General features: G+C 47.2%; 1 protein-coding gene and 1 pseudogene across 1 annotated transcript; one reads left to right on the top strand and one right to left on the bottom strand.

Annotated features, from left to right (window-relative positions):
• The first annotated feature begins 23,299 nt into the window (after positions 1–23,299).
• Positions 23,300–25,615, top strand: LOC123150889 (F-box/FBD/LRR-repeat protein At5g22700-like; annotated as a pseudogene).
• A 28,792-nt stretch (positions 25,616–54,407) lies between these two features.
• On the bottom strand, positions 54,408–57,263 carry LOC100682427 (NAC domain-containing protein 21/22). The gene is made up of 3 exons (XM_044566645.1): positions 56,930–57,263; positions 56,214–56,527; positions 54,408–55,103 (listed from the first exon to the last, which is right to left on the bottom strand). Exons 1-3 carry the CDS (start codon positions 57,102–57,104, stop codon positions 54,723–54,725), a joined length of 870 nt encoding a protein of 289 aa, XP_044422580.1. The 5' UTR covers positions 57,105–57,263; the 3' UTR covers positions 54,408–54,722.
• Between the last annotated feature and the right edge of the window lie 14,826 nt (positions 57,264–72,089).

Genomic DNA, 72,089 nt, shown 5'->3' with positions numbered 1-72,089 from the left:
TTTTACGATACGGAGCCACCGCCAAGCCCTAAAACCTCTCGGGAGGGCTGATCTGGAGTCCGTTCGGGGCTCCGGAGAGGGGAATCCGTCGCCATCGTCATCATCAACCATCCTCCATCACCAATTTCATGATGCTCACCGTCGTTCGTGAGACCCCGCTGCCACGGGAGGGTAGGACAAAAGATGTTATGCAAGTTCTTTTCCATAAGCATGTATGACTATATTCGGAATACATGCCTACATTATATGAATGAACTGGAGCTAGTTCTATGTCACCCTAGGTTATGATTGTTACATGATGAACCGCATCCGGCATAATTCTCCATCACTGATCCATTGCCTACGAGCTTTCCATATATTGTTCTTCACTTATTTACTTTTCCGTTGCTGTTGCTATCATCACTACAAAATACCAAAAACACTACTTTTGCTACTGTTACTTTTTGCTACCGTTACCACTACTATCATATTACTTTGCTACTAAATGCTTTGCTGCAGATACTAAGTTTCTAGGTGTGGTTGAATCGACAACTCAGCTGCTAATACTTGAGAATATTCTTTGGCTCCCCTTGTGTCGAATCAATAAATTTGGGTTGAATACTTTACCCTCGAAAACTGTTGTGATCCCCTATACTTGTGGGTTATCAGTATATCGCCACCGCTTAGATCAAAGCTCGTTGGGCCTAATCTTCCACCGGACTTCAGCTGGGCTCGATGGCCAGTATTCTGTATCAAGCCACTTCTGTATGAGGAAACTCCGGTATATGTCTCAAAAAAACTCCGGCAAATATTTATTGTCCTCAAAAAGAAAAATTAGTACTTTCAAAATAAATAGCTCATCGGGGAAGGATTTACATATGAAAATATATACTGTAAAAAGAAACAAAAATATTCTATACACTTTTATAAGTTGCAAGAATTGTCCCGTTCGTACAAGAATTTTTTCTTACAGAACATGTGAAAATTGTTTCATTGTCCATAGGGACTACTAGATGTTTGTTATCTTAAGGCATATGTAAATTTATAATCAACTTAACTCATGAAATTCCTTTCCACTTGGAAAAAATATCCCACTATTTCGACAAAGAAACTAAATACCACTTCATCCATCCCAATAATAACTCTATAAAATCGAGATCATAAGTACTTATTGTACATTAATTTTTCGTCATTCATTAACTCGTACCATTTAGATATTAATAGGGGTAGTTGGCATTTCAGATGGATTCACACTTGTGACACTTAGTAGGTATTGTAATTGCTAATCAAAGGCATACACCCTCTCCGTGTATACTCAACCCATGAAAGCTCTAGCCGCCAGAAGCGATCCAATGGGAGGAGGGAGGAAGCCACCTTGGACTCAAGCATCACCGGGGGTTCTCTCTGTATGAGATTATGATTGCACGATATATTGCCCTTCGTGCATAGCACGTATATATGATGTACAAAGATGGGCCTCGGACCTCAACTATACAAGGAACTAGGAGGCGGGCCCAGTACACAATATGCACATAACACATATACTCAACACCCCCCCCCCCGCAGTCGAAGCGGCACCGCGGCTGACGCAAAGACCGGACCAGAACTCCTCAAATGATGCCGTAGGCAAGCCCTTGGTCATGATATCAGCAAATTGTTGGGAAGTAGGGACGTGTAAAACACGAATATGGCCAAGGGCCACCTGTTCCCGAACAAAATGAATATCTAACTCAATATGCTTGGTCCGTCGATGATGCACCGGGTTAGCGGAGAGGTAGACCGCCGAGACGTTGTCGCAATAGACCACTATGGCACGGTCAATAGGACAAGAGAGTTCCTGAAGCAGCTGACGAAGCCACGAACACTCGGCGACGGCGTTGGCCACCGCATGATACTCAGCCTCAACACTGGAACGAGAGACCGTAGGCTGCCGCTTGGACGACCACGAGAGAAGTGAGGGTCCAAGGTAGACACAATAGCCCGAAGTGGAGCGACGAGTGTTAGGGCAGCCCACCCAGTCTGCATCGGATTAGGCGGTGAGGGCGGTGTCGGGGGAGGCCTGAAGCGTGACGCCAAGATCCATAGTGCCACAGAGATAGCGAAGAGTCCGCTTTACGGCAGCCAAGTGAACGTCTCGAGGAGCATGCATATGATGACACACCTGCTGCACGGCATACTGGATCTCCGGTCGAGTCAGAGTGAGGTACTGGAGAGCAGCAACGATAGACCGATAGAAAGCAGCATCCGGAGCAGGAGAACCATCCGTGGCAGAAAGCTTGGCCTTCGTATCAACAAGCGTAGCGGCGGCCTTGCAGTTAAGCATGCCAGCGCGCTCCAGGAGCTCATGAGCGTACTTCCGCTGATGAAGGAACAAGCCATCCGGACGGCGCACCACCTCGACACCGAGGAAGTAGTGCAAAGGACCCAAGTCCTTGATGGAGAACTCAGCACGAAGATGAGCCGTGAGCTGACTGAGAAGACCAGCAGTACATGCTGTGAGGATGATGTCGTCAACATAGAGCAGCAAGTAGGCCGTCTTAGAGCCCTGATGATAGACGAAGAGCGAGGCGTCCGAGCGGGTAGAGCGAAACCCAAGCTGGTGGAGAAATGCCGCGATGCACTGGTACCAAGTGCGCGGAGCCTGCTTGAGTCCGTACAAGGACTGCGAAAGCAGGCACACATGGTCGGGAAGCGCCGGGTCCACAAACCCGGTGGGCTGCTGGCAGAAGACCTGCTCCTCGAGGTGACCATGAAGGAAGGCGTTGGATACGTCCATCTGGTGCACCGGTCAAGCACGGGAGACCACAAGGTGAAGAACCGTGCGTATCATGTCGGGCTCGACGACCGGAGCGAAGGTGTCGGTGAAGTCGATGCCAGCACGCTGTCGAAAGCCACGAACGACCCAACGCGCTTTATAGCGATCAATGGTACCATCAGGACAGAGCTTGTGTTTGAAGACCCACTTCCAGGTAATCACGTTGGCGTGCCAGGGACGGGGAACAAGCAGCCACGTCCAGTTGCGCAACAGGGCGTCAAACTCCTCTTGCATCGCAGCCATCTAGAGCGGGTCACGAAGAGCAGCTCGAACGGAGGATGACAACGGCGACGGCTCAGAGGTGGACGCCGCATGGACGTAGTCATCCCCGGCATAACGCGAGCTCGGGCGAAAAACGCCCATACGGGCGTGGGTGACCGGACCGGCCATAGGCGCCGAGGGTGCCTGGGGCGCGGGGGGCGCCGGGGGCGTCTGGGAAGCCGAGGGTGCTGGGGGCGCCGGGGGCGCCTGGGGCGCGGGGGGGCGCCGGGGGCGTCTGGGGAGCCGAGGGTGCTGGGGGCGCCGGGGGCGTCTGGGGCACCGAGGGCGCCTGGGGCGCCGAGGAGGGCGGGGGCGCCAGTGTCGCGGCTGCAGGAGGCGCCGCATGCGGGGGGCGCGCCTCAAAGCCAGGGGGCAGGCCAAGAGAGGCGCGCGAGCGCCCTGGGAGCAGCGTCGAGAGGCCCGCGTCACCGGTGGCTGGAGGAACAACCGGGGGTACCTGCTGAAACAGAAACACATGCTCATCAAAGTAAATGTGCTCGGAAGTGAACACACGGTGGGAGATGGGATCGTAGCATCGATATCCCTTGGAGTTGGAAGGGTAGTCGATGAAGATGCAAGCGACAAAACGAGGTGCGAGTTTGTGAGGAGCTGAGTCAGCAGTGCTAGGATAGAAAAGGCACCCGAAAATACGCAAGCCATCATAAGATGGGGGCGTACTGAAGAGAAGATGGTGAGGTGCATAGTTCCACCGTGGGCGGCAAGGGCGAAGGTTAAGGAGAAGTGAAGCAGTCGCGAGTGCGTCCGGCCAGAAATGAGGCGGCACATTAGCATGGAACAGGAGCGTGCGAATGCAGTCATTCAGAGTGCGAAGGACGCGTTCGGCTCGACCGTTATGTTGTGAAGTATACGGGCACGTGAGACGAAAAACTATGCCGTGGTGCGACAGAAAAGTGCGGAAAGCAAGGTTGTCGAACTCTTTTCCATTGCCAGTCTGAAGAGCAAGGATGAGACGCCCAAACTGTGTGCTGACATAAGAGTAAAAATCCGTCAAAGTGGAGAGTGCATCCAACTTTCGTCGTAAAGGAAACGTCCACACATAGTGAGAGTAATCATCAAGAATAACCAGATAATATAAATAACCCGAATTACTAGGAACCGGAGAGGTCCACACATTGCTATGAATCAACTAAAAAGGAAAAGAAGCGATGGTGGTGGAGTTATTAAATGGGAGGCAAACATGTTTGCCGACACGACAGGCATGACAAGTGTGACCCTCTATCTTATTACAACTGAAACTGAAAATCCTAAAAATATGATGAAGTGTGACGGGGTTGGGATGACCCAAACAAGCATGCCAGAGATCGACACCGGCGGAGAGAGCAACTGGTGCGATGGTGGAGGTGGACGGCGGATGCACCAGATAGAGCTCGTCGAGGCTGTCACATCGGTGAAGTACCATCCTGGTTCGAGCATCCTTAACACAAAAACCAAGCTCGTCAAATTCAACAGCAATAGGATTTTTACGAGTTAAACAACGAGCGGAAATGAGGTTCTTAATAAGATGAGGGGACACAAGTATGTTAGACAAAGTAATAGGCATGGAATTAGAAGGAAAAGAAGTGTGCCCGACATGTGTGATAGGTAGTGTGGAACCGTCGCCGACAATGATGCGGCGGTCGGTAGTGAGAGGAGTGAAGGAGGCAAGATTACCAAGATGAGCAAACATGTGAGCCGTAGCCCCGGTGTCCATGTACCAATCACCGCCTCCAATGTAGTTGTTCGACATAGGTGCGGTATGCAGCATGGCGAGGAGCGTGGATCCCAAGGCGCCAGCGGCAGGGCCGGCAAGGACAGCGGCGGGGCCGCAGGGAGACCGTAGGCGCCGCTCAGCTGCGGCAGTGGGTATCCTCCGTATGGCTGCGGAGCCGCGTAGTACACCTGATGCGCTGGCGGGTGCAGCACAGAAAGGGTCGGTGCAGGAGCCCGTGGAACCGGCATGATGTAGGCATGAACAACACCGGTCCACGGGTTGTAGCCAGAGTCCCACGAAGGGGGGCACCTGGAACTGCTGCTGCTACTGACGGGGCTGGCCAGCACCCTGCGGCTGCTGCTGCTGACTGCCGCAACGGCCCCCGCGGCACCGTTTGGTGGGAGGGGCGGCAGGGGCGGGCGACCCATAGGGCAGCGGGAGCAGCCCGGCTGTTGGGTGACCAGGTACGACGGTGGCGTCAGGAACGGTGTCGGGTGGCGTTGCGTGTCGTGGTTCTAAGTCTGACAATGATGTAGGGGGGTAAGTATGGAGAGGCAAGATCTTAGCTATAGAGGAGTTGTAGGAATGCAAGATTTACGAGTTCAGGCCCTTCTCGGAGGAAGTAATAGCCCTATGTCTCGGAGCCCGGAGGCGGTCGACTGGATTATGCGTGTGTGAATTACAGGCGTGCGAACCCTTGTCTCGGAGGAGGGGGCGGCTTATATAGAGTGCGCCCAGACCCCAGCCAGCCCACGATACAAAGGGTTCAATGTACATTAAGGCAGGGCGTTACTGGTAACGCTAGTAATAAAGTGCTATGATGACCATAAAAGCTACTTAATAACCGACTGTTAGCATGCGGAGTGCCTTTAGGTCACCTGACCGTCGAGTGGCTTCGTCTTGGTTGAGTGATTGCTTCTTGGTCGAGTATCTTCAAGTCTGTCGAGTGAGACACCTTCAAGTCGATTGAAAGATGATTTCTTCTGGAGATGTCCTTGGGTAGGTTAGTTTGGACAGGTCCATGACCCTACCCTAGGTACATAGCTTCATCATTAGCCCCCGAATGGATCGAGGTTTGAGTGGGACAGGGTTTGAGCATTTTTCCGACTCGTTTTTCATGCCACGAGCATACCTTGTTTCGATCAATGAACCCGAGTGTTGACAGCGACTTCCTTTCCAGTCGCCTTGATCCATTCTTAATTCTTCGTCGAGTGAGTTTCTTTACTCGAAAGGCTCTAAGTGACGGTGCGGAGGAGATCTTTGGTTTGACAAGTTGTTCTGCTATTCGCGGATTTCGTGGGATCCGAATTTTGGGAAGCGCGCGGGACGGGGGAGGCCGCAGTAATCGGATGGGATAGAGCGGAGCCGCCTCGATCCCCGCGCCACCTTTTTCGCCACGTATCGCGCGCGCGATTGTTACGAGATTTGACAGAGCCGCCTGGGCGTACCCGTCAGCCACTCGGAAGCGGCCTTATATAAGGCGTTGGACCAGAGTCTCATGAACAGTGCGTTCCCATTACCTCTTCTCCTCTTCACGCCCCTCCGCTGCGCTCGCTCTCGCCCCAGCGCCACCGCTCCGTACGCGTCTCACCGGCGACAATGGGAAGGAGAAGACGGCGGCTCTGGAGCGGGCAAAGAAGGCGACAGCGAGGTCGAAGGGGAAGGCGACCAGCCGGGGCGGATCTTCCTCGCGAACCGGCATGCCGAAGGGCTGGATCCAGGGCGACTGGATCCACTCGAGGATCACCCAAGAAGACCTCGACGACCTGGCCGAAGGGGGGCTGATCCCCTATGACTCGGCGCGGCTTCCGGGGAAGGAATCTGAGCTGCAACCTCGGGAGGGTGAGCGTGTTCTTCTTGCCACCCACGTCGACCGTGGATTTTCCTTGCCTCCTCACCCTTTCTTTCGAGGGTTTCTGAACTTCTTTGGGGCACAACTCCACCACTTTACTCCCAACACAATCGTTTATCTCGCCGCTTTCATTTCTTTGTGTGAGAACTTCCTGGGTTGCCGGCCTCACTGGGGTCTTTTCAAGCACATTTTCACTTGTCGCTCCCAGACGGTGAAAAAGGCTAATCCGAGTGACGAGAGGACACAAGTGATTCATATGTGTGGGGGTCTTGGTATCCAGATGAGAGGAAAAAGTTCTTTTCCGGCTATGATTCTTCCCGACTCAGTCCGCGGATGGCAGTCGGCCTGGTTTTACTGTAAGGACCAGTCGACGCCAGGGCAGTCGACTGGCCTCCCTCCCTTTACCATGGACCGAGTGAGGAAACCCTCCCCTTTGAAGGTGCTCTCGGAGGAGAAGGCGTAGGTGAGGGTGTTGGTCGATCGAGTGGTCCAGCTTATCCGTGACGGGGTCACTAGTATGGATCTCTTGGAGGTCTTCCTTCAGCGGCGCATCCAGCCTCTTCAAGCCCGATACCATCTGATGTGGATGTATTCGGGTCTTGAAGACTCCACTCGGATCCACCCGGAGGAGGTCGACGACGACACACTAGAGAAGTGGTTGTCGGGCATTACCGGGAACAAGGACAACCCTAGGGGAGCCAGGAGAGTCCCTCCATTCGACCAGTCTCATGCACCAGAGAAGGTATGATTCTGATTTTTTGCTTTGTAATTTGAATTCGCTCCTGCATACACTGCATCGACTGACTTTGTTCTCTCTGCTTTCTTTCAGGCCATTATTGAAATGTATTCAATGCCCAACGGAGAGCAAGAGCAAGCTCTGGAAGGCGAGGCAAGCGGCGGCGACAGTGGCGAGTGGACTTCCGACGGTGAAGGGGGTGGAGGAAGCGACGACTCAAGTGATGGAGAAGAAGTCGAGTCACCTCCTCGCCGGGAGAGGCGATCCAAGCTCGACCAAGAACGACCGAGTGCCCGTGAAAAGGTAACTGCTCAAGCTGGTCAGTCTTCGTAGCGTCCTCGGGTCTCTTCACCAACCCCGACTGAGAAAGCGCCAAAGCACCCCAAAGTTGCAGAGCTGAAGACTCGAAAGGCGTTGCCAAAGATTAAGGTTGACATCCCCATTGCTTCTGCGTGAGTGTCTCCTTTCGTATTCACCCGACGCTTCATGCTGTTTGTTTTTCTTGTTTTAACTGGTCGGATTTTGGGATTGTCAGTGCTGCCACTTCCGGGACCTCAGCTTACAGGGACGAGGACGAGGTGATGGAGGATGCGGTCACTTCTAATCTGGGTATGATTTCTGCCGTACTGTCTTTGTTTGGTCGATCCAATTGCAATGTGCATCATTGGGTGATGTGACTTTGGCAATTGCACCCTACACAGCTCCCAACGTTATTGACCTCCCTGACGATGATGAAGAGCCCGAGAGGCCTTTGACGAGGAAGAGTAGGAAAGCTTCTACAAGCGAGGCGCTACAGTCGACACAGAGGGCGGAACCAGTCGTTCAGGACGCTGGCGACGCCAATCGGGGCTCTGTTACCTTCGCCGTGCCACATTCGAGTGCCTGCCTTCTTCGTCGACTGCTCAGGCCCCTGTCGACCCACCTTCGGTTTTTGTGACCCATCATGTCCCAGAAGACGAAGTGAATGCTGCCAGGGAAGCTATACGCCAGGCGGGTGTCATGATGGAGAAGATGAAGATGGTGCGAGACGCCAGTCAGGCTGCCTACGACGCCAGCTCGGCTCTCCAAAGCAACATCCAGGTTAGTTGGTCGCCGCTTGTTCTGTTGGGATATGACATCTGAAGACTCCTTTCTGAAAATCTTTGCGTTAGTACACCCACTGGGTGCGTTGCTTGAACTTTGAATTAGTGGGGGCACGCTGAGTGCACCCACTGGGTGTAGTCCCCGAGACTGCGGTGGATTGCGGGCAGTCGACTATAGTCTTTGTATCTTGTCGAGTGTAAACCGAATTGATAGTTTGTCTCTTCCACTCGGTCTGGTCGAGTGGGGTCGAAACCGGTGGGGGCACGCCAAGTGCACCCACTGGGTGTAGTCCCCGAGACCGCGGTCGACTGCTGGCAGTCGACTGTGGTCTGAGCTCTCTCTTTTTTCCTTTTTTTACTTCTTGCACCCAACTTTGGTGGGCCGGTCAAGTGGGCTCAGAATCGGTGGGGGCACGCAAAGTGCACCCGCTGGGTGTAGTCCCCGAGGCTATGGTGGACCGCGGGCAGTCGACCGTAGCCTTAGTAACTTCTTTTTGCTGTAAAAATAACTTCTCCCCTTTGATTTCAGAAATCTTGTGATCTTGGGGCTCGCTTTGCTGACTTAGAGAAACAGCAGATACAACTGAACCTTGACTTGGAGCTGGCCAAGACAGAGCTGCAAAGGGTCAAGGACGACGCCACTGGTAAGACGAATTTGTCGACTGGTCCATCTTAAGCTTGACTTCCCTTCTGCTCTTTCTGAATCAGGCATCATTTCTTTATAGAAAAACTGAGAGAAGCTCTGGTGAAGAAGGACCAGGATTTGGATGCTTCTCGAAAGGAGGCTGACGACAAAACCGCTCTAGCTGCACAGAAACTGGCTTCGGTCGGCCAGTTGGAAGAAGAGAATACCAGGCTGAAGTCTGCTCTGAATGACGCCAACAAGGAGTGCTCGCGCTGGAAGAAGGAGAATCTCATCCTGGGCGAGAAGATGGAAAGCATTGCTCGTAGGAGGGATGGTCTGGAGATGTACCTGAGGAGTCTTGGCAAGAAGTTGTTCATCAAGCTTGAAGGTGCACATTTTCTTACGACTGATTTTTTTGTGTCGACTCGGCGTATGTAAATTGACTTATCCTTGGATCGTGATGCAGAGTTTTGCCAGAACTTCGAGGAGGAGACTGGGCGGATCGAACCTGGTTTGGATCCAATCAATTCTCCCATGAAAGATGAAACTGCCATGAATCTGCTCCGACTGGAATCCCGCATTGACGGTGTCGTGGACTACTTGGCTCGACTAAAGGTCGCCATGTCGCGGATTGACCCAGCACTTTGGCCAGAGGCTGTGCTCCAAAATGATCTCGAGTCCCTGATGACTCGACTAAATGAAATCCCAGACCGAGTGCAGGAGTGGAAGAAGTCTGCTGCTCGGTGTGGCGCTGACATGGCTCTGTCTTTGGTTCGTGTCCACTGCAAGGAGGTGTGACAAGACAAACTGGCAGCAATCAAGGTCACCAACACCCAGAAACATGACTTCCGAACTTTTATGGAGACTTTCATCGCTGCAGCCACTTGGATAGCCGACGGCATCGACCTGGATGAGTTCGTCGAGCCTGCCAGCCCTCCTCCCGCGGAGTGAACAAACTTTTATGCCTCACCTTAAATTTGCCTCGGAATGCCGAGTGGTTTTTGTAACCGTTAAACTCTTTCGGGCTGAATGCCCGAGTACTTTGATCTGTGGTCCGGAAACCTTTAGGATTTATCCGAACTTGGTTTATCGTCGAATATCTTTATGCGTTCCCCGTCGAGTGGAAATCGTTCTTTATTCGAGACAACTTTTGTATTTGCGGCGCAACTCTGAAGGAGACGGTATCAGTCGACCTGCACCTCGTCGTCTTTGCGGGTCAGCGATGGATCGTACGTTGTATTTGTGGCGAAGCTCCCCAAGGAGGAGGCGGCAGTCGACCTGCCCCTTGTTACTGCAGAGCAGGATGAAGTGCGTGTTGTATTTGTGGCAAAGCTCCCCAAGGAGGAGGCGGTAGCCGACCTGCCCCTTGTTGCTGCAAAGCAGGATGTGTTTCAAACTTAGGCGAGTGCTGGACTGCAGCTAAGTCCCCTAGTGGGAGGGCTACTCTCCACTCGGTAGGATTTTTTCAAACTTAGGCGAGTGCCTGACTACAGCTAAGTCCCCGAGTGGGAGGACTGCTCTCCACTCGGTAGGATTTTTTCAAACTTAGGCGAGTACCTGACTGCAGCTAAGTCCTCAAGTGAGAGAACTTAGGCGAGTACTGGACTGCAGCTAAGCCCCCGAGTGGGAGGACTGCTCTCCACTCGATAGGATTTTTTCAAACTTAGGCGAGTGCCTGACTGCAGCTAAGTCCTCAAGTGAGAGAACTTAGGCGAGTACTGGACTGCAGTTAAGCCCCCGAGTGGGAGGACTGCTCTCCACTCGGTAGGATTTTTTCAAACTTAGGCGAGTGCCTGACTGCAACTAAGTCCTCAAGTGAGAGAACTTAGGCGAGTACTGGACTGCAGCTAAGCCCCCGAGTGGGAGGACTGCTCTCCACTCGGTAGGATTTTTTTAAACTTAGGCGAGTGCCTGACTGCAGCTAAGTCCTCCAATGAGAGAACTTAGGTGAGTACTGGACTGCAGCTAAGCCCCCGAGTGGGAGGACTGCTCTCCACTCGGTAGGATTTTTTTTTCAAACTTAGGCGAAACGGATTCGCAGCTAAGCCACCCACTGGGGGATTTCATTCACAAACAAAAAACGATAACAATCACTGAGAAAATTATAACGCTCTTGTCTTTGAAAAATAAACTACAAGAGTTTTTTCTTATTACATCTCATCCGAGTGAGAATTCAAGTATAAAAGGGGCGGAGTAGCTCCGCATTCCAGGCTCGCGGCTCATCAATCTGGCGATCGACATTGTAGAGGTGGTATGCTCCATTGCGAAGGACTCTGGTGACTATGAAGGGGCCTTCCCAAGTAGGGGCGAGTTTGTGTGGTTTCTGCTGATCCACTCGGAGGACTAAGTCTCCCTCTTGGAAGGCTCGACCCTTCACATTTCTGGCATGGAATCGGCGCAAGTCTTGTTGGTAGACGGTCGATCGGATCATGGCCATTTCTCTTTCTTCTTCCAGGAGGTCGACTGCGTCCTGCCGGGCTTGTTCTGCTTCATCTTCAGAGTAGAGCTCGACTTGGGGAGCGTTGTGAAGCAGGTCACTTGGCAAGACTGCCTTGGCTCCGTAGACCAGAAAGAATGGGGTTCTTCCGGTCGATCGGTTCGGGGTTGTCCTCAATCCCCAAAGGACTGATGGAAGCTCGTCGACCCATGCACCTGCTGCGTGCTTGAGATCGCGCATCAACCGGGGTTTCAGTCCTTTGAGAATTAGGCCGTTTGCCCTTTCTGCTTGCCCATTCGACTGGGGGTGAGCGACCGAAGCATAGTCGGCTCGGGTACCCTAAGAGGCGCAAAAGGCCCTGAATTTGTCAGAATCGAAGTTTGACCCATTGTCAGTGATGATGCTGTGCGGAACTCCATATCTGAATATCAACCCTCTGACAAAACTGATAGCAGTGCAAGTGTCAAGGTTCTTGATAGGCTTGGCTTCAATCCATTTGGTGAACTTGTCGACTGCTACTAGCACATGAGTGAAGCTGCTCCTGCCTGTTCTCAGTGGTCCAACCATGTCCAGCCCCCAAACAGTGAAGGGCCAGATGAGTGGAATGGTTTTCAGAGCTAACGCGGGCTTGTGCGACATATTGGAGTAATACTGACATCCTTCACACTTGTAGACTATCTCTTTTGCCATTTCATTGGCTCTTGGCCAGTAGAATCCTGCTCGGTATGCTTTAGCCACAATGGTCCGAGAGGACACATGGTGACCACAGGTCCCCGAGTGGACATCATCAAGGATCATCTGACCTTCTTCTGGTGTAATACACCTCTGACTGACTCCAGTCACGCTTTCTTTATATAACTGTCCTTTTATGACTGTAAAGGCCTTGGATCATCGGACGATCTATCGAGCCTCTTCTTCGTCTTCTGGGAGCTCTTTCCTTAGGATGTATGCAATGTACGGTACTGTCCAGTCGGGAGTGCTGACCAAGACTTCCATGATCAGGTCGACTACAGCTGGAATTTCAACTTCAGTCGAATCCGTGGCGCTTTTTGGCTGTGGGGCCTCTTCACTGAAGGGATCCTCCTGAACTGATGGTATGTGAATGTGTTCCAAAAACACATTGCTGGGGATGGCTTCTCTTTTGGAACCTATTTTTGCCAGATCATCAGCTGCTTGATTTTTCAGTCGGGGTATGTGATGAAGCTCTAACCCCTCAAATTTCTTCTCCAGCTTTCTCACTGCATTGCAATAACCAGTCATGGCTGGACTTCTGACGTCCCATTCCTTCATCACCTGATTAACCACCAAATCTGAGTCGCCATAGACCATGAGGCGACGGACGCCGAGTGAAATGGCCATGCGCAACCCATACAAAAGTGCTTCGTATTCTGCCTCGTTGTTGGAGGAATCAAAGTGGATTTGAAGAACATAACTGAGTTTATCTCCTCTGGGGGAGACCAACACTACTCCGGCACCGGAACCATTCAGCATCTTGGAACCGTCGAAGAACATGGTCCAATGCTCCGAGTGAACCTGAGTTGGCAGCTGCTGTTCAATCCACTCGGCGACGAAATCTGCGATTGCCTGGGACTTAATAGCTTTCTTTGCCTCAAACTTGATATCTAGAGGAAGGAGTTCAATCGCCCATTTTGCCACTCGACCGGTTGCATCCCTGTTATGCAGGATCTCTGATAATGGAGCGTCGCTGACGACTGTAATGGAATGATCAGAGAAGTAATGAGCAACTTTCTTTGTGGTCATATAAATCCCGTATACAAGCTTCTGATAATGAGGATATCTTTGCTTCGACGGGGTCAAAACTTCAGAAATATAATATACTGGGCGCTGAATTTTGAAGGCCTTTCCTTCTTCTTCTCGCTCGACCGTAAGTACCATACTGACGACTTGTCCCGTGGCTGCAATGTAAAGCAGCAAAGGCTCCTTACTGATTGGGGCAGCAAGCACCGGCTGGGTGGAGAGCAGAGCTTTGAGCTCTGCAAACGCTGCATCAGCTTCAGGAGTCCACTCGAACTTGTCAGACTTCTTCATCAATCGGTAAAGGGGCAATGCCTTTTCACCGAGACGAGATATGAATCGACTTAAAGTGGCCAAGCAACCAGTAAGCTTCTGGACGTCGTGCACTCGCACAGGACTTTTCATTCGGAGTATAGTGCCGACTTTTTCTGGATTGGCGTCGATTCCCCATTCGGAAACGAGAAAATCGAGTAATTTTCCGCCAGGAACTCCGAATGTGCACTTTGATGGATTAAGCTTGATATCATACCTCCTGAGGTTGGCAAAGGTTTCAGCAAGGTCAGTCAGCAGGTCGGAACCCTTCCGTGACTTGACCACAATATCATCCATGTATGCCTCCACATTCCGACTGATTTGGGTGAGCAAACACTTCTGAATCATCCTCATGAATGTGGCTCCGGCATTCTTGAGGCCGAACGGCATGGTAACATAATAGAAGCACCCGAATGGAGTGATGAAGGCTATTTTGATCTCGTCAGGTCCATACAGACGGATCTGATGGTACCCGGAATAGGCGTCTAAAAAAGACAGTCGCTCACATCTCGCAGTCGAGTCGACTATCTGATCGATGCGGGGGAGAGGAAAATGATCTTTCGGTAGGCCCGATTGATATGTTTAAAGTCAATGCACATGCTAAGTGACTTGTCCTTCTTGGGGACCATAACAACGTTGGCGAGCCACTCGGAGTGGTAGATTTCTCGGATGAACTCCGCTGCTAAGAGCCGAGCCACCTCCTCGCCAATGGCCTTTCTCTTCTGGACAGCGAACCGTCGGAGATGTTCCTTGACAGGTTTTACTTTTGAGTCGACTCTTAGGCGGTGCTCAGCCAGCTCCCTAGGAACACCCGGCATGTCAGAAGGCTTCCATGCGAAAATGTCCCAGTTCTCACGGAGGAACTGGATGAGTGCTTCTTCCTATTTGGAGTCGAGTGTTGTCGAGATATGAGTTGGAGCAGCGCTGGGGTCGGTCGGGTGGATGTGAGCTGTCTTCGTATCGCCAGTCGACTGAAAAGCTGATTCTATAGCGGGCTTCTTGGCTGCAACAAATCACTTGGGTCTGCAGTCTTCTGGTATTCCTGCAACTCCACCACTGCCATCTGAGCATCGGTGATCTTCGAACCTTTCTGAAAACATTCTTCCGCTTTCTTCCGATTGCTCGTAATAGTGATCACACCTTTGGGGCCAGGCATCTTCAATTTGAGATACACATAACATGGTCGGGCCATGAAGCGTGCATAAGCCGGCCTGCCCAAAATAGCATGGTAGGCACTCTGGAAGTCTAAAACTTTAAATGTCAACTTTTCTTTGCGGTAATTCTTGGAATCACCAAAAACCACATCAAGAGCAATCTGGCCGAGTGATTCAGCCTTCTTCCCAGGAATGACTCCATGGAAACTCATGTTGCTGGCACTGAGTCTGGACATCGGAATGCCCATCCCTTTCAACGTCGCAGCATACAATATGTTCAAACCACTGCCGCCATCCATCAAGACTTTGGTCAGTCGAGTGCCTTCAACCACTGGGTCGACCACCAGAGCTTGCCTCCCAGGGGTGGCAATATGCGTTGGGTGATCGGATTGGTCGAACATGATGGCAGTCTGAGACCATTTCAAATAACTTGGTGTCGCCGGAGCAACCATATTCACCTCTCGGTTGATGACTTTCAGTCGACTTTTGCTCTCAACATCAACAAAAATCATCAGGGTGGAATTGACTTGGGGGTATCCATCGTCGCTATCTTCCTTGTCCTCAACTTTGTCTGACTCCTTCTCTTTATCTTTGGGTTGCTTGCCCTGGAACTGCTGGATCAAGAGTCGACACTGTCGAGTGGTATGTTTTGGGTAAATAAAATTACCCTCTTCATCTTTCTTAGTGTGGACGAGGCACGGCAAATCCAACACATCATTTCCGTCTTGGTCTTTAACTTTCTTGGGGTTCCAAGGTCCTTTGGGTTTCCCCTTAAACTTTCCTTGAGTCACAGCCAAGGCTTCCCCAGGAGCAGCTGGCTTGGCTTTCCGCTTCTGTTTCCGATTGGAATTTCCTCCGGTTTCTTGGGCGACTGACTTCAGCTTGCCACTCCGGAGTCGATCCTCATCTTCTCCATTAGCGTACTTGGTGGCAATCTTCATCATTCGGTTCAGAGACATATCTCCGGTTCGACCGAATTTCAGATTCAGTTCTCTGTACTTGACGCCTTCTTTGAAGGCACAGGCTGCTTGGTGGTCAGGCACATTCCCTACCGTGTGGTGCAACGTGATCCATCTCTGGATGTAATCCCTCAAGGTTTCATTCGGCTTCTGCACGCAGGACCGCAATTCCGTCAACCCTGCCGGTCATTTGCATGTTCCTTCAAATGTGGTGACAAACACTCGGGCGAGATATTCCTAAGTGTAAATGCTGCTGGGTGCTAACTGGTTCAGCCACGCTCTGGCCGAGCCCTCCAACATGAGAGGCAGGTGCTTCATGGCCACCTCATCATTGCCGCCGCCAATCTGGGCGGCCACTCGGTAGTCTTCAAGCCAAGTATCGGGCTTGGACTCGCCAGTGAACTTGCTGACTCCAGTCGCCAACCTGAAGTTGGGAGGAATCACAACAGCCCTGATGGCTCTACTAAAGCACTCTAGCCCCGAAACATGTGTCTGCTGCTGGTAGGAGCATCTCTGTCGTCTCCTTCCCGGTGAGCTCTGTTCCTGTCAACCAAACCTTGAACAAGAATGGATCTCGCATCAAAGCCTGGCTCCCTGGAGTCGACTGGAATCCTTCGCCCAACACTACGAGGGCGCCTATCATCCTGTTGTCGAGGCGCATACGACCCACTCCTCGGGGGAGGGGTGGGCACTCGACGTCGATCATCACGATCGAATCAGTGATCATATTGCTCACGGTTACCATGCTGATTACGCCGCTCCCCACGTCCCTCACACCTGGGGGACGATCTTGGGCTATGAGCTGACTGGACTGTGTCTGTGGCAACGGATCTACTGTGAATCCTGTTCCGCGACTGAGAAACAGCGGAATTCTGGTCTCCTGCTGCCCGGAGCAACGCTCTGATCTGCAGCAAGCCTCTGCCAGCCTCCGACTGGGAAGGCTGAATCGACTCTGCTATGCGGGCTGCAGATGCTAAATTCTGAATCGGAGTTCGATATACCTGCGGGGGCGGGAAGAGCTGACGTCGACTGGATTCGGGAACCCGTTGTCGCATACACTCGTCGAGTGCTCGCTGGAGGTTCTCCAGTCGAGTGCGCTCGGCCAAGTTTGCCAGGCGCGCGTCCTCCAAGGCACGAGCCTCGGGGGTTTCTCCAATGATAGGAGTGTGCAATGCATCCATGTTCCGGCGGCGAAGTTCTTCTCTCTGCAGCGACGTGAGAGGCTCGGGAAGATATTCCTCATGAGGACGCGACGGGTCGCCTCCACCCGCGCGTCCATCAGTGCGGAGAAAACCGGGAGGACTGGGAGGTCCATCGACCATCAGAACCTCCGCCGCCGGATGGCTGCTGTCGCACTCGGATGCGGTCTCTACAGAGCCGGTCGAACAGGCCGTAGAGGGATTCGTCGGGCTCGATCGCTACGACTTGAGGGGTGGCCGACTAACGTGCCACCGCGTGTCTCGCCCACCGCTGGAGTCTCGACCGACCAGAGTGCTTGCGCTGGCGGGAAACTGGGAGGGAGGACAACACAGAAGCCGACCGGTAGGGGGTCGACGGTTGCCGCAGGAGAACGCCGCGGACGCACACGCTAAAGTGCGTTGCCCCACGGTCAGGAAGTGCGTCCACGTCGAGAAGAGCATCCTGAAGCCACGCGGAGTCGTCGGCGATGAACGTGAGCGCGCCGAGACGGATCTCGCGGCCCTCCACCAAAACTCCGCCGAAAACCATGATGATTCGGGTCGGAAAAGATCGCAACTCCTCCAACAAAATGCTAAAACACCTGCCCCACGGTGGGCGCCAACTGTTGTGGTTCTAAGTCTGACAGTGATGTAGGGGGGTAAGTATGGAGAGGCAAGATCTTAGCTATAGAGGAGTTGTAGGAACGCAAGATTTACGAGTTCAGGCCCTCCTCGGAGGAAGTAATAGCCCTATGTCTCAGAGCCCGGAGGCGGTCGACTGGATTATGCGTGTGTGAATTACAGGCGTGCGAACCCTTGTCTCAGAGGAGGGGGGCGGCTTATATAGAGTGCGCCCAGACCCCGGCCAGCCCACGATACAAAGGGTTCAATGTACATTAAGACAGGGCGTTACCGGTAACGCTAGTAATAAAGTGCTATGATGACCATAAAAGCTACTTAATAACCGACCGTTAGCATGCGGAGCGCCTTTAGGTCACCTGCCCGTCGAGTGGCTTGGTCTTGGTCGAGTGATTGCTTCTTGGTCGAGTATCTTCAAGTCTGTCGAGTGAGACACCTTCAAGTCGATTGAAAGATGATTTCTTCTGAAGATGTCCTTGGGTAGGTTAGTTTGGACAGGTCCATGACCCTACCCTAGGTATATAGCTTCATCACTGCGCGGGGGCGCGGCCGGGGCGGCTGGAGGCGCCGAGGAGCCGTTGTGGGTGGTGCCGGCGACGAGGGTGGTGTGGATGGCCCGCGCCTTCACCTGCTTCATCTGCCGCTCCTCCAAGCGGAGGTATGCAATGAACTTGGCAAATGACGGGTTGGGGATGAGAATGAGGTTTGCCGCGGCGTTGCCGAAGTCCTCGTTGAGCCCGGCGGTGAGCGTGCTGAGGAGGAGGTCATCATCGATCTTCGCGCCAATATCGCGGAGCTCGTCAGCGAGAGTCTTCAGGCGGCGACAGTAGTCATCGACGGAGGTGTTGTCCTGGTGACACCCAAAAAACTCTTGCTGCAAAAAAACGCGACGCTGGAGCTGGTTGTTAGTGAAGAGCCCGTTCAGCTTGGTCCATACGGCGCAGGCATCGTCACCGTCCGTCACGACCGTTTGGAAGAGGTCCGGCAAGATGGTGAGGAAGAACCAGCGGATGATCGTGGTGTCGATGATGGACCAATCATGGACTCGGGGACGAGGCTGGAGTTGACGATACAGTCCACGTGGTCAATGAGGTGATACTCCCAAAACACGAGAGAAAAATACGTCTTTCACGTGTAGTAGGAGGAATCCTCCTGCGAGAGACGAACCGACACTCGCTTGAAGATGTTGAGATTACGGATGTCGTTGACGTTAGGAGGGTTGGCGTCGGTGAACGGATTGAAGTTGGTGGACGTGAAGGAGGTGACGAACAACATAACGAGGACAGAACGGTACGGCTCGGGTTGGAACTGGCAGTAGCTGCGGGCGATACGCGGCGGCTGGACGGGCGATACGCACGGCAGCAGTGGCTATACGCGCGGCTATACGCGAGCTGGACAGGCGGTAGCGGCGGCTTGCGAGTTGCAGGCGCACGTGGGATGGTAGCGGCGGCCGGCGCAGTGGATGTGCGGGCGGCAACGGAGGGAAGGTGGCGGCGACGGCGGCACGGAGAAGGCGCGGCAGCGGAAGACTAGGGTTTAGAACCTAAAAAACGGATACCATGTATGAGATATGAGCCGTGCTCTTCGTGTATAGCACGTATATATGATGTATAAAGATGAACCTCGGACCTCAACTGTATAAAAAATTAGGAGGCGGGCCCAATACACAATATGCACATAACACATATACTCAACACTCTCACCTCCATCAATTGTGGGAGAGGAAAACTGTTACTTTTTCTCTGTGATTTTAGTAGTCTAGGTGCCTTAATTAGGTCTCTGCCTATCCATGCTCCAACACCAGCGGGGGCAAATATTTTTTCTCCATATCTCTCATCGAAGCGGTGGTCATCTCGATTATCAGTGTTGAATCTAGGAGACGGTGATTGTGTTATTTTGGGTCCTTCAGAATGTGAGTTGGCAGAAACTTTGTTATGGTTCAACTCTGCAATTTTTGATCCACACAAGTCTTCTTCTTCGGTGGTTGGTCTTAGCACGATGATTTTATCGACCGTAGGATACATTGTCATGAGTGTTGGCGATGGACGTCAACAACAGTACACTTTTGGCTCGTGTCAATTGAGTTTGTTTAGCTGGTTTTTCACATAAATGGTGTGGTTCAGTCTAAATTTTGAAGTTTTCAACTTGCATGGAGCTCAGTCTAAATTTTGGTATTTTCATGAAAAATACTACTCCCTCCGTTCTTAAATATTTGTCTTTTTAGAGATTTCAAATGGACTACCACATATAAATGTATATAGATATATTTTAGAGTGTAGATCCACTCATTTACTCTGTATATAGTCACTTGCTAAAATCTCTAGAAAGATAAATATTTAGGAACGAAGGGAATAGTATTATATTAAAAGTTGGACGGAAAATATATTACTCCCTCCGAATTAATGGACGTCCTCTATACAATGTTGGGTCTTGCATAGAGGTTGCGTCATTTAATTTAGATAATTAATTTATATCAGAGGAATTATTACGATCTCTTTTTTTACGTTGCCCGCATTTAAATACTCCTTCACTCTTTTAGGCTGCTTGTAATGGGTAGTATCATAAGTTAATATCATGCATATGAAACTAGTGTGTGATACTACCTCCCTAATGCATAGTATCATGTACTAGTATCATAGATGACTTTATTTATTGTCATGCATGACACATAGTAGCATTGTATTTATTATGAAACGGTATCATGATATGATACTCAACCATCTCTTTCTTCATTTAATGCTATGACACATCATCAAAATTGCCTACTTGGCATGCATGATACTCCCTTCGTTCCCAAATATTTGTCTTTCTAGCATTTCAAATGGACTACAACATACCAATGTATGTAGACATATTTTAGAATGTAGATTCACTCATTTTGCTTCGTATGTAGTCATTTATTGAAATCTCTAGAAAGACAAATATTTGGGAACGGAGGGAGTACTAGTTATGATACTCCCATTACGACCAGCCTTACCGGCCTGATTATCGTCCCACTTTTGCATTTCCCGACCTGCGTGCACCCAACGCATAAGAGCATCTCCAACAGCCGCGCTAAACTAGCGCCGCGCCGCAAATTAGGCCGTTTTAGCGCGCGCGCAACGCGGCGGGTCGCTCCAGCGGGCGCGCAAAAACGGCGCGCGCGCTATAACGGGTTGGGCGCGCGGTTGAAAACACTTACCCGCGCGGCGTATTTCGGGCGCCAGCTACAGCGCGCGGCACACTCGAGCGCCCGCGCCGCACTCTCTCCTTTCCTCGTCCTACGCCCTGCGCGCGCCGGCGCCCTGCCACCCACCCATGGAGGCGCACACCGACGCCCCGCTCACCCCGCTGTACAGCCGCGACCCCCCCCCCCGCCGCCGCCGCAGCCGCCGGAAACCCTAGCGCGGGAAGCGTTGGCGTCGCCACCGCCGGAGCTCCGCCGAGCGTTGACCTCGCGCGCAGCCTCTTCTTGCCGCCGCGGATGACCACGGCGCCGGGTGGCTTCGCGCCGGCGCCGTCCCGTGCCGCCGCCGCACCGTCGAAGAAGGTCCCCAATGCGGCGCGGACGAAGAAGGGCAAAACATCCGCGAAGAAAAACAAGGCGTCGGACGGCTCCGGCACCACGAAGGCGAGGGGAAAGAAGCTTGCAGGGCGTTCGACGGCCGCGGCGGCTACCGAAGCACCGGCGAGCTCACTCGTTGAGCCGGCCGCCGACGCGCACCACGTGTTCGACGAAATGCCCCTAAGGTGAAAAAATTTCCAACTTTTCTTTTCTTCTTATTTTTTCAATGCATCATCATCACATATAGATAGCTTATTTGCATTGTTCAAAAAACTTTGTAGTCTCTACCATGATGCATTCATGTCCACTATGGGTGTTGGGTCCAACAATTCGCATTGGTCTCAAACCAATGACATCCATTTCGAAGACCATGAGTTTGAGGTGGACGAGGAGGGTGAGGGAATTGTCGAGGCGCCGAAAGAAAGAGCGGGCAATTACTCAACCAACGATGACAAGTTACTATGCCATACTTATTTGCAAGTGTCGAGGGATCCATCCATTGGAGGTGATCAAAGTAGAGACGCGTATTGGGGCGAATAAAAGAACACTTTGATGCTCACAACTTGAGTGAAATTGACCGCTCCGAGAGATCACTTCGGTCCCGATGGTCGACAATCAACTCGGATTGTCAAAAGTGGGCGGCCGTACAAAAGGCAGTTGACAAGATTAACCCAAGTGGCACAAATGAGGATGATCGAGTAAGTGGCATCTCATATATGTTCATCATACTTGTTTTTGGTGACCGAAGTGCTAACTTGTTTTGTTTTTCTTGTAGTACAACATTGCACAAAACTTGTTCAAAGAAGAGACAAGGACAACCAAGAAGGGGAAGATCAAGAAAGGCAGGGTCTTTACCTTACCTCATTGCTATGAAGTGTTAAAAGATGATGAGAAATGGAAGAAGGGTGATGGTTTGGAGGATTTGCATTTGAGCAATAAACGGAAGCGAGCAATTGAGATGAATGATGATGATGAGGAGGATGATGGATCAAGTGATGATGGCAAGAGAAGCCCCACACCCAACTCGGTTTCATACTCGAAGCCAAAACGACCGGATGGGTGCAAGAAACACAAAACCGAAAAGAAGAAGAGGAAATGAGATGATGAGCTCAAAAATGCTATGGAAGCTATTGTGAAGGCAAGGGTCGAAGCCAATGAGGTGAGGAAAATGGCAAGGAACCAAGATGCCGTGGCCGAGGAGAGGAGGTTGGCAGCCGAGGAGAGAAGGGTGTCGGCCGAGGAGAGAAAGGTGGCTTTGGAGGAGAGGAAAGTGAGCAACGAGGGGCGAGCTAAGTTGTTAGAATGGGAGAAGCATTTGTTCTTCTTGGACACATCTAACCTCAATGCGGCGCAAAAAGAGTATGTCAATCTTGCCCAACAAGATGTCTTGATCCAAAAAAGGCCTTGGTTCGTGCAATGGGTGGCGGTGGCTTCGGCGCCATGGGTGGCGGTGGCCTCGGCGCCATGGGAGGCATGGGTGGCTTCGGAGCCATGGGAGGCATGGGTGCACATCCGGCCGCCATGGGAGGCATGGGTGCACCTCCGGCCGCCATGGGAGGCATGGGTGCACCTCCGGCCGCCATGGGAGGCATGGGTGGCTTTGGAGCACCCTCCGGCGCTATGGCCGCCATGGGAGGCATGGGTTTTGCTTCTTTCATGGGAGGCATGGGTGCACCTCCGGCCGCCATGGGTGCAATGTCTTTCGATGTGCCTTCTCACACACATTCCCATGAAGATGCCGTTGAAGATCTTGCCAACACCGTCGGAGCTTCACATGATGCAGTGCGTGATGAGGAGAGGGAGGAAGATTCGTCTTCGGAGGCGAAAAAGACGAGGAAGATGAAGGTTGATGTGTCTTTCATGTCTTGAACTTTAGTTTGCATTTGGACTTGGTTGGATGAACTTGTGAGCATGATTTTGAACTTGTGGGCATGAACTTTTATTCATCAACTTGTTTGTGTCAAATTTCACATGTTTATTTTTGTCCAAAATATCATATACGCAAAATGCCCGACGAGTCGCGCGTGCTGTATTTTTGCGTTCTATTAGAGCGGCGTGCGCTGCATTATAGCACGGCTATTGGAGCCAGCGCAGGCGAACGCGCAAAATCAACCCCAGCGCACGCGGTAAACAGACTTTTTGCATGCGGTGGTTAGCGCGGCTGTTGTTGGAGATGCTCTAACCAGCGAGAGCCGAGAACGCCCGCCCGTCGGCCGATTTCATCCAGCCAGCCTCAACCACCCCGTAAGTTCTTCTCCTCCCTTCCGCTGCCGGCCATGCGAGGGACCATAATCCTAACGAGTTCTTGTTCCGATCTCGAGTCCGTTCGTCGCAATGCAGCATCGCTAGCTCTTCTTGGTTTCTTGCTGCGCGTTTGCCAAGATTTTCTTTCCCCGTGCGGGTTGATGAAGCTGATCGTCGTTGTCCGTGCAGGCAACCTGTTCGAGAAAATGCTTCAGGGGGGCGCGACCGCATCAGCGACCTCACGGACGACCTGTGCCACCACGTCTTCTCCTACATGAAGGCGTGGGAGGTGGTCCGCACGAGCGCGCTCGCCAGGCGGTGGCGCCGCACCTGGGCCTCCGCGCCGTGCCTCGACATCCGCCGGCTGTGCGCCTGCTCCCGCCGCGTTGACCAGGATTGGTACGCCGAGTTCGTCAAGCACCTGCTTCTCCGGCGGGACCGCAAGTCGTTGAACACGCTCCGGCTGCACTGGAACCACGACGACGCCAACACGTGGATCGTTCATGCTCTCAGGCACAATGCCACAGCTATCCAGCTATCCGCGAAGCATCACCGCCCAATCCTCAAGCTGGAATGCACGGTCTTCCTTTCTGGCAACCTCAACATCTTGCAGCTCGCCAACGTGTCCTTGGACAGCCGCTCCCTCTCGGGGCTCTGTTCTAGGTGTACTTCTTTGGAAGAACTAGAGCTCAGGAAAGCTCTCATATATGCCACGGAGATTCGATCAACCTCACTCAAGCGTTTGACCATGGTCAACTGCAAAATCTTTAACGACCTCACGGTTGATGCTTCGAATCTTGCAGCCCTGCGCTGCATCAGACCTTGCAGTTTTGTTCCTCAGATCAAGAACTCGGGGTCACTAGTGGCAGCCACTATCATGCTTGATGACGCTTGCTTGCAACATGCTCGCCCATGGTCAGTACAGGATGATGAGGACGATGGCGACACATATACTGATGCTGAGGACTCTGACGTCAGTGAATCTCAAACTCAATCTGATGATGATAGCTGTGCAGTTGCTGATGAGCATGCAAGGGATTGTGAGCATCCTGGAAGCGGTGATATTGTAGTTTATGGTGGCAAACGTATTTTTCACAGCCTCTCGAATGTGAGAACAATGAACTTGTCAGCTCATCGAGGAGAGGTACGTTTATTCATGTTGCTGATACTATCACCTTCTCGTTCTTTTATGCTTTCTGCATGGGAAGGAGGTAAGAGGCTAGAGTACCATCTTGAAATGTAATGCAACAATGTGTGAATAACATTTTGGTATTTCTTCTTCTGGTGGTGAATCTCTCAAGTCATTATGAATTTGTCTAGATGAAGAGCTGAAATTACATCGTTGAGACATTGACCACTCAAATATCAGCTTTAGCATGACCTAGTATCATTTTACCAGTGGATCAGCCTATTGGATAGTTGCCTGCTGCAAGAAAAAAGAACATTGAAGTTACTACCTTCACAGTCTTAACATCTTATCTCTACAAAGGTTTCAACCACTAGTCTCTGTGGCTTTTTGAACTTTGCTTACTGTCTGGTTTTTGGTGTCCTACGTGATATCTTAAATATGGAATGCCATAGAACTAGCTTGGTTGGTTATTTTCTAGTCGGTAGACAATATGCTAGATGTCACATGTCAGTGGACCATCAGTACCAACTTCAACACTAATGTGCAGGTTCTGCTGACGACGGAACTGGAGAACTGCCCTGTGTTCGAAAACCTGAGGACTCTATCCCTCGGTGAATGGTGTATAGATAGCGAGTTTAATGCATTATCAACCATGCTTGAGAAATCTCCCAACTTAGAGAACATTTTCATTCATCTCGACAAGGTACGTACAATGTATAACTTTGATGAATGTTTGCTACGAGAGTTTAAGCATGTGGCCAATCCTTTACACTGGTTCATTGTTCTATAGAAGGCCTGCAACAGCAGAGATAACACCGATCCAAGTGAAACATCATGTACTTACAACAACCTGAAGGTGAAGATCTCATATTCAGGGGATGACAAGATTGCCCGTCAGGTCAAAGACTTCTTCCTCACCAATAATGGCTCATGGGAGAAGCGCAAGGCGCAGGGCGAAGCTGCCGAGAGTTCAGCAAAGCAGAGGAGGGTAAGGAGCCCAGAGGGAGGGCAAGGTGGTGGGAACTAGGTTGGTGTGGTTGCAAACTGCTTCTAGACTAGGGCCAGCTTGAGCTTGTTGCTGTTCCACTGTGTCAGTAAGACAGTAAATGTGGCGCTAGGGTAAAATTGCAATCGGGACACCATTGATCAGATGTCGAACACTGTAAATGGCACAGGTGCATCGGCATCGACTTGTTTTTTTTTGAGGGGAACTTGCATTTATTTAAAACTTAAACAAAGTTCGGGATCTCATCCACTACAACCTGAATAATACAATCCGGAGGAAATTCATAAACGCTAGACACCTCATTACACACCCCCTCTCTTGCTAACCCATGCGCTGCTCCATTAGCCAAGTGCCGAACCCAGCTAACTCTAAACTCGTGCCGCAACCTCAACATCTCCTTTATCTCTTCCACGACCGGACCAAAGGTGGAGAGGTTCCTTCGTTCTTCATTCAGCATTGTCACCACCTCCTGATTATCCAGCTCCACATGAAGGCGCTGAACGTCCATGTCTAGTGCCAACTGCACAGCACTTCTAGCCGCTAGAATCTCTGCAAGAAGTGGAGTAGTGATGCTCGGGAAGAAGATAGAAGTCCCTCCCCTGAAAGCACCGTGGTGATCCCTTAGGACCACGCCTCCTCCCCCCCCCCCCCGGTCATGTGCCCTCGCCATAGCTCCGTCGGCATTCGCCTTGATCCACCCAGGCTCCGGCGGCTTCCACTTGTCCGGTCTCCTTGTTTCCTTGGTGTTCCGCTCCTCCATATGAACTTGGCGCCACTCTTGTATATGTGCGTGCACTTTCTAAGCTAGCTCACCAGCGTCCTGGATTCTTTTCCCATCGCGCGTTTCATTCCTTGCGCACCATAGACCATAGAGGGCATGAATCATCGTCTCTCTTTCTGCTGCTCCCGCGTCGGCAAACCAGCCCTTCAGCCAAGAAACCAAGCTGTTAAGTGAGCCATCCATCATCGGCGGCAGCATCACCGACTCGCCCTTGTCTTCACACAGGTATTTCCAAAACATCGCTGAATGAGGGCACTCCCAGAACCGGTGATACGTCGTCTCTTCGCGTCCACATGCACAGCAAAACACGCCCGACTTTATTCGACGCCGATGGAGCTCGGAGCCAACAGCCAGCCCGTTCTTCAAGAGGCGCCATGCATGGATCTTTGCCTTCCCCGGAGCGTTAGTGTCCCACAGCGCCATCCATGATTTATGCTCCCTTCTTGGCATCGAAGAACCCGACTGTCCGGTCTTGACACCATTCAAACTCATGCGAAGATGATATGCCGACTTGACTAAAAATTGTCCATTATTGGTGAAGTTCCATGCCACATACTCCCTCATATTCGGCCCACCTATCACAATCTGCTTTATATCCTCCACATCCCCAGGAGTAAACATCATTTCCACCTTAGCCATGTCCCATGCAACACCGGATTCATTCAGGGTAGCGCACATGAGTGATCCCTGCAATGTACTGCTGCCCAAGTGGCTTAAGGCTTCCCTGGCGCAGGAGCCAGTTATCATGGTGGATTTTTATCGATGTGCCATCTCCAATCCTCCACACTAGTCCCTCACGCAACAGCTCCCGACCATGAATAATACTTCTGAAAGTGAACGAGCCGCCAGCAGGGCAGGTGGCATTCAAGATTGATCCATGGGGGAAATACCTTGCCTTGAGCACCCTAGCACACAAAGAATCTGGGTACTGCAGCACGCGACAGGCTTGTTTGGCCAGCAGAGCTTGGTTAAAAGCTTCTGGATCCCGAAAGCCCATTCCTCCTTCTTTCTTAGCCCTACACATCTTTTTCCATGCAAGCCAGTGCACCTTCCTCTCCCCATTTGCTTCTCCCCACCAGAAGTTAGACGAAATAGAAGTCAGGTTCCGGCACATTTTCTTGGTGAGTTGGAAGCAGCTCATAGTGAGAGTTGGTGTGGCTTGGAGTCCCGACTTGACTAGGACCTCCCTTGCCGCTTTTGACAGCCCTTGCCCCTTCCATCCTGTTACTTTCCCCGCAGAGCTCTCTTTAACATATTTAAAAGTCCCCTCTTTGGACTTCCCAACCAGTGTCGGCAGTCCTAAATACCTTTCACTCAAAGCTTCAGAGTTGATGCCAATAACCCCAAGCAATTCAGCCTTACTTGCATCCCTACATCCTTTACCAAAGAACACTGAAGACTTTTGAAGATTTACCTTTTGTCCCGAGGCTTCCTCATAAACTCTAAGTATGTCCCTCAACGCCTCAAAACTGCCGCGGTTCCCCTCCAGAAAGACAATACTATCGTCCGCGAATAGAAGGTGAGTGACATGGGGGCCAGTGCTCCCAAATGACACCCCCTTGAGATTATTCTCATTCTGTGTAGCCCTTAGTAGAGCAAAAAAACCTTCCACACAAAATAGGAAAAGGTATGGCGAAAGAGGATCACCCTGTCGTAGTCCTCTGGATGGGAGGAAAGGTCTCGAGAAGCCACCGTAAGTTTCACAGAAAAACGCGCCGAGGTGACACATCGCATAATCATCTGAACCCACCTTTGATCGAAACCAAATCTAACCAACATATGCTCTAAGAAGATCCATTCAACTCGATCATACGCCTTCATCATATCTAGCTTCACTGCACACAACGGAGTCTTCCTCTTCCTCGTTCTAATGGCATTGGTGCACTCATAGGCCACTAAAATATTATCTGTCATGAGCCTCCCTGGTACAAAGGCGCTCTGTTCCTCAGAAATCAACACCGGTAAGATCCTCTTGAGCCTATTAGCCAAAACTTTAGTAGCAATCTTATAGAGCACATTACACAAACTTATTGGCCTAAACTGAGACATCAGCTCTGGTGAGCTAACTTTCGGTATCATCACTATCACAGTGTCATTAAACGAATCCGGAGTAGCTTCCCCTGACAGAAACCCCCTAACTGCTGCACACACGTCCTCTTTTAACAGAGACCGGTGTCTCTGATAAAACAAGGCAGGTAGGCCATCCGGTCCGGGAGCTTTCGTAGGCCCCATCTGAAACAGTGCCCGCTCAATCTCATCATCTAAAATAGGCGCTGTCAGCTTACCATTCATATCCTCAGAAATGACAGGGTGAAAAAGATCTAGTAGCCTCTCTGGCTGGGTGGATCCCTTTGATGCGAATAGGTGCTCATAGAATGAAGCCGCCAGCTCCCGCATGCCATCATTATCCGTACACCTCGTACCATTTTCCCACCGCAACGACTTCACCGTGTTCTTTCTCTTATGATGGGAGGCCCGGTTCTGGAAATATTGGGTATTCCGGTCCCCCGCCTTGAGCCAGTCTACACGTGAGCGTTGTTTCTGCATAATCTCCTCCCTTTCATAAACTTCCTTTAGCTGACCCTCAATCTCGCGCACTTCCGCCGTTAGTCCAGTGACTAAGGCTCGCTCTTTTGCATCCAAGAAGTCTGTTTTTAGCCTTTGAATTTGCCTCCTAATTGACCCAAACACCATGCGCCCCCATCCGCGCAGCGACTTTGTTATTTCATGTAGCCTGCCACACACCTGTCTGGGAGACTTGTTCCGCCCCCGCACTTGCTCCCATGTCCGCTGCATCATCGCCTCATAGCCCTCGTGCCGCAGCCACATTTCCTCGAACCGAAAGGGGCGGTCCCCCCTCGGTTGCATTGTCTCCATATCCCGAACTCGCACCAGGATTGCCATGTGATCAGATTCCTCCGTGAGAATGTTCTCCACGGCCGTGCCCGGAAACAAACCCATAAAATCACCGGTGCAGGTTGCCCTATCTAACCTGACTTGAACATTGTCCTGGTTTGCTTGTTTATTGTCCCATGTAAACTGATAGCCCGAGAAGCCCAAGTCCGCCAAACCGCAGTCAGTTAGGCAGTCATTGAACGCCTGCATTTGGGCAAAACTCCTCGGGTTGCCGCCACTTTGTTCTGATCTTACAAGGACTTCATTAAAGCCCCCCACACATAGCCATGGTAGCTCATCCTGGGACCTTAAGTATCTAATCGCATCCCAAGTCTTCTTCCTCAACTCCGTTTTGGGCTCCCCATAGATTCCAGTGAATCTCCAAGTTTGCCCATCCGAGGTAATCTCAGCATCAATAAAGTACGGGCACCATGGCCTGATAGTGACTTGTATATGCTCTCTCCACCATAATGCAAGTCCTCCACTCCTCCCATTACAATCCACAGCCACTCCGCTTCTGAAACCAAGTCTCCACTTCAATCTCTCCATAGCCTTCGCACTCTTTTTTGTTTCTGATAAGAAAACCACCACTGGGTTGTGTGACTGTATGAGGTCCCGAAGTTCGCCTACTGTCGAGTCCAACCCCAGTCCTCGACAGTTCTAGGCCAAGCAATTCATTGGTCCCGGCGGCCCCGCCCTGCGAGGTCCGCCGATGCCTTAGAGTCTTCCATACAATCAAAAACAGAAGTTGTCTTCTGCCTCGTCTCTCTAATGAACGTATCATGATGTACCGTTCTATCCGGGTCACCTTTGGCTACCCACACCTGTTTTGGGGGACGCTTTCTTCCTGACTCCTTCTCTCTATAAACCTGGTGTGAGCCTCTCTCCATTTCGCCCAGGTACCTTGGCCTGCGGATATATCTACCTCGAATCCTGTCTCTCTGCCCTGGCGAAACATGGCTGAAATAATCATCGCGACCAGCCCGGTCCAGCCGATCATCTACATGGGAAGCCGAACGGTGCCTCGCCTCCGCCCCACGATCTACATGGCTGTTCGCCTCGCGATACGCACCTGCATGGCGCCAGGCCCCATCGGTAGCCGACCCGCGCTGCCGCACGTCTGGTTTAGTGGTTGTATGGCCCTGTTCCCGACGTGGAGAACCACTCCTCCCTTCTTCTTGCCGTCTAGTCAATTCAGCCCTTAGCTCTTTTTCTTTTTTCTGCTCCAACTTCCTCCTCAGATCACTGCTGTGCATATCATCCATGTGTGAAGCTCTCTTTGTTGGGCTGTTCACCTCCCTCTGCTCCTTCGGCGTTACTCCGCCAGTGCAAGAGTTAGTCGATTGTGAAAACGTCGCGTTTAAGTTCCTTTTAACAAGTTGTTCCCGAGCAGAAGCTTTACTGTACTTCGATTTATCCTTGTCATCAGAACGTGAGCCCCCACCAGTAAAAGAACTGGACGCCCCAACATGCGAATTCTCCTTCAGCGATGAAGAACCCCTTCCTGGTGAAGCTCTAAGCCAGAGGCCCCATCGACTTGAGCGATCCACTGGCGCCTCACACACACCCTTACCATGCACAAGTCTACCACAATCAAAGCAAAAATGCGGGATCTTTTCGTAGGTAAAATCACACCACGTCCCCTCCAAGTCCTCCAGTGAGGTCCTTAGCCGGGCACGATGGATCAAGGGCTCAAAGATCGAGATTTTAGCCCGCACTCTAAGATACTTCCCTTTAGCAAAGCCATCCTTCTCAACATCTACTTTCACCACTTCTCCCAACCAATCTCCCAAAGCTTTTCCAAATGATTTCGTCCTCATGTCTAATGGCAGATCCGGGACTCTCACCCACATCTCCACCGTATCAAAGACCATCTCAGAAGGACGAACATCTCCCACATAATCCTTTAACACGAGCACATGGAAGTCAAATTGCCACGGGCCATTATTGAGTGCATGACGCCAATCACCTTCGCTGCCAAACCTCACCTCAAAGATGTTATTCCCGATATCCTTGAACTTTGCCTCCTTGTGCAATCCCCACGCCCGTGGCATCGCCCTTTCCAGGAAAAAAGTATAGATACCCCCCCAGAACTATCAGTTAAGGGACAGATAACCCCCACACGTCTAAAACCAGAGACTTAATCCCCTGAACTATGTCAAACCAGACAAAACACCCCCTAGACCCATCTCGAGTGGTTTGGAAGGGCTGTTTTTCCTACGTGGAGGCCAGGACAAGCCCACCGACCGGCCACGTCGATAGGGGCAGGTTTGGGTGTGGTCTAGATGACCCCCCCGAGCTGGTTCGACCCAGCCGCCCTCTCTTCCCTGCCTGTTCGCCTCCCTTCCTCTGTTCGCCTTTCCAATCTCCCTCCGACGGCAGCAACGAGGTCTGGCGGTGAGCCATTGACGGCATGAACAGAGCATCATTCTCCGGCGCGACAACAGGTTAGTCACATCGATATGGAGACCCGTATGTATCGGCTGAAATCCCTCCTTTCTTCTCTGTTTTAGGTTGGAGTTGATGTGATTTTGGGGGATTTCGACATCATCTAGGGTTTTTTCTTTTTCTTGTTGCCATGTATGTAGTGCTTGATTCTGTAGTTTATGTATGACTATTTTGTTGCTCTGATTTCCCTCGGATTAGAGTATTTAGGGTTGATTTAGTTATGATTGAACTGAAAGCAGGTTTATTTATTCAGAATTTTTTTCATTTTCTTGAGCATATTTGAGGCATGGATCCTTTGGATTATCTTTCAATCAGGTTTCATTTCGGAGGGGAATTTCACCATGATGGTACAGAGTGGCAGTATTTGGGTGGTACACATGGCATGTCCATGGTTCATCTGTCAAAATTGAGCCTCGAAGAACTGAAAAACAATCTTGCAGACCATGTTAGTGAAGGAAATATGCCCTAGAGGCATATAATAAAGTTATTATATATTTCCTTATATCATGATAAATGTTTATTATTCATGCTAGAATTGTATTAACCGGAAACGTAATACATGTGTGAATACATAGACAAACAGAGTGTCACTAGTATGCCTCTACTTAACTAGCTCGTTGATTAAAGATGGTTATGTTTCCTAACCATAGACATGAGTTGTCATTTGATTAACGGGATCACATCATTAGGAGAATGATGTGATTGACTTGACCCATTCCGTTAGCATATCACTTGATCGTTTAATTTGTTGCTATTGCTTTCTTCATGACTTATACATGTTCCTATGACTATGAGATTATGCAACTCCCGTTTACCAGAGGAACACTTTGTGTGCCACCAAACGTCACAACGTAACTGGGTGATTATAAAGGTGCTCTACAGGTGTCTCTGAAGGTACTTGTTGGGTTGGCGTATTTCGAGATTAGGATTTGTCACTCCGATTGTCGGAGAGGTATCTCTGGGCCCTCTCGGTAATGCACATCACCTAAAGCCTTGCAAGCATTGCAACTAATGAGTTAGTTGCGAGATGATGTATTACAGAACGAGTAAAGAGACTTGCCGGTAACGAGATTGAACTAGGTATTGAGATACCGACGATTGAATCTTGGGCAAGTGACATACCGATGACAAAGGGAACAACGTATGTTGTTATGCGGTCTGACCGATAAAGATCTTCGTAGAATATGTGGGAGCCAATATGAGCATCCAGGTTCCGCTATTGGTTATTGACCGGAGACGTGTCTCGGTCATGTCTACATAGTTCTCGAACCTGTAGGGTCCGCACGTTTAAGGTTTCGATGACAGTTATATTATGAGTTTATGAGTTTTGATGTACCGAAGGAGTTCGGAGTCCCGGATGAGATCGGGGATATGACGAGGAGTCTCGCAATGGTCAAGACGTAAAGATCGATATATTGGACGACTATATTCGGACATCGGAAAGGTTCCGAGTGATTCGGGTATTTTTCGGAGTACCGGAGAGTTACGGGAATACGTATTGGGCCTTATTGGGTCATATGGGAAAGAAGGAAAAGGGCCTCAAGGGTGGCCGCACCCCTCCCCTTGGTCTGGTCCGAATTGGACTAGGGAAGGGGGGCGCCCCCTTCCTTCCTTCTCCTTTTCCCTTCCCTTTCCTTCCCTCCTACTCCTACTACTTGGAAGGGCTCCTAGTTCTACTAGGAAAGGGGGAATCCTACTCCCGGTGGGAGTAGGACTCCCCTAGGGCGCGCCATAGAGAGGGTCGGCCCCTCCCCTCCTCCACTCCTTTATATACGTGGCCAGGGGGCACCCCATAGACACACAAGTTGATCTTTGTGATCGTTCTCTTAGCCGTGTGCGGTGCCCCCCTCCACCATAATCCTCGATAATATTGTAGCGGTGCTTAGGCGAAGCCCTGCGACGGTAGAATATAAAGATCGTCACCACGCCGTCGTGCTGATGGAACTCTTCCCCGACACTTTGCTGGATCGGAGTCCGGGGATCGTCATCGAGCTGAACGTGTGCTAGAACTTGGAGGTGCCGTAGTTTCGGTGCTTGATCGGTTGGGCCGTGAAGACGTACAACTACATCAACCACGTTGTGCTAACGCTTCCGCTTCTGGTCTACGAGGGTACGTAGACAACACTCTCCCCTCTCGTTGCTATGCATCACCATGATCTTGCGTGTGCGTAGGATTTTTTTTGAAATTACTACGTTCCCCAACAGTGGCATCCGAGCCTAGCTTTTATGCGTTGATGTTGTGCACGAGTAGAACACAAGTGAGTTATGGGCGATATAAGTCATACTGCTTACCAGCATGTCATACTTTGGTTCGGCGGTATTGTTGGATGAAGCGTCCTGGACCGACATTACGCGTACGCTTACGCGAGACTGGTTCTACCGACGTGCTTTGCACACAGGTGGCTGGCGGGTGTCAGTTTCTCCAACTTTAGTTGAACCAAGTGTGGCTACGCCCGGTCCTTGCGAAGGTTAAAACATCACCAACTTGACAAACTATCGTTGTGGTTTTGATGCGTAGGTAAGAACGGTTCTTGCTAAGCCCGTAGCAGCCACATAAAACTTGCAACAACAAAGTAGAGGACGTCTAACTTGTTTTTGCAGGGCATGTTGTGATGTGATATGGTCAAGACATGATGCTAAATTTTATTGTATGAGATGATCATGTTTTGTAACCGAGTTATCGGCAACTGGCAGGAGCCATATGGTTGTCGCTTTATTGTATGCAATGCAATTGCGCTGTAATGCTTTACTTTATCACTAAGCGGTAGCGATAGTCGTGGAAGCATAAGATTGGCGAGACGACAACGATGCTACGATGGTGATCAAGGTGTCGCGCCGGTGACGATGGTGATCATGACGGTGCTTCGAAGATGGAGATCGCAAGCACAAGATGATGATGGCCATATCATATCACTTATATTGATTGCATGTGATGTTTATCTTTTATGCATCTTATCTTGCTTTGATTGACGGTAGCATTATAAGATGATCCCTCACTAAATTATTAAAGTATAAGTGTTCTCCCTGAGTATGCACCATTGCGAAAGTTCTTCGTGCTGAGACACCACGTGATGATCGGGTGTGATAGGCTCTACGTTCAAATACAACGGGTGCAAAGCAGTTGCACACGCGGAATACTCAGGTTAAACTTGACGAGCCTAGCATATAACAGATATGGCCTTGGAACACGGAGACCGAAAGGTCGAGCGTGAATCATATAGTAGATATGATCAACATAGTGATGTTCACCGTTGAAACTACTCCATCTCACGTGATGATCGGACATGGTTTAGTTGATTTGGATCACGTGATCACTTAGAGGATTAGAGGGATATCTATCTAAGTGGGAGTTCTTAAGTAATATGATTAATTGAACTTCAATTTATCATGAACTTTGTCCTGGTAGTATTAGCATATCTATGTTGTAGATCAATAGCTCGCGTTGTTGCTTCCCTATGTTTTATATATGTTCCTAGAGAAAACTAAGTTGAAAGATGTTAGTAGCAAAGATGTGGATTGGATCCGTGATCTGAGGTTTATCCTCATTGCTGCACAGAAGAATTATGTCCTTGATGCACCGCTAGGTGACAAAACCTATTGCAGGAGCAGATGCAGACGTTATGAATGTTTGGCTAGCTCAATATGATGACTACTTGATAGTTTAGTGCACATATGAAGTCTCCAACAAGTTCTATAGCTAAAAGATGGAGGAGAATAGCTCAAACAGTGAGCATGTGCTCAGATTGTCTGGGTACTACAATCGCTTGAATCAAGTGGGAGTTAATCTTCCAGATAAGATAGTGATTGACAGAATTCTCTAGTCACCATCACCAAGTTAGTAGAACTTCGTGATGAACTATGATATGCAAGGGATAATAGAAACGATTCCCATGCTCTTCGCAATGCTGAAATCAATGAAGGTAGAAATCAAGAAAAATATCAAGTGTTGATGGTAGACAAGACCACTAGTTTCAAGAAAAGGGCAAAGGGAAGAAGGGGAACTTCAAGAAGAACGGCAAGCAAGTTGCTGATCAAGTGAAGAAGCCCAAGTCTGGTCCTAAGCCTGAGACTAAGTGCTTCTACTGTAAAGGGACTGGTCACTGGAAGTAGAACTGCCCCAAGTATTTGGCGGATAAGAAGGATGGCAAAGTGAACAAAGGTATATTTGATATACGGATTATTGATGTGTATTTTACTAGTGTTCATAGCAACCCCCCCGGTATTTGATACTGGTTCAGTTGCTAAGAGTAGTAACTCGAAACGGGAGTTGCAGAATGAACAGAGACTAGTTAAGGGTGAAGTGACGATGTGTGTTGGAAGTGGTTCAAAGATTGATATGATCATCATCGCACACTCCCTATACTTTTGGGATTAGTGTTGAACCTAAATAAGTGTTATTTGGTGTTTGCGTTGAGCATGAATATGATTTGATCATGTTTATTGCAATACAATTATTCATTTAAGTAAGAGAATAAGTTGTTGTTCTGTTTACATGAATAAAATCTTATATGGTTACACACCCAATGAAAATGGTTCGTTGGATCTCGATCGTAGTGATACACATATTCATAATATTGAAACCAAAAGATGCAAAGTTAATAATGATAGTGCAACTTATTTGTGGCACTGCTGTTTAGGTCATATTGGTGTAAAACACATGAAGAAACTCCATGCCGATGGACTTTTGGAATCACTTGATTATGAATCACTTGATGCTTGCGAACCATGCCTCATGGGCAAGATGACTAAGACTCCATTCTCCAGAACAATGGAGCGAGCAACAGATTTGTTGGAAATCATACATACTGATGTATGTGGTCCGATGAATATTGAGGGTCGTGGCAGGTATCATTATTTTTTGATCTTCACAGATGATTTGAGCATATATGAGTATATCTACTTGATGAAACACAAGTCTGAAATATTTGAAAAGTTCAAAGAATTTTAGAGTGAAGTGGAGAATCATCGTAATAAAAATAAAAGTTTCTACGATATGATCGCAGAAGTAAATATTTGAGTTACGAGTTTGTCCTTCAGTTAAAACAATGTGAAAAAGTTTCACTACTCACGCCACCTGGAACACCACAATGTAATGGTGTGTCCGAACGTCGCAACCGTACTTTATTAGATATGGTGCGATCTATGACGTCTCTTACTGATTTACCGCTATCGTTTTGGGGTTATGCATTAGAGACAGCTACATTCACGTTAAATAGGGCACCATCTAAATCCGTTGAGATGACACCGTATGAACTATGGTTTGGCAAGAAACCTAAGATGTTGTTTCTTAAAGTTTGAGGTTGCAATGCTTATGTGAAAAAGTTTCAACCTGATAAGCTCAAACCCAAATCGGAGAAGTGCGTCTTCATAGGATACCCAAAAGAAAATGTTGGGTACACCTTCTATCACAGATCCGAAGGCAAGATATTCGTTGCTGAGAATGGATCCTTTCTAGAGAAGGAGTTTCTCTCGAAAGAAGTGAGTGGGAGGAAAGTAGAACTTGATGAGGTAACTTTACCTGCTCCCTTATTGGAAAGTAGTTCATCACAGAAACCTGTTCCTGTGACTACTACACCAATTAGTGAGGAAGCTAATGATGATGATCATGTAACTTAAGATCAAGTTACTACCGAACCTCGTAGGTAAACCAGAGTGAGATCCGCACCAGAGTGGTACGGTAATCCTGTTCTGGAGGTCATGTTACTTGACCATGACGAGCCTACGAACTATGAGGAAGCGATGATGAGCCCAGATTCCGTGAAATGGCTTGAGGCCATGAAATCTGAGATGAGATCCATGTATGAGAACAAAGTATGGACTTTGATTGACTTGCCCAATGATCGGCGAGCCATTGAGATTAAATGGATCTTCAAGAGGAAGACGGACGCTGATAGTAGTGTTACTATCTACAAAGCTAGAATTGTCGCAAAAAGGTTTTCGACAAGTTCAAGGTGTTGACTACGATGAGAGTTTCTCACTCGTATCTATGCTTAAGTCTGTCCGAATCATGTTAGCAATTGCCGCATTTTATGAAATCTGGCAAATGGATAAACAAAACTGCATTCCTTAATGGCTTTATTAAAGAAGAGTTGTATATGATGCAACCAGAAGGTTTTGTCAATCCTAAAGGTACTAACAAAATATGCAAACTCCAGCGATCCATCTATGGACTAGTGCAAGCATCTCGGAGTTGGAATATACGCTTTGATAAGTTGATCAAAGCATATAGTTTTATACAGACTTGCAGTGAAGCCTGTATTTACAAGAAAGTGAGTGGGAGCACTACAACATTTCTGATAAGTATATGTGGAAGACATATTGTTGATTGGAGATAATGTAGAATTATTCTGCAAAGCATAAAGGAGTATTTGAAAGGAGTTTTTCAAAGAAAGACCTCGGTGAAGCTGCTTACATATTGAGCATCAAGATCTATAGAGATAGATCAAGATGCTTGATAAGTTTTTTCAATGAGTACATACCTTGACAAGATTTTGAAGTAGTTAAAAATAGAACAGTCAAAGAAGAAGTTCTTGCCTGTGTTACAAGGTGTGAAGTTGAGTAAGACTCAAAACCCGACCACGACAGAATATAGAGAGAGAATGAAAGTCATTCCCTATGCCTCAGCCATAGGTTCTATAAAGTATGCCATGCTGTGTACCATACCTATTGTATACCCTGTCCTGAGTTTGGCAAAGGAGTACAATAGTGATCTAGGAGTAGATCACTGGACATTGGTCAAAATTATCCTTAGTGGAATAAGGATATGTTTCTCGATTATGGAAGTGACAAAAGGTTCGTCGTAAAGGGTTACGTCGATGCAAATTTTGACACCGATCCCGATGACTGTAAATCTCAATCTGGATACATATTGAAACTGGGAGCAATTAGCTAGAGTAGCTCTGTGCAGAGCATTCTTAACATAGAAATTTGCAAAATACTTACGAATCTGAATGTGGCAGACCCGTTGACTAAAATTCTCTCACAAGCAAAACATGATCACACCTCAGTACTCTTTGGGTGTTAATCACATAGCGATGTGAACTAGATTATTGACTCTAGTAAACCCTTTGGGTGTTGGTCACATGTCGATGTGAACTATGGGTGTTAATCACATGGTGATGTAAACTATTGATGTTAAATCACATGGCGATGTGAACTAGATTATTGACTCTAGTGCAAGTGGGAGACTGAAGGAAATATTCCCTAGAGGCAATAATAAAGTTATTATATATTTCCTTATATCATGATAAATGTTTATTATTCATGCTAGAATTGTATTAACCGGAAACATAATACATGTGTGAATACATAGACAAACAGAGTGTCACTAGTATGCCTCTACTTAACTAGCTCGTTGATTAAAGATGGTTATGTTTCCTAACCATAGACATGAGTTGTCATTTGATTAACAAGATCACATCATTAGGAGAATGATGTGATTGACTTGACCCATTCCGTTAGCATAGCACTTGATCGTTAAATTTGTTGCTATTGCTTTCTTCATGACTTATACATGTTCCCATGACTATGAGGTTATGCAACTTCCGTTTACGAGAGGAACACTTTGTGTGCCACCAAACGTCACAACGTAACTGGGTGATTATAAAGGTGCTCTACAGGTGTCTCCGAAGGTACTTGTTGGGTTGGCGTATTTCGAGATTAGGATTTGTCACTCCGATTGTCGGAGAGGTATCTCTAGGCCCTCTCGGTAATGCACATCACCTAAAGCCTTGCAAGCATTGCAACTAATGAGTTAGTTGCGAGATGATGTATTATGGAATGAGTAAAGAGACTTGCCGGTAACGAGATTGAACTAGGTATTGAGATACCGACGATCGAATCTCGGGCAAGTAACATACCGATGACAAAGGGAACAACATATGTTGTTATGCGGTTTGACCGATAAAGATCTTCGTAGAATATGTGGGAGCCAATATGAGCATCCAGGTTCCGCTATTGGTTATTGACCGAAGACGTGTCTCGGTCATGTCTACATAGTTCTCGAACCCGTAGGGTCCGCACGCTTAAGGTTTCGATGATAGTTATATTATGAGTTTATGAGTTTTGATGTACCGAAGGAGTTCGGAGTCCCGGATGAGATCGGGGATATGACGAGGAGTCTCGAAATGGTCGAGACGTAAAGATCGATATATTGGACGACTATATTCGGACATCGGAATGGTTCGAGTGATTCGGGTATTTTTTGGAGTACCGGAGAGTTACGGGAATACGTATTGGGTCTTATTGGGCCATACGGGAAAGAAGGAAAAGGGCCTCAAGGGTGGCCGCACCCCTCCCCTTGGTTTGGTCCGAATTGGACTAGGGAAGGGGGGGCGCCCCCTTCCTTCCTTCTCCTTTTCCCTTCCCTTCCCCCCCCTCCTACTCCTACTACTTGGAAGGGCTCCTAGTTCTACTAGGAAAGGGGGAATCCTACTCCCGATGGGAGTAGGACTCCCCTAGGGCGCGCCATAGAGAGGGCCGCCCCCTCCCCTCCTCCACTCCTTTATATACGTGGCCAGGGGGCACCCCATAGACACACAAGTTGATCTTTGTGATCGTTCTCTTAGCCGTGTGTGGTGCCCCCTCCACCATAATCCTCGATAATATTGTAGTGGTGCTTAGGCGAAGCCCTGCGACGGTAGAACATCAAGATCGTCACCACGCCGTCATGCTGACGGAACTCTTCCCCGACACTTTGCTGGATCGGAGTCCGGGGATCGTCATCGAGCTGAACGTGTGCTAGAACTCGGAGGTGCTGTAGTTTCGGTGCTTGATCGGTCGGGCCGTGAAGACGTACGACTACATCAACCGCGTTGTGCTAATGCTTCCGCTTCCGGTCTACGAGGGTACGTAGACAACACTCCCCCCTCTCGTTGCTATGCATCACCATGATCTTGCGTGTGCGTAGAATTTTTTTTGAAATTACTACGTTCCCCAACAGTTAGATGTTTAGAGAAAGCACTAAACAACAGTACACTGCATTGGAAATTTCCTGGTCTAATAAGAGATGGTGCAATGAGTAGTGCTCTGGTGATGTTACATGATCAAAAATCAGTGTTAGAGATGGCAAAACATGCCACTGATGCAGGTGTTATGGACATATATTCCAACATACCTGATGACTTTTCACAGGATGAGTATCCAGAGGAACATCAACATCATTTAGAGGAGGAACAAGAACTTCATGGAGAGGACCAGCAGCAACATGTACAAGAGCAGCAAAATAATCCAAATGCAGATGAACATATATTAGAACCAGAAGCTTGGCAATACTCCAATATGTATTACCAGCCTAGCAGTAGCAGTGCTAAATTGCCAGTGAAGAGAGGTAGCAGCCAAATGCAGGACAAAGGGAAATCACATTTAGATGAGGATGAAGAAGTACACACTGAAAGTGATGGCTCATCTGACAGTGACTATGCTATTCCCCCGGCAGAGAGCAATAGCTCAGCATCTGATGATGAAGTGCTAGGGTTGAGAAAATATGCTAAAGAATTGAAGGACAAAGTGAGAAAGAACATGCTGAGAGAAGAGGAGGGAAAACCATGCAATGTGCCTGAAGAGTATATTGTCCCAGAAACATTTAAGCTAGATGATTCAGATGGAGAAGACACACCATACTTTGAAAGTGATGACGACTTGTCATATGATGAAGGTAGTGATGGAGAGATAAGTGAAGTGAGAAGGAGGAAAACAACACACAGAGTTTATGATGACAGTACTGACAAACCAGAATTTGCTCTAGGCATGGCATTTCGTGATAGCAGGGAATTCAAACAGGTACTGGTTAAGTATGGGCTAGCAAATTTCCACCATTTAAGATTTCCAAAAGATGAAAAGAAAAGGGTCAGTGTAGAATGTTCCTGGCCTGGTTGTCCTTGGAGCATCTATGGCTCAATTAGTAGCAGATCTGATTGGTTGTTAGTTGTGAGGTATGAAAATGAGCACACATGTATTCCTAGGAGGGGCAACAAGCTTGTCACAAGCACGGTCATTGCCAAAAAGTATTTCAGACAGATCAGGCATAATCCTACTTGGCATGTAGAGCATATGCAGGAGGCAGTACTTGAGGATCTTCTAGCCGATGTTAGCTTGTCCCAGTGCAAGAGAGCAAAAAAGTTAGTCATGGAAAAGCTCACTAATTTGACTAATGGTGAGTATTCTAGAGTCTATGACTACCACTTAGAACTAGTGAGAAGCAATCCTGGAAGCACAGTGGCAGTGACTCTAGATCCTGAAATTTTTGACAAGCCAGTTTTCCAAAGAATGTATATTTGTCTTGATACCTGCAAAAAGGGTTTCCTAGCTGGGTGTAGAAGAGTTGTGGGTCTAGATGGGTGCTTTCTGAAGGGGTCAGTCTCAGGCCAAATACTATGTGCTATTGGCAGAGATTCCAACAATCAGATGTACCCCATTGCTTGGGCTACAGTTGAGGTTGAATCATATGACTCATGGTACTGGTTCCTGTCATTTCTTCAGAAGGATCTTCAGATAAGCAACAATGGAGATGGATGGGTCTTCATATCTGACCAACAGAAGGCATTACAAGCAAACGTTTATTCTTCATGTTGTTCTTTTTGATGTAGTCACATGTTATAAAATTGTCGAGGAGGTAGGTGGTGGACCTAGTCACATGTTATAAATTTGTCGAGGAGGTTGGTGGTGAACCTAGTCACATGTTATAAATTTATCGAGGAGATAGGTGGTGAACCTAGCCATTTTTATGTAGTCACATCTACTCAAATGAACATGTTTATATCATTTGGCAGGGTCTTATCAGGGCTGTCAATGAAATTGTGCCTGAAGCAGAGCATAGGATGTGTGCTAGGCATATTTATGCTAACTGGAGAAAGGTGCACAGAGACAAAAAACTGCAAAAGATGTTCTGGGCATGTGCCAAATCATCTGATGTTACTCAATTTAATTACAATAGAGCGAAACTAGCCCAAAAAGTGTGGAAGGAGCTAAAGACATCCTGAAAACTGCACCGGAGCATTGGAGCAGGGCCTACTTCAAGCTTGGTTCTTGGTGTGACTCGGTAGAGAATAATCTGTGTGAATCATTCAATAATGCTATAATGAAGGCAATGTTCTTTCCTGTTATTACAGCAAATGAGATTATTAGGAAAAAGGTCATGGTAAGGATCCAGGAAAATAGAGACAAATCTAACAGTTGGCCTGGAACCATTTGCCCTAATGTTTTCAAAAAATTGAAGCTGAACATCAAGAGGTCAGGGCTATGTCAGGTTCTTTGGAATGGGAAGGAAGGATTTGAAGTTCAAGAAGATGTGCATCGGAGGTACACAGTTAACTTGGAGGCATGGAAATGTTCTTGCAGATATTGGGAACTGGCTGGTTTGCCCTGTCCTCATGCTATCAGTGCAATTTACACATGTGGTAAAAAACTAGATGATTATATTGCTCCATGCTACTCTATCTCTGAGTACAACAAGATTTATGACCATGTGCTGCAACCAGTGGAGGGAAAAGAGAACTGGCCAGTTGCTGACATGCCAAAACCTCCTCCTCCTCCTCATAGAGTGATGCCAGGAAGAAAAAAGACTAAAAGAAGAAGAGAAGAGGGTGAGAAACCTCAGGGGAACAAGCTTTCAAAAAAAGGCATAAGAATTTCATGTTCTGTTTGTGGGAGCTTTGATCACAACAAAAGAAAGTGTTTGGGAAATCCAAATAGAGATAAGAAGCAGAAAGATAACTACAAAAGAGAAGCACAAAGAGCAAGAAAGAAGAAGCAAAAGGAATCAGAAATCAACACTCAGGTAATTACTTTTCTTTGAACCTCAACAGTCATATATGTTGCAACTAGCACTGATCATTATTTCATTATTTTTGTCAGGTGCCACAACCACCAAAGAGGACAAACAATGCAGTATCATCATCTTCTAGAGCACCGCCTAATCCAGCGAAGAGGGCAAAGAAGCAAGCACCTCCAGCAAGATCATCTTCACAACAAGCACCTCCAGCAAGATCTGTTGGGGAACGTAGCAGAAATTCAAAATTTTCCTACGTGTCACCAAGATCTATTTATGGAGAGACCAGCAACGAGTAGAAAGAGAGTGCATCTACATACCCTTGTAGATCTCTAAGCGGAAGCGTTCAAGTGAACGGGGTTGATGGAGTCGTACTCGTCGTGATTCAAATCACCGATGATCCTAGTGCCGAACGGACGGCACCTCCGCGTTCAACACACGTACAGCCCGGTGACGTCTCCCACGCCTTGATCCAGCAAGGAGAGAGGGAGAGGTTGAGGAAGACTCCATCCAACAGCAGCACAACGGCGTGGTGGTGGTGGAGGAGCGTGGCAATCCAGCAGGGCTTCGCCAAGCACCATGGGAGAGGAGGAGTAGGAAGAGAGGTAGGGCTGTGCCAGAACTTCGTGTATAGCTCCCATGCGCCTCCCCACTATATATAGGGGTGGAGGGGCTGGTTTCTTGCCCTCCAAGTCCATTGGGGCGTTGGCCAAGGTGGGAGGAAAGAAATCTCATTATTTCCTTCCCCACCGATTGTTATCCCCCCTTTTTAGGGATCTTGATCTTATCCCTTCGGGATATGATCTTATTCCTTCTAAGGGGGGATCTTGGTGCGCCTTGACCAGGGGTGTAGGGCCTTGCCCCCACTACCCACGTCCATGTGGGTCCCCCCATGCAGGTGGGCCCCACTCCGGAACCTTCTAGAACCTTCCCGGTACAATACCGAAAAATCCCGAACATTTTCTGGTGGCCAAAATAGGGCTTCCCATATATAAATCTTTACCTCCGGACCATTCTGGAACTCCTCGTGACGTCCGGGATCTCATCCGGGACTCCGAACAACATTCGGTAACCACATACAAACTTCCTTTATAACCCTAGCGTCATCGAACCTTAAGTGTGTAGACCCTACGGGTTCGGGAGACATGTAGACATGACCGAGACGTTCTCCGGTCAATAACCAACAGCGGGATCTGGATACCCATGATGGCTCCCACATGTTCCACGATGATCTCATCGGATGAACCACGATGTCAAGGACTTAATCAATCCCGTATTCAATTCCCTTTGTCTATCGGTATGTTACTTGCCCGAGATTCGATCGTCGGTATCCAATACCTTGTTCAATCTCGTTACCGGCAAGTCACTTTACTCGTTCCGTAACACATCATCCCGTGATCAACTCCTTGGTCACATTGCGCATATGATGATGTCCTACCGAGTGGGCCCAGAGATACCTCTCCGTTTACACGGAGTGACAAATCCCAGTCTCGATCCGCATAAAACAATAGATACTTTCGGAGATACCTGTAGTGCACCTTTATAGTCACCCAGTTATGTTGTGACGTTTGATACACCCAAAGCACTCCTACGGTATCCAGGAGTTACACGCTCTCATGGTCGAAGGAAGAGATACTTGACATTGGCAAAGCTCTAGCAAATGAACTACACGATCTTTTGTGCTAGTCTTAGGATTGGGTCTTGTCCATCACATCATTCTCCTAATGATGTGATCCCGTTATCAACGACGTCCAATGTCCATAGCCAGGAAACCATGACTATCTGTTGATCACAACGAGCTAGTCAACTAGAGGCTCACTAGGGACATATTGTGGTCTATGTATTCACACGTGTATTACGATTTCCGGATAATACAGTTATAGCATGAATAAAAGACAATTATCATCAACAAGGAAATATAATAATAATACTTTTATTATTGCCTCTAGGGCATATTTCCAACAGTCTCCCACTTGCACTAGAGTCAATAATCTAGTTCACATCGCCATGTGATTAACACTCACAGGTCACATCGCCATGTGACTAATACCCAAGAGTTTACTAGAGTCAGTAGTCTAGTTCACATCACTATGTGATTAACACTCAATGAGTTTTATGTTTGATCATGTTGCTTGTGAGAGAGGTTTTAGTCAACGGGTCTGAACCTTTCAGATCCGTGTGTGCTTTACAAATCTCTATGTCATCTCCTAGATGCAGCTACCACGCTCTATTTGGAGCTATTCCAAACAACTGTTCTACTTGGAGCTATTCTAAATTATTGCTCCATTATATGTATCCGGTCTCTCTACTCAGAGCTATCCGGATAGGTTTCAAGCTTGCATCGTCGTAACCTTTACGACGAACTCTTTTACCACCTCCATAATCGAGAAAATTCCTTAGTTCACTAGTTACTAAGGATAACTTTGACCGCTGTCCTGTGAGCCATTCTTGGATCACTCTTGTACCCCTTGACTGACTCATGGCAAGGCACACTTCAGGTGCGGTACACAGCATAGCATACTGAAGAGCCTACGTCTTAAGCATAGGGGACGACCTTCGTCCTTTCTCTCTATTCTGCCGTGGTCGAGCTTTAAGTCTTAACTTCGTACCTTACAACTCAGGCAAGAACTCCTTCTTTGACTGGTCCATCTTGAACACCTTCAAGATCATGTCAAGGTATGTGCTCATTTAAAGTATTATTAAGCATTTTGATCTATCCTTATAGATCTTGATGCTCAATGTTCAAGTAGCTTAATCCAGGCTTTCCGTTGAAAAACACTTTCAAAATAACCCTATATGCTTTCCAGAAATTCTACGTCATTTCTGATCAACAATATGTCAACAACATATACTCATCAGAAATTCTATAGTGCTCCCACTCACTTCTTTGGAAATACAAGTTTCTCATAAACTTTGTACAAACCCAAAATTTTTGATCATCATCAAAGCATACATTCCAACTCCGAGATGCTCACTCCAGTCCTTAGAAGGATTGCTGGAGCTTTGCATACTTATTAGCATCTTTCGGGATTGACAAAACCTTCCGGTTGTATCACATACAACCTTTCCTCATTAAAATCATCGAGGAAACAATGTTTTGACATCCTATCTGCAAGATTTCATAAATAATGCAGTAATCGCTAATATAATTCCAACAGACTCTTAGCATCGCTACGAGTGAGAAAATCTCATCGTAGTCAACTCCTTGAACTTGTCGGAAAACATCTTAACAACAAGTCGAGCTTTCTTAATGGTGACATTTACCATCATTGTCCGTCTTCCTTTTGAAATCCATCTGTACTCATTAGCCTTACGACCATCGAGCCGTTCTGCCAAAGTCTACACTTTGTTTTCATACATGGATCCTCTCTCGGATTTTATGGCCTCAAGCCATTTATCGGAATCCGGGCCCACCATCGCTTCTCCATAGCTCGTAGGTTCATTGTTGTCTAGCAACATGACCTTCAAGACAGGATTACGTACCACTCTGAAGTTGTACGCATCCTTGTCATCCTACGAGGTTTGGGAGTGACTTGATCCGAAGTTTCATGATCAATATCATAAGCTTCCACTTCAATTGGTGTAGGTGCCACAGGAACAACTCCCTGTGCCCTGTCACACACTAGTTGAAGAGACGGTTCAATAACCTCATCAAGTCTCCACCATCCTCCCACTCAATTCTTTCGAGAGAAACTTTTCCTTGAGAAAGGACCCGATTCTAGAAACAATCCATATTGCTTTCGGATCTGAATTAGGAGGTATACCCAACTGTTTTGGGTTTCCTATGAAGATGCATTTTATCCGCTTTGGGTTCGAGCTTATCAACCTGAAACTTTTTCATATAAGCGTCGCAGCCCCAAACTTTTAAGAAACGACAACTTAGGTTTCTCTAAACCATAATTCATACGGTGTCATCTCATCGGAATTACGTGGTGCCCTATTTAAAGTGAATGTGGTTGTCTCTAATGCCTAACCCATGAACGATAGTGGTAATTCGATAAGAGACATCATGGTACGCACCATATCCAATAGGGTGCAACTATGATGTTCGGACACACCATCACATTATGGTGTTCCAGGCGGTATTAATTGCGAAACAATTTCCACAATGTCTTAATTGTGTGCCAAAACTCGTAACTCAGATATTCATCTCTATGATCATATCATAGACATTTTATCCTCTTGTCACAATGATCTGCTACTTCACTCTGAAATTACTTGAACCATTCAATAATTTAGACTTGTGTTTCATCAAGTAAATATACTCAACATTTACTCGAATCATCTGTGAAGCAAGAACATAATGATATTCACTGCATGCCTCAGCACTCATTCGACTGCACACATCAAAATGTGTTACTTCCAACAAGTTGCTATCTTGTTCCATCTTACTGAAAATGAGGCTTTTCAGTCATCTTGCCCATGTGGTATGATTTGCATATCTCAAGTGATTCAAAATCAAGTGAGTCCGAACGATCCATTTGCATGGAGTTTCTTCATGCATATACACCAATAGACATGGTGCGCATGTCTCAAACTTTTCAAAAACGAGTGAGTCCAAGGATCCATCAACATGGAGCTTCTTCATGCGTTTTATACCATTATGAATTACATGGCAGTGCCACAAGTAAGTGGTACTATCATTACTATCTTATATCTTTTGGCATGAAAATGTGTATCACTACGACCGAGATTCAATAAACCATTCCTTTAGGTGCAAGACCATTGAAGGTATTATCCAAAAATAGAGTAACCATTATTCTCCTTAAATGAATAACCGTATTGCGATAGACATAATCCAATCATGTCTATGCTCAACACAAACACCAATCTCGGTGGTAGAGGGAGCGTGCGATGCTTGATCATATCAACCTTGGAAACACTTCCAACATATATCGTCAGCTCACCTTTAACTAGTCTCCGTTTATTCCGTAGCTTTTATTTCGAGTTACTAACACTTAGCAACCGAACCGGTATCCAATACCCTGGTGCTACTAGGAGTACTAGTAAAGTACACATTAACATAATGTATATCCAATATACTTCTATCGACCTTGCTAGCCTTCTCATCTACCAAGTATCTAGGGTAATGCTGCTCCAGTGGTTGTTCCCCTTATTACAGAAGCACTTAGTCTCGGGTTTGGGTTCAACCTTGGGTTTCTTCACTAGAGCAGCAGTTGAATTGCCGTTTCATGAAGTATCCCTTTGTTCCCTTGCCCTTCTTGAAACTAGTGGTTTCACCAACCATCAACAATTGATGCTCCTTCTTGATTTCTACTTTCGCGGTGTCAAACATCATGAATATTTCAAGGATCATCATATCTATCCCTGATATGTTATAGTTAATCACGAAGCTCTAGCAGCTTGGTGGCAATGACTTTGGGGAAACATCACTATCTCATCTGGAGGATCAACTCCCACTCGATTCAAGTGATTGTTGTGCTCAGACAATCTGAGCACAAGCTCAACGATTGAGCTTTTCTCCCTTAGTTTGCAGGCTAAGAAAATCGTCGGAGGTCTTATACCTCTTGACGTGGGCACGAGCCTGAAATCCCAATTTCAGCCCTCGAAACATCTCATATGTTCCACGACGTTTCGAAAACGTCTTTGGTACCTCTACTTAAACCATTTAATTGAACTATCACGTAGTTATCAAAACGTGTATGTCCGATGTTCGCAACATCGACAAACGACGTTGGGGTTCAGCACACTGAGCGGTGCATTAAGGACATAAGCTTTCTACTGATCGCATAATCGCTACTATCAACTTTCAACTATATTTTCTCTAGGAACATATCTAAACAGTGGAACTAAAGCGCGAGCTTACGACATAATTTGCAAAAGGTCTTTTGACTATGTTTAGGATAATTAAGTTCATCTTATGAACTCCCACTTAGATAGACATCCCTCTGGTCATCTAAGTGATCACATGATCCGAGTCAACTAGGCCGTGTCCGATCATCACGTGAGACGGACTAGTCATCATCGGTGAACATCTTCATGTTGATCGTATCTACCATACGACTCATGCTCGACCTTTCGGTCTCCGTGTTCCGAGGCCATGTCTGCACATGCTAGGCTCGTCAAGTTAACCCTAAGTGTTTTCGCTGTGTAAAACTGTCTTACACCCGTTGTATGTGAACGTAAGAATCCATCACACCCGATCATCATGTGGTGCTTAGAAGCGACGAACTGTAGCAATGGTGCACAGTTAGGGGAGAACACTTCTTGAAATTTTGTAAGGGATCATCTTATTTACTACCGTCGTCCTAAGCAAACAAGATGCATAAACATGATAAACATCACATGCAATCAAATAGTGACATGATATGGCCAATATCATTTTGCTCCTTTTGATCTTCATCTTCGGGGCTCCATGATCATCATCGTCACCGGCACGACACCATGATCTCCATCATCATGATCTCCATCATTGTGTCTTCATGAAGTTGTCACGCCAACGACTACTTCTACTTCTATGACTAACGCGTTTAGCAATAAAGTAAAGTAGTTTACATGGCGTTCTTCAATGACACGCAGGTCATACAATAAATAAAGACAACTCCTATGGCTCCTGCCGGTTGTCATACTCATCGACATGCAAGTCGTGAATCCTATTACAAGAACATGATCAATCTCATACATCACATATCATTCATCACATTCTTCTTGGCCATATCACATCACATAGCATACCCTGCAAAAACAAGTTAGACGTCCTCTAATTGTTGTTGCATGTTTTACGTGGCTGATATGGGTTTCTAGCAAGAACGTTTCTTACCTACGCAAGACCACAACGTGATATGCCAATTGCTATTTACCCTTCATAAGGACCCTTTTCATCGAATCCGTTCCGACTAAAGTGGGAGAGACTGGCACCCACTAGCCACCTTATGCACCAAGTGCATGTCAATCGGTGGAACCTGTCTCACGTAAGAGTACGTGTAAGGTCGGTCCGGGCCGCTTCATCCCATAATACCGTCGAAACAAGATTGGACTAGTAACGGTAAGCATATTGAACAACATCAACGCCCACAACTACTTTGTGTTCTACTCGTGCAAAGAATCTACGCAATAGACCTAGCTCATGATGCCACTGTTGGGGAACGTAGCAGAAATTCAAAATTTTCCTACGTGTCACCAAGATCTATCTATGGAGAGACCAGCAACGAGTAGAAAGAGAGTGCATCTACATACCCTTGTATATCGCTAAGCGGAAGCGTTCAAGTGAACGGGGTTGATGGAGTCGTACTCGTCGTGATTCAAATCACCGATGATCCTAGTGCCGAACGGACGGCACCTCCGCGTTCAACACACGTACAGCCCGGTGACGTCTCCCACGCCTTGATCCAGCAAGGAGAGAGGGAGAGGTTGAGGAAGACTCCATCCAACAGCAGCACAACGGCGTGGTGGTGGTGGAGGAGCGTGGCAATCCAGCAGGGCTTCGCCAAGCACCATGGGAGAGGAGGAGTAGGAAGAGAGGTAGGGCTGTGCCAGAACTTCGTGTATAGCTCCCATGCGCCTCCCCACTATATATAGGGGTGGAGGGGCTGGTTTCTTGCCCTCCAAGTCCATTGGGGCGTTGGCCAAGGTGGGAGGAAAGAAATCTCATTATTTCCTTCCCCACCGATTGTTATCCCCCCTTTTTAGGGATCTTGATCTTATCCCTTCGGGATATGATCTTATTCCTTCTAAGGGGGGATCTTGGTGCGCCTTGACCAGGGGTGTGGGGCCTTGCCCCCACTACCCACGTCCATGTGGGTCCCCCCATGCAGGTGGGCCCCACTCCGGAACCTTCTAGAACCTTTCCGGTACAATACCGAAAAATCCCGAATATTTTCCGGTGGCCAAAATAGGACTTCCCATATATAAATCTTTACCTCCGGACCATTCCGGAACTCCTCGTGACGTCCAGGATCTCATCCGGGACTCCGAACAACATTCGGTAACCACATACAAACTTCCTTTATAACCCTAGCGTCATCGAACCTTAAGTGTGTAGACCCTACGGGTTCGGGAGACATGTAGACATGACCGAGACGTTCTCCGGTCAATAACCAACAGCGGGATCTGGATACCCATGATGGCTCCCACATGTTCCACGATGATCTCATCGGATGAACCACGATGTCAAGGACTTAATCAATCCCGTATTCAATTCCCTTTGTCTATCGGTATGTTACTTGCCCGAGATTCGATCGTCGATATCCAATACCTTGTTCAATCTCGTTACCGGCAAGTCACTTTACTCGTTCCGTAACACATCATCCCGTGATCAACTCCTTGGTCACATTGCGCATATGATGATGTCCTACCGAGTGGGCCCAGAGATACCTCTCCGTTTACACGGAGTGACAAATCCCAGTCTCGATCCGCATAAAACAATAGATACTTTCGGAGATACCTGTAGTGCACCTTTATAGTCACCCAGTTACGTTGTGACGTTTGATACACCCAAAGCACTCCTACGGTATCCAGGAGTTACACGCTCTCATGGTCGAAGGAAGAGATACTTGACATTGGCAAAGCTCTAGCAAATGAACTACACGATCTTTTGTGCTAGTCTTAGGATTGGGTCTTGTCCATCACATCATTCTCCTAATGATGTGATCCCGTTATCAACGACGTCCAATGTCCATAGCCAGGAAACCATGACTATCTGTTGATCACAACGAGCTAGTCAACTAGAGGCTCACTAGGGACATATTGTGGTCTATGTATTCACACGTGTATTACGATTTCCGGATAATACAGTTATAGCATGAATAAAAGACAATTATCATGAACAAGGAAATATAATAATAATACTTTTATTATTGCCTCTAGGGCATATTTCCAACAAGATCATCTTCACAACAAGCTTCTCAACATACTGTAGAGAGAACAAGCAGGATGAGGAGTCAGAACAGAGTAGGTTCAAGCTCACAGTCTGCTCCAAGAAATTCAAGCTCAATTCACATGCAAGTGCCAACTATTGACAGGCTGCAATGACTCCTAACTGGAGAAAGGTGAATGTCCAGTTTTCTTATCAGTGGGGAAAATCTCATGTACTTGATGTGTAACATCATGTTGAAGTGTGTGCTTTTGTTGATGTGCAACATCAAGTTACTTGCACAAGTAGCATGCCAATGTCTGTAGTATTTTGTGGATGTTTTCTTTTCTATGTCAAAGACCTTAAGAGGTTGTCAGGGCAAATTTGATGTTATGGAATTTGCTATCAGTTTCTGGAAAGTATGGTTTCCTTTTGCTATTGCTTATTATGAGAACTGAAGCTTCTCAATATTATAGTTCCTGTGAATTTCCTATGAACATAGCAATTTTCTGGCGAAGTTTCTATGAATGCTATACTTCCTGTGAAGATCATGTGAATATATAAAATTTTGCTGTCAATATACTTCTAAATTTGGTGTGCAAATTCAGAGAGGGCGGCTGGGTCGAACCAGCTCGGGGGGGTCATTTAGACCGCACCCAAACCCGCCCCTATCGACGTGGCCGGCCGGTGGGCTCGTCCTGGCCTCCACGTAGGCAAAACAGCCCTTCCAAACCACTCGAGATGGGTCTAGGGAGTGTTTTGTCTGGTTTGACATAGTTCAGGGGATTAAGTCTGGTTTTAGACGTGGGGGGGGGGGGTATCTGTCCCTTAACTGATAGTTCTGGGGGTATCTATACTTTTTTCCCCTTTCCAGTGCAGTTTTGTTCAGAGGCCTTGGCGAGAAAACTTTTCCCACCGCCGACCACTTCACCGTCTTCGCTTGGATGCCTGGATCTAGTCCTGGCCATCTCAGGCCCGGCCCTGTCGGCCCACACAGGTCCGACCCTAAAATCTAGGGCCTAGGCCCGATGGGCTTGTCTGTGGGCCAGGCTTGGGCCTAAGTTTTGAGCCCACTAGCAGGGCCTGGACGGGCTTGGGCTTGGCATATTGGCATTTTAAGGAAGATGCCCGGCCCATGACCCTAAGCCCTAAGGGCTTTTCAGGGCTTTTTACCAGATGGGTCGGGCTTGGGCTTGAAAAGTAGGTCCGATGGTAGGGCCTGGGAGGGCCTGGGCTTCAATTTTCTGCCATGGGCTTTTTTAGGCCCGGCCCATGGCCAGATATACCTGGATCTGAGAAGATGAATCCTTGCCGCTCTTTGTCCGTCGGAACCAGTCCTCCAAAGCTCTCCGAGAGGCTGGCAGCCTCCGCCGTAGTCTTGCCATCAGCCGGGGACGCCGAAGCACCCCGGGCCGTTGAATCCCCTGCTGCCGCCGGCGCAGACGCCGTCGTCGTATGCTTGCGGGGGGTGGCCTCCCGACTCGCCGTGGTCGCCCCTCTGATCTCGTTCGCCGCCATGGACACACCACACGAGCGCTCCTGAAGAAAACCTTCGCCGATCAACCGCGGGAACAGCGCCGTCGCCGTTCGAGCAGTCACCGGAGATCCAATCTCACCCCCGTGCGGAAAAACCTAACCCTAGCGGCGGCCTAGCAATCGCCTCGCGATCGCCTTCCCCGTCGCCCTTAGGTATTCCTGACGTGGTGGACCCTCCTCCTCGTTTCGTTTCGGCACCGACTTGTTAGTACTGGTGAATCAGTAGATGTGTTTGCTTGTTTGTTCCATGGAAACGGTAGATAAAACTGTATAGTTACTGAAGCTTGTGGTGTTCTCTTGTGACTTCTCATGAGGAGCAGTGCATGGAGTGACTGGCACTGAATGAGCCTGGAGCTGCAATCTGAGCTGAGTTCTGGAATGCTGTTGAATGGTTGGTGACCTGAGTTTCCAAAATTCGACCAGCAAATGTCTATAAAAGTCACGTGCTATTTTCTGTACTAGATTTTGCATGAATGCTACTGTTATCGTATTTCTTTTTCTCAAGAACCAAGTTTTGGTTGATGGCATAGACGATCGATTATAATGCTTGGAGTAGTTGAACAGCCAAGCAAAATCGCAACTGTTGCCGCTTCCTCTCTCCTGAGAGCGTTTAAATTGCCAGTCATCGTGTGTTGTCATCAATTTATTGTGGGGAATCAAGTTCTAGTGTTTGAAGGAAATAATTATCTTAGAGCAATTTATCACAACATGTTTATCGCACTGAAGAGCAATTTATCACACCATGCTTCAGAATGACAAATAGGGGTTATCCACATAGTATTTACTTTCAGCTGGAGGTTACATTACATTTGGAGAGTAGAAAGAAATAGTAAAATTAAAATAGGACATTTCTTAGCATTCCTATGTACAGATGCTATATCAAGCCATTCCACTAATCTACTGGTTTGTAAATCAACACACACTTCCATCAAATCCCTAGGAACAGACACTGCATCAACCAATAGTCCAATGCTACTCCAATATCATTAGAAAGAATATGTCATCTAATTACTTACTAGCCACCACCACACTTCAACTAGCAGCACAATAGTCTCATATCAAGATTCAGAGGGGTGTCCACATCTGTGACAAGCCGTTCTCCTGGCTCCAGTTTGGGGTCAACTCCAACTTGGAATTGCTGTTACTTGACATGTTGCTCAGAGATGTCCTGATGGCCTTCTTCTCAGGGTTGTCCCAGCCCAGCAGGTCCCCGAAGCTCATCGATCCCCTGAGGGGTAGTGCTGGCAGGCCGGAGAAGCAGGACACTTGCTCGATGGTGTTCATCGCGGTGCCGCTGTCGAAGGCGATGCACGCGTCGATGAGGGGCGCGAGCGGTGGCATAGTCGGAAGGTCCAGCTCGCTAAAAAATGTGCAGACTTCTTCAGATGGTGGCCTTGGGCTGCTTGTTCTGCTCTTGTAGAACACCCTGCATAGCACCCAGTCTTCCTGTGTTTTTTTTTTGAAAAAAAGGATGGCAAGGTTAAAATGGTAAGTGCAAGTTCATCTATGTATATAACAATTGAAACTTAAAAAGTATTCCTTGAACTGTCAATCTCATATGAAGTACTTAGTAAGTTAGGCTAAGAAGGCTTCATTGATTAAACTAATTCAGTAGCCAATCTCCGCAGCAATCTGGTTACTTTATGAAATTCTTTTCCTGGAAGTTAGTTAACTTGAAGAAATAGCAATCACAGGGACATCAATAATTTTAAACTGTCACCTTGCAGTAAAGAACTAGCACATGCGAGTCAGATTAATCCTTATCAAGGGAATGTTTAGTAAATTATTAATTAATTTCATTTAGTTAGTTGGTTGCCTGACGTAAACACTGGAACGATCATTTCAGCGACATGGACTGTGGAGTTGACCTGAATGTTAAAATTGGCAACTTGCAGGCTGTACAATTAATTAGAACGGCCCGAGTCAGAGAAGATCACTCGTTCAACAGAAACAGTAGAGATCATACGAAATTCTAGCTCGACATACAAGGCGACGACGACGCGTATGATGACGGTTATATAAATGGGCTGACACGAGGAATACGTATGCCCTCATTCTAAAATACACGCGTAGATCAATAGATGCAGCTTTGATTGTTTTTATTTTTCTTTTGCGGGTAATAGATTCAGCTTTGACTGTTCGTATACGAACATGTTACTAGTTAATAATTTTGAAAGTTCCCTAAAAAAAGAATTTTGAAAGTATGCATTTACATAGTATATTTTTATTGCAATTAAATTTACAGAAACTTAAATTGCACACTTTGTAGAACGAACGTAGTTTCGTGGGGAAAAACAGGTAGTGATATCTATCTCAGCCACAAAATTATGCATTTTCTGTTTTTTTTTCGTGCTAAAAACTAGTATGCAATTTTCACATGTAATGAAATAACGAACCGAAAATGAAAAAAAAGGAAAGACAAACTCTCTTCTCTCTCTCCTCCTCAATCCCGCATGAGAGTGGCGTGTCCTAATACCGCCGGGGTCACGCGAACCAGATGAACCCAACACAGAAAAAAGGAAGAGAAGAAGCAGATATGCATATGATGCTACGTACCTTGAGCTGGCACCTCGCCTCGGCGGCGGCGGCGCCGCCCTTCTGCTGGTGGTGGTGGCGGTGTCGCTCCTCCTCGAGGCGGAACTCGTGCATGACCCACTCCGTTCTCGTCCCCTTGGGGGCCCTCCCCTGGTAGAAGACGAGCGTCTTGCGCATCCCCACCAACGCCTCGCCGTGCGCGAGGATGGCGCGGTCCTTGCCGGTGGCCTTCCAGTAGCCGGAGCGCGTGGCGCGGTTGGTGCGCTGGCCGGTGGCGTACTTGCGGTCGCGCAGGCTGAAGAAGTACCACTCCCTGCCGCCCACGCACGCCGCCTCTGCACAAGGAGAAGCAAGACGAATCCATCCAAACATTTTAGCATGCAACCAATCTGTCCAAAATCCAAATATACAGCTTCGGTAAATTAGCAGAAAGTATGATTTCAGCGAGGTGTAGTTGGTTATCACGTCAGTGTAACACATCGAAGGTCTCCGGATTGTTTTCACTCTTTTTTTTTCCCACTTGCAGAAGCAGAATGAATCAATCAACCTTCCTTTCCTTGAAGAAATCATTAAGTTTTTTTTCACAAAAATTAAGTTGGTCGCCAGCGCCATGAACTGCATGCAGGAACAAGAACCAACAGAGCGCCGGGCTAATGGACGAAGAAAGGTTGCTACGAACAGCAGTGACGTCGAGAGATGAGTAGGCACGTAGGAAGTAGGAACGCTTGGGTACGTACCTGGAAGGTCCCATGGCTCGCACTTGTTGAGGTCGACGTCCACGATGTCGACGCCACCGTATGCGCGCCGGCCGGTGAGCTTGTGGAGGAGGTAGTCGAGGACCAGCTCCTCGTCCCGTGGGTGGAACCGGAACCCCGGCGGCATCCTCGCCTCCATCATGCCAATAGAGCTCATCTTCTCGGTCGGATCGCTACACTGCTACCTTAGCCAGAGAGAGGGAGAGATGGAGGGAGGGAGAGAGTTTTGAGACGGGACGATGAAGGGGAGGTACGTACATGTATTAATAGTGCACGCTAGTCAACTGCTAGTGAACAATGCAACCTGCTACTACTACTACGTAAGTCTTCCAGTATATAATAAAAGGCTATATTCGAAGAAAAAAACCTTTATCCCGCTTTATATATAATGCCACATGGTAAAATGATATATACAAGGTGAAAAAAACACTCACAAAGTAGATTAAAGAAAAAAAATCAGACAACAACGAAAGCAACACAAAGCAATGCACAAGATATGCAGTACTCGACTCCATCAACTTGCCATCGAGCATGAGCACAAAGATTAGCCGAACCCACGCAAGAAACACCAGTGGCCACTGAAGAAGAACGAATTTGCATCTCGTTAAGAAAGCTTCGGACATCATTGCACAACCTCGACCAAACTGTCGCCGAAGAGGGCCCTCTGCCCTCTTGCTCTGGTTCGAGGAGCGCTGATCTTGCCTACAATCAGCAAAGGCCGATGATGTGGACGATGCAGTCACTTGTAAAAGGTAGGAGGCAAACTAAATCGCCTCACACCAAAGCTGAAGAATCTTCGAGCTACGAGTCAAGCTTGCCTAAAGGTACTAAACTCCACGATTCCACCCCAAGAGGTTGTCAGTACCACACATTGTTGCCGGCGAAACCAACAAGATGGACTTGGGTTCTATCGGGAGCTCTGGTACGGGAAGGGGGGTTACACGCCGTTTCAGAGAGAGGCATGATACCCACACGCGTCACCACAGACTGCTTCGAGGCTCAGTATCTCGCTCGTGCCATGTCGAGGTACCTAGGCCATCAAACCCACCCCGTGGGAAGGCCCACTGCCACTAGATCTAGGCCTCTAGATTGAGATTTGGGCTCCACCATTGTGGACTACAAAGACCTTCCTAGGATCACCAGTCGATACACCCCTCGTCATCCACACAACCAAGAGGAGTAGCAACAAATGGGGCCACATTGCTAACCGGTGAGCCAATCATGCAACTGTGCCATCCAGGATCACCGCCTTAGGATCCAGGACCGACACCCACAACCTCTAGAGCACATGGTCGTCACCTGCTGAAGGAGGGGAGAAGGTATCCTCTTTCAGCCCCCAGAGCAACAAATGTGGATGGCAATGGACCGGGGCCGGGCTGGCTCCCCATGCCCCACAACAGTTGGGACTAGGCAGCACCGATGCTGACCCACAAGTATAAGAGATGCCTGGCCCGGGCTTATTTGGTCAGAGACCAAGATAAGCCAAAGGACCCGACCCTTGCATCAAAGAAGCTGGACGGGGGTGGGCCTCATCGGCGCCCGCCAGCACTACTTCGTAGGCCACGTGCCCGCTCATTGCCACCAGAAAAACAGGCCGCCGCCGTGCCGAACCAGACCTCTTGAGATCCGGGCGATGGCTAGCCCACGAGACTCGACACTGCAAGCCCCTATGTGACCCCACCTACACCGACCTCCAGGGGACCCCCCTCCTCTCGTCGCCCCACCATTCTAAGTGGATTTATTAGATCTTAAGGAACGACCATAAGTACGGCCGGCCTATAGAACAAGAATGTCACGTTGTCAAGCGGAGCTAAGAAAGTGACTCGAAGCCTAAGGAGGGTGACTCGGGATCACCGAGACCCGCCACTATAACTCCGAGACCTATGCCCCACCTGGCCAACCATTGGAGGAAACAATCGCCGATAGAAAACATACTTTGCGGGCTGGGGAGGAGGGGGGGGGGGGGGTGTGGAGGGATGGATTTGAACTATGGCTCGCGCGGCCTGGCGGGGCTATTTTCTTGGCCAAAAGGCTACTAGTATATCAGATCTATTAAAGTGTATACTACTTCATTTATGTATTTATCAAACGTATGCAGGGCAGAAGAAAAAAATTGCAGTTAGGCGTATGCATATGCGATTGCCGGGAAGCGTACCCTGGCGTTGAGTATACGGAATTCAGTTTGTTTCGTGGATATGCATCGTCAAATTCGATCTCGCTCTAGCCAGCTCGGACGCATGGGCTAGCTCATCATCTCAGCACTTCAGTTGAGTGGAAGCCTCCTTTCCTCTTGGGATCAACGGCCCCTGACCTGACCAAGTATAGGCGGCGGCAATTATTTTGGGTGTGTCACGATAGTGCAAAAGATAGCTACTGTAGTACCGAAAGTGACATGGCATGGATCGTATTCGGTCTAGGCTGTAAATCACATACCACATAACTAATTTTGAATTAGTTCGAAGCAGCTGCCAGCGCCTAATAAAAGAGAGATCAAACGAATTAATCACTGGCCACTAGCTTACCACTCACCAGCTTCGAAGAATTAATATTTATTTTCCATCTTTGCCCAATTTTTTGGGGCGTCACGATCGACACTGCAAAAGATAGCGAAAGTGACAGACATTGATAGTGTTCGAGGCCGTAAATCACATATACTACTGAACTTGAACTACTAGCTAGGTTGAGACCGCTGCTAGAGATCGTGCTGCAAAACAAGAGTGCCAAAAAAAAGAGATCGTGCTGCAAAACAAGAGTGCGCCTATCATGAATTGCTCCTACAAAATTGCCGTGGGGTGTTTACCCTACTGTGCAAGGGTCCGGGCACACGCGGTTGTTTGTATGCACAATTGCTTGCGGTCCGTAAAATAAATTGATCCCCTGCATGCGTTTAGGGCTTAATCCCCTCTGAATTTCTGCATGTGGAAGATTTTGGCAGAGGCTGCATGGTTCATCCGCCCCAACCCTGGTGCTTCTTCTTTTGATTTTCAAATTTAAATCTATTATATCTTTTGAACCAAAACTCTAATTTATATTCTGTTGGCATATCCGTGTTCCTTGTGACGAATGCTTTGTAACAAGAACACTCTTAAACACGTTTTGACAAGTTTTTTTTTACCAAGTTTCAACTACTGAAACATGGTAAGAACCAATGATAAATCCATCAAGTTTCAAAAGCTAAAGCTAAAACACTAAACCCTAAGCCCTAGCCCAAGCCCTAAACCCGAAACCCCAAATGAGAACGAAACTTGGTATAACTTGGTCAAAACATAATATTACAATTATCAAGTTTTAATATTTGAACCTTGTTACCTTTGAAAACTATGAAACTATATTCAAGAGTGGTTTTGTTTAAACTCCACGTTGTAAGGAACACAAATATGCAAACAAAACTGAACTTGGACTTTCAGTTTAAAATATATCATAGATTCAAATTTGGAGATGAAATAAAAATGCATGGGAGGTGGGGTGGGTGGAGCATGCAACTCTACCAAAAGTTGCATGCATGAAACCCATCTAAATCAAGTAAGGGTTAAAAACATGAAAACCACCAAACAACTTTACAAATCTTAAAGCAATCATGTGGTTGCCTTCGTGCGTGCTGCCGCACATAGGCGTTGTTGTGAGTCTGTGATGATTTCTCACTAGAAAAATAAAAATACCCATTTTATTAAAAAAAATGGCGGAAACCAGAAAGGAATCACTCACTAGTCGGCATGCAACGGAGAACAAAAAACAGAGCAACATCGGACAGACCCAATACAATAAGAGCCTGTTTGGTTGCACGCATGAAGCCCATACAGGCTTGTGACGCAAATTTGGCCTGTTTCATAGCCTGGACTGCACCGAATTTTTGGCTTGCACAAACCTTAAAGCATCTCTAGACCTGGTTGAGGAGGAACAACTGAATCAGTCATTTTTCCCAGAGTTGGCTCTACTCCAGCGGGCAAAGTGTGGCCCGAGGTTGCATGCCTTGGGAAGTGCGGGTGATGCAACATATCGGCCTTACCTATCTACTCCCCTCCTCTCACCACCCAATCTCCCATTATTCTCACCATCCCTTCATTTCTATGGACGACTCTACTCCACCACCGCACCGCCCGGATTCATGCCCCCTTTTAGTGGTGCCCACCTCTGGCATCTCATCGGCTTTGAGTGCCTCAACTTTAGGCAGTTGGAGAGGAAGATCAAGTCGCCTCCCCCCATCTACACCAACACACACTCAACATGTATGGATCGGCCATCAGTGGTGCAGTTGGCAACAGATACCTTAAATACTACGAGTGAGGCTTCGACTACACTGGAGAGGAATTCCAAGGCGTTGGCAGGGACTTTCGATGTGTGTGCCAGGAAATCCCTAGCTCTAGAGGCAGGGGTTTTGATGACCGGCGTGGCTCCCACAACGGGAGTGTCTTCTTCGGGTCCGATGGCAACAGCTCTACCAGAGGTGGCCACTGTAAGTTTTCTTGATCTGGAACAAGCTACATTGCTTCGTAGATGCAAATTGAGGGATGGAGGTGGGGCCGTGGGAAATTGGACACAATGTTAGGTTTTTTTAGGTTGGTCGGTGACGCTTTCTTCTCCACCTTTGGTGTCAATGGTTAGTTTCCAGTGGATTACATACGCGGTGGCGTATTTTAGATTCATGGGTTAGATTGGTTTGCATGGTCCAATTAGATTGTACATACAAAAATTGTGCCGGTCAGTGTGCATGTCAACCATGAGCCAAAAATTGTGCACGGAGTTGTGTAGGATCACAACAATGTGCATATCAAAAGTGATGCTAGATTGTGCACTAAATTGTGTAGGATCATAACAATGTGCATGCCAAAAGTAATGCTAGATTGTGCACTGAGTTTTGTAGGACATATCAATGTGCATGCTTGGTGATGCTAATCATATGAATGTGCAATGTCCATGCTTATGCTGCCATTCTGCACTGCTTGATTGATATTGTGCACTTGCTTGATTAATTGATTGTGCAATGGTAATCACCAATGTACATGCTTATGATTCCATACTTCAGTGCTTGATTGATTGTGCAACAATAATCACCAATGTCCATGATTATGATTTCATTCTGCGTGACTTTGTCTTAGATCATGCCAATGTGCAATGCTTATGCTTTAACAATGTCCATGATTGCACACTGCTTCATGTCAGATCATGCCAATGTGCAATGTCCATGATTAGGCGATTTTCTTGAAGGGTTCTGCAATAGTACACATCAATGTCTGCTTAACTAACAAGGTGATCAAGACCTAGTGGGACGTCATGGGGCGTGGCTACTATCCACCAGCTGGATTCGAGGATGTGCTCCCGGTCAACCAATTGACACTTAAGCCCGTGGTCTGAGGAAGGATGGAGGCAATGGCGACCCCTTTGCACAATCATGACCGCCCCAAGCTTGCCCATAAGCTAGAGAACTGGTGCCATATCAGTTATATGTTCAGATGGACACTCATGACATGGCCATGCTTGTCATCCGACGTCTTTGCAGAAGCCCCCCAGGGACTTTCTCCACACCGCAGACTAAGGCATAGCCTAGTGGTGTGAAGGGGCTGATGCCTTCCCACCCACCCAGATTCAAGGCATGGTACTTGCAATTTGGGTTTGTTGCACCAATTATACTGTAGGGGGTTCCCTTACAGTCTTTCTGTCAAAAAAAAACTTTCTCCACACCCCCTTCTTCATTGCATGTCGGTGGTCACCTGCATGTGGTGTGTGGAGTGGGTGCAAGTGGCAGGGTGCGGCGGCCAGGTTGTGCTGTTCCCAAACTAGAGCGATTTCTGCTAGAAGCACAACATGGCTAAGGAAGGCGTCATCGCCTTCAAGCTAACGACATGGGCTTCGAGGTCAAGATCTATAACCTCAACACTTCCACTGCTAAGTCGTATGCCATATGGCTAGGTGGCCTGAATTGCTTCCGAACTATTTTAGTAATAGTAGTAGTATTTTATGGTAAGCTGTATCTTTTGATCAGGCAACAACACCCCTGTTGTTGTGCATGGGCATCCTATGTTGGTGCTAATGTAAGCTGCACAAATATGTCCCTAATTAGTTCTTCAAATCATGGTGTGGCATTCTAATCATGCGTGTTTCGAACTTGTTAGTGTGTTGTTTAGGGGGCGTAATGCTTGTTAGTGTGTTGTGTACGAGTAATAAGGTCATCACATTTGAAGGGGGTGAGCAGAACACTATTCTGCACACAACCAAACACCCGTAATTTGCATCTTCTCACCATAGAATCAGAGGTGCAAGTAACCAAATAACATGCAGAAAAATCATCAGCGATGCGAAGCGAGCTACCAAACACAGTGCAAAAATGGCCCAAAGCGTGTTTAGACCCACCCAGGCTCCACCAGGCCACTCATGCAGGAGACCCGAAATTGATGCGACTAACCAAACACACCCCAAATGAATACCCGTTGGAAGGAGAAAAAACAACCACTCCCGTCGATAAAGGCACCACACCATCACAACACACTTGGTGTTCGAGGCTGTAAATTGCATACTGAACATGAATTTGTTTGAAAGGTTGCTAGCCACATGGTGTCGAACTATAAGTGCACTACATGTATTTCTTCATCAGATAATATATTGTTGCGGCCTTCATCGACAAATAAGGCCTAAATGTGAGGAGGATGTTAAAATATGTTGGTCGTCTCGTCCGTCGGTTTAGATAATATATTTCAACAGATGCAGCTAAAAAAACAAAAGCATGTCATCTTCTTTCCGATCTGGTATAATCCTTTCCATTAATTCTCATAATAGAAATACAAAGTCCACAAACCAGAAATACAGGGAAAGGGAAACAGGAAGTAGCGAGCTCGGGCATACGCTAGGACACTCACCACCTACGCGTGTAATTAAGACATAGACCATGGGGCAAAAACCTGACACCACCATCACTCACCAACTACAACCTCTACGAGTCCAAAGAGTGACCAAAATGCACCAATATTACAGACCAACAAACATACCATCCATCAACGCTAACTAAACAGTATAAGGAAACCTAAAACTTGTGTGAATCAAAGATGAGATGGCCCTCTTCAGAAACAACCTCACATGTGACCATCATCTCTAGGTATAGGTGGCCCACACAATAGAATCATTTGCGTCACGCTGTTCTTCAACATCTCAGCGCCCTTCTTCACAGTATCAACCATCTACGGTTTCTGCAAATCGGTCCAATATAGCAGAAAAGAACATGGTATCAATCCATTTATGTTCAAAAGTGGCACGGTTACGTGCAAGCCAAAAAGAGTGCATCATCTACTCCCTTCAGTTGGGTTTGTACGTCATACACAAGTTTTTACATGTTCAATTTGACTAGCGAAACATTTGTAATATGTCACAAATATATATATAGAAACTTGATTCGATGACGGATCTAAGAATATATTTTATGTGGCATATAACACATGTTTTACTAATCAAATTGATGGCCTAAAAATTCATGCCCGACTTATAAACCTATTGTACATTACTACTCCCTCCGTCTCAAAATAAATGTCGTTTATTTAGTACAATATTAGTACAAAATCAGCAACACTTATATTTTAGGACGAAGGGAGTGCTTTGGTACGTATTTCTACGAGGATAAATAAAAAAGCTAGTACTTGCTAGATAAGGTAAACCACCTTTCGTGTAGCTACCAAGCAAAGCACCTAGTTTGCCTTATCTGTGCCAATATGCCAGTGAAAGAGGGACCAAAGGATTCCCAAAAATAAATAAATCAATAAAGAGAGCATTAAATCAACTAATCACTGACCACTAGCTCACCACTCTCCAGAAGCTCCAACAGTGAACATTTCTTTTTCATCTTCGTTTTCCATCTTTAACTGAGACATGCATGCACAGTGGATGCATGCTTTCAAGCCTTATCCACCACGAACATATATACCAAGAACAAGCGGCGTACGTGTCGACGGCGACCAACCGAAACTGACCGCCGGCGATTCCATGGCCGCCGCCTGAGCGACGTTCACATCGCCGGGCGGGGGCCGCTTCACGTGCCCGCCCACGTGCCGCCGCCCACTTGTTGGGGCCGTCCACCGTCCGATGAGCGGTCGGCGGCCCAGAGATCGCCAGCGGGTCGACGTCCCGGGCCACCGGACCCTGTCTTCTGTCGATCCAAAACGACTCGTAGCGCCAGATTATTGGGTGCCATTATTGACTGCACTCGGACATGAGGCATGAGATGATATGAATGTGATGCGCTGTCGTGATAGGTAGATAGATACCGCTCATCTATCGCTACAAGTGGAGACGCATCGTCGTAGTCTCGAGCTCTCTCAAACAGAGCAACATGCCTTTTCTAGCTACCTAGGGTCATAGTACATCGATCTGTGAACATGATCCTTGGTGTAGCTGGAAGTGGGCATGGACATGCAAATGGCACTACATTCATCAAGCAAATCCCCAGTTCGGGGCATACATAGTACTAGTAGCACTGTATCCATGCATGGAGATTTAAGAAGTGGAAACAACCGTTGTGCTTGGGCTTGGCCGGGTTCTGATGATTAATTGCAAGTGCAGTTGTGCTGCCGTCGATGTCACAACAATTCCACTGGGTTGGTGTTGTGCACACAAATTAGTTTCATATGCATGATTCTCTCGGGGAGGAGGGATATGGATTGGTGTGTCGCTGTCCGCGTAAGGCTACCTAATTTTTTAGTTTTTTTTTCTCGGCTATATTAGCCGATATGGGAAGGTTAACCGGTCATGTCATCAACTTCTTTCTCCATCGCTGGAAAAAGAGAGGAAAGGAACAATCTTGATGGGATAGCATGGATGAGCAGATAGGGTAGATAGATGGTGACATGTCAAATATCTCCTTCATATTGCTATACTGGAAAGCAATGTACATGCCGTATGTCGACACTGGACTAACAAATCTTTTGTATTCCTTGCTTATACATACATATGGCTGGTTAGCAATACTCCCTCTGTAAATTAATATAAGAGCGTTTAGATTACTAAAGTAGTGACCTAAACATTCTTATATTAGTTTACGGAGGAAGTACTATTTATTGAATTGCATGTACTGATTGACTTAGCCAAAAGGAAAGTCAAACTGTTAGGAAAACGTGGGACTATATTTTTACACCCACTTACTTGAGGCATCGTTAGGCATTACTCCTTTAAAAGATGCTGCTCGTCTTTTAGGGCATTGCTCGGACACCCTTTGCGTCATCCGATCCTCCCGTGCAGCGCATTGTCAGTCTGGCGCCTTCCCATCGTCCGATCGCGTAATCTAATGCCTCACCGTCTCGACGTCTTCTGGGGTGCATGACATGTGGGTCACAGGCAATTTCAAAATGATTTGTCTTTTATATTTACATCTTGGCATACCGATGAAACATAGTGCAAGTCTAATCGAGATTTTCTAGAATAGACTCAATCCTTCTCGGCTATCCGAGCAGCTGGCCACACCTTCTCAAAGTACTTCCCGGGCTTCACCTCCTTGTCTTGCCACTTTGGGCACTAACCGGCAATCTGCTCCATGTCCATCTTCGGGTAGTATGCTTGCACGGCTGCAAAAGACTGCCGCGCACCCTCGATGCACGCTGACTTCTTCCACAAGTCGACCTATGCGCTTGCTTCTTGGAGCCCGTGCACCAACCCGAAGCAGCTCGTGGGCAGAGGATTGCTCGACCACAAGGCCTTGCAAAGATCCTTCATGGCAGGCTTGGCAGCCCGTGGAAGCTCTGCCAACTTCTTCAGCTTGTCGCCGAAGACTTGGGGATGCGTCGGGTCTTGGAATTTCAGCCAAAATGACCTTTGTTGGTCGTTAGTCGGGTTGGTGCGCGCCCTGAAGTGCTGACATGCCTCCCACGCTGCGAGGAAGGTCTGAGAAGGCACCTGACATGTGCCATAGTTGCAATAGCTCCGGGAAGGCTCAACGGCTAAAGACACACTACAAAAGATAGGGCTTAGCAGAAGCAATTTCCATAGCCTGTCGGAGTTCCTCCTTCACCGCATCAGCTCGAGAAGCTGCCTCTTGGGGCTCTTGATCAAGCCGCCTGATCTCGGCGTCATCCTTCCCTTGGGAAACCTTCAGTGTGTCACATTCAATGATATAGAACGAAAGGTCCCCTTCCACAATACTGACGCGCGCCTGAGCAGCTTCATGAGTTTTTTGCACCTCGGCGAGCAACTCGGTGTTTTTCCGTGCCGACGACTTTAGCTTCTCGGCCAGAAGACACGCGATGGGAAAAAGAAGTACCAGAGGGGTGCCCCGAGGGGGCACAACCCACCTTGGCGCGCCTGGGGGCCCAAGCGCGCCCTGGTGGGTTGTGCCCACCTTGGTGGCCTCCCGCACCGCCTCTTTGCTCTATAAATACCCCAATATTCCAGAAACCCTAGGAGAGTCGACGAAAAACAATTCCAGCCGCCGCAAGTTCCAGAAACCACATGTCCAATCTAGACACCATCACGGAGGGGTTCATCATCCTCATTGGTGCCTCTCCGATGATGCGTGAGTAGTTCATTATAGACCTATGGGTCCGTAGTCAGTAGCTAGATGCCTTCCTCTCTCTCTTTTGATTCTCAATACAATGGTCTCTTGGAGATCTATTTGATGTAACGCTCTTTCCGGTGTGTTTGTTGGGATCCGATGAACTTTGAGTTTACGATCAAATCTGTGTTTTTATCCATGAAAGTTATTTGAGTCTTTTGATCTCTTATATGCATGATTACTTATAGCCTCGTATTTTTTCTTCGAATCTTTTGTTTAGTTAGGCCGACTAGATCGATTTTTCTTGCCATGGGAAGAGGTGCTTTGTGATGCGTTCAATCTTACGGTGCTCGATCCCAGTGACAGAAGGGGAAACGACACATATGTATCGTTGCTATTAAGGATAACAAGATCGGGTCTACTCCTATATGAGTAGATCTTGTCTACATCATGTCATCATTCTTATTGCATTACTCCGTTTCTCCATGAACTTAATACACTAGGTGCATGTTGGATAGCGATCGATGTGTGGAGTAATAGTAGTAGATGCAGGCAGGAGTCGGTCTACTAATCTTGGACGTGATGCCTATATAATGATCATTGCCTGGATATCGTCATGATTATTTGAAGTTCTATCAATTGCCCAATAGTAATTTGTTTATCCACCTAATGCTATTTTTCTCGAGAGAAGCCACTAGTGAAATCTACGGCCCCCGGGTATCTTCTTTATCATATTTGCCTTCGAGATCTATTTTTATTTGCTTTTATTTTCAGATCTATTAATCCAAAAACCCAAATGTTGCTGAAATTTATTGTTATTTATTTTATCTCGCGTTGCTGCGAGATCTATTTATCCAATCTACTACAAATTTTACCTATCTTTTACTCGGGGGAGGGGGGGGGGGGTTTGACAACCCCTGTTTTATGTCGGGTTGCAAGTATTTGTTCTTTGTGTGCAGGTGCCGTTCATGTAGTGTTGTGTGGTTCTCCTACTACTTTGATAACCTTGGTCTCATCACCGAGAGAAATACCTACCGTAGCTGTGCTGCATCATCCCTTCCTCTTTGGGGAAATACCGACATTGTTCAAGCTGCATCAGAAGGAATTTCTGGCGCCGTTGCCGGGGAGACATCCTCAACATCTACCAGGTTCCTAATCAAAATCTTATCTGCTTGCAATTTACATTATTTGCCATTTGCCTCTCTTTTTATCTCCCCCACTTCACAAAATTTTCCGTTTTATTCGCCCTCTTTTTCGTTCGCCGTTTTCTCGTCAGATATGTTTTTGTGTGCAATTTTGTTTGCCACTTTTTGTCGTTATTGATAGTTCTTCCTCTATTGCGTGCACCCCCGAGAACAAGGCTCTTAAATTTAAACAAAGGGGAGGGGAGAATTTAAAAGATGCTTGGTATAGGATTTGCAATTCTCATAATAGATCTATTCGTAAGCAATCTACCGTTGTTATTGTTCCCTGTTTTTATGTGGGCATCACTACTTGATATAGATTCGTCCTTGATACGATTACCGGTGGAAATTTCTTGATGTGTACCTCTCTTGATGCTTTTAATGCCATGGGAAATTTAGTGGGATCACTACCTCTTATGGTTAATGAAACAACTTTAACTCTCGAGCATGTTATGGAAAGGCTAGATGCTATTGAAAAGAAAATGCTTATGGAAGAGCATATTGAAAACTTGGATAAAAAGATGCATAATCTTGCTAGTAAAATTGGGTCAAAAGCAGGAGAAAATTTTAAATTGCTAAAAGAGAAGGGAACCATAATTCATGAAAGAATTGAAGAAAGCCCTTCTCGGATTGATAAATTGGAAGAAACTTTTAGTAATCTAAGCACGGATTTTTCCTCCACTAGATCTATTGAAAATACTCTGGTAAAAATTGGCAAGATTACTCAAGTCACTAAAAACAAGGGTGCAACTTCTAATAGTAACAAGGAAGATCTTAAGATGATTAGTATTCACCCGGATTTTTGCAAGAATGAATTCTTTAAACTAGTTCCTAGGAACGTTGTTATTGAAAATTTGTATGCTAAATCCCTGAAGAATTCTAAGTGTTTGATTGAGGAGTTGGAAAATAAAGATGACGATACTTGAATCTTTGCATTATGCCTAGCTAGGGGCATAAAACGATAGCACTTGTTGGGAGGCAACCCAATGAATAAAATTTATTTTTGTCTTTTTCTTTCTGTTCTTGAGTGTTTGCACAATTATGCTACTGTTATGATTGTGTTTTTATGTTTTAATTAGTGTTTGTGCCAAGAAAAGCCTTTGGGATCATGTTGGGTGATAGTTGATTTGATCTTGTTGAAAAACAGAAACTTTTGCATCCAGAAAAATAATTTTCATTTTTAACAAGAGCGCGATAAAATCCTGATTTTTGTACACAAGATTGGTATACAAAATTTCCATGTTTTTCTAATTGTTCAGAATTTTTGGAGTAACGGAAGTATTAGAAATTTTCAGATTACTACAGACTGTTCTGTTTTTGACATATTTTGTTTTCTTTGCGTTGTGTGCTTATTTCGATGAATCTATGGTTTGTATTGGAGGGTATAAGCTATAGCAAAGTTGGAATACAGTAGATATAATGAAAAAAATAAAATATTAATGGGTTTGCAACAGTACTTAGAGTAGTGATTTGCTTTGTTATACTAACGGAACTAACGAAGGTTTTGTTGAGTTTTGTGTGATTGAAGTTTTCAAGTTTTGGGTGAGATCACGATGGATGAAGGAATAAGGATTACGAAGAGCCTACGCTTGGGGATGCCCCATGGTATCCCAAGCCATTATCTAAAAGAGAAGCAATCAACTAAGCTTGGGGATGCCCGAGTGGCATCCCCTCTTTCTTCTAACGACCATCGATATTTTACTTGGAGCTATATTTTTCTTTGTCACATATCATGAGTTTTGCTTGGAGCGTCTTTTATGATATGAGGTTTTTCTTGTTTTGCTTCTTATTTTAAGTCAAGTATCCTTGCTGTACACATCTATTTGAGAGACCCAAAATTATGCTATGATTTGTTAGAATTGCTCTCTATGCTTCACTTAAATCTTTTTGAGCTATGGAATTGCTCTAGTGCTTCACTTATACCTTTTTGAGCATGATGTGCTTTAGTATTTTTGAAGAAATGCTCTCTTGCTTCACTTAGATTTATATGAGAGTTACTAGATTTTTAAGAAATTTCTCATGCTTCACTTAAATTATTTTGAGAGAAGATTTTTTTTATGCTCATGTTCTTCACTTAGATTTGTTTGAGATATCAAAAGCAACATATGAAACTAGCCCCAAAGTGATAGATATTCAAGAGGGATATAATAAAAACTTTCATAAAGATCATTGGAGAAAATAAACTTGATTCCTTGTAATAGTTTTTGTGATATGATGATATAATATGTGAAACATGTCGATGAGTAATTATGCTTTAGTAAGGATATTGGTGTTAAGGTTTGTGATTCCCTATGCAAGAACGAAAGTCAATAGTTATGCAATGAAGTTGCATCCTACTTGCTTGTGGTGCATTATTCGGTGTTAGTTATGCTTAATGCTCTCTTATGAGATTTTCTGTTTCTTGGTTGAATGCTTCTCAATCTTTTGCTAGCCTTCACTTGCAGTAAGTATGACCACTACTTGTGCATCCAAAATCCTTAAACCAGTTTTGCCATATGAGTCCACTATACCTACCTATATGCGGTATGCTTTTGCTGTTCTAAGAAAATTTGTATGTGCCATCTCTAATCTTCAAAATAAATTTCTCTTTTGTGTGCTCGTACCGCTCATGAAACAGTAGGGGGTGGATGGTATTTTCCCATGCTAGATGTGTTATTCTCAAGATGAGTGTTTATTCACCTGTCATTGCACGAGAGTACGACAAAGGTATTAGGGATGCCCAGACCCGAAATGAAAAATGAATTTACTTTATGTTGTCAAATAATAAATTACTTGGAAAGTGTTGGTATGGACGGCACCCGTGGATTCGGTTAGCCGTGGAATGTGAAAGTATGGTGGAAAAAGGGATAAACTTTATTTTCTGTTTGGGAACCGCCTATGATATATCTAGCATGGAAAGTATTGGGAACTACTCAACCATTTTCGTTGATAGGAAAAGGATGCCACCCAAAATGTTTTTATCTCTATCTTTTTCGCTTTGAGCTCTGGCACCTCTACAAATCCCTACTTCCCTCTGTGAAGGGCCTTTCTTTTACTATTATGCAATTTTTATTTTTACTTGAGTCTCCATCTTCTCTTATAAAGCACCAACCAAGGGCACAATGATCGTACTTGATCATTGGGTGTAGCTAATATGCGAGCGTGTTTCATGAATGGATCAATGATTGAGCATAATGGGCTAGGGATAACTTGATTTAGTGTTGATATTTTGAAAGACATGGTTGCTTGTTGATATGCTTGAGTATTGAAATCTTCATGTCAAAACTAGACTATTGCTTTGAATCTTATAAAAGTCCAAATATCTGATGACCCACAAGTATAGGGGATCTATCGTAGTCCTTTCGATAAGTAAGAGTGTCGAACCCAACGAGGAGCAGAAGGAAATGATAAGCGGTTTTCAGCAAGGTATTATCTACAAGCACTGAAATTATCGGTAACAGATAGTTTTGTGATAAGATAAATCATAACGGGTAACAAGTAAATAAAGTAACTAAGG

This window comes from Triticum aestivum, chromosome 7A (genome assembly GCF_018294505.1).
Source record: "Triticum aestivum cultivar Chinese Spring chromosome 7A, IWGSC CS RefSeq v2.1, whole genome shotgun sequence".
Lineage (NCBI taxonomy): Eukaryota > Viridiplantae > Streptophyta > Magnoliopsida > Poales > Poaceae > Triticum > Triticum aestivum.
The sequence above is the reverse complement of the archived record's forward strand: the minus strand, read 5'-3'. Positions and strand labels throughout refer to the sequence as shown.

What these genes read in the sequence shown, in the direction of transcription:
- LOC100682427 (XM_044566645.1), bottom strand. Translation starts at nt 57,104, where the DNA reads ATGAGCTCTATTGGCATGATGGAGGCGAGGATGCCGCCGGGGTTCCGG. An exon ending in CGAGCCATGGGACCTTCCAG is followed by an intron (nt 56,528 to 56,929) that starts GTACGTACCCAA and finishes CTCCTTGTGCAG; the next exon opens with AGGCGGCGTGCGTGGGCGGC. An exon ending in AGGCGAGGTGCCAGCTCAAG is followed by an intron (nt 55,104 to 56,213) that starts GTACGTAGCATC and finishes AAAAAAACACAG; the next exon opens with GAAGACTGGGTGCTATGCAG.